Genomic DNA, 72,089 nt, shown 5'->3' on the forward strand with positions numbered 1-72,089 from the left:
GCCATTCATCAATGTATATTGAAAAGCAAAAATATTTAAGCCATCTATTTGTCAATATATTAAAAACATATTCTCTACTATTAGATCTAAAATCGGTATATGGTATATCACAGTTGGTTAAAAGTCATCCATGGCATTTTTTTGCTTCCTGGTCTACAACCGTGTTTCAGTGGATTCCAACATATCTTGTGAACATCAAAACTTGTACTTTTTTCTGCTGGACCTACCGAATTGGCTATTCTTGTTGGTGTTGGTCGTCCTCTTCTATTTTTGTAAATTAACAAGAGACTTGATGGAGACTGAATTGCTTACCTGTAAACACAATGGTTTTATAAAAATCTGGCAAGAATTGTACACATAAGAGCCATAACAATATTTTCCATATAATAAGTAATATAAATACAAAATACTATAAATTAAAAAGTCTTTCTTTGGCGTCAATTTCATGACAATATCTCCATCTTCTTCCACTAGCCCGTATTCTATGTCCCGGGGAACACCATCACCTCTCCCGGGCATCCCAATACACTTCCTTCTAAACAATATCAACTTCCCGGTTTTTACTGTCCTCGGTGAGTGGTGGTAGGCATATTCCTGGATTAATGTTCCGATTGACCGTAATTTTAGACTGTAAAGATGGTAAGGTTATAATACCATGATGGGATGTAAAGTGGTGAAAATTTATGAATTACATTTGTGGCTTTTAAATTTCTGGAATGATTCGTGCATTCATAATTTATATTTTCATTATATATATTTGTTCCTTTGTTACCAATTGAAAATTGATTTATCTTCATTGTATTTCTGAAATAAAGAATTATGGAAATTGAATATAAATTCATTATCTATCCATTAAAATAACAGTATGCGAAGTAACTTTTATTCTGTAGTAGTAATGAACCATTATTCTTGTTGATTTACCATATAGTGATGTACAAAAAGAAAGGATATGTGGTAAATGTGCGTCAGACTTCATCTTTTAATATATAAATACAGATAAAAGAATAAAGATCATTGTTATGTATGTTTAACCTCTGAAAACGACAAAAAAAAATCTCTAATGGCAGGGGGTGGGCATGAACCATTGAGATTAGCCAGGTATATCATTCAAATCCATTTGACATGACCAACAGGAATATATATATGGTTAAGGGGTGGGGATCTCAGCAGTTTACCAGATATGATAACATTCTCTAATGACAGGGGGCTGGAGTCACCCCTGGGGAATCACACAATATTTTATTAGATTTGTTTTATCGCCCTAAATAAAAACAAAAAAAAATGTTTCCACAGTAAAGGGAGGGGTCGGAGGGGTCCTGATCCCGAAATCCCGGGCTTAAAAACATGAAATCCTGAAGTCCCGAATTTAAAGAAATTTAAATCCCGACATCCCGAAATTCGAAAAAAGAATTTCTGGATCCTGAAAGAATCAATCCCGAAATTCGAGCTCAAAAACACCCGATCCGGTAGTCCCGATAAAGGTCCGACCCCCAAGTAACAAGTGTTACCAACTGGCATATAGACTCTGAAACACAGTAAATAAATTCCTGCAATGAAATAATGAAATCAATTTTCAAAATTATCCTCTGGATACTCTCTTTTGATAATGAAGAAACTTCTCTGCAAATTTAATAAAGATAATAAAGTTATCAAAATTTTTAAAAACTTTCACCACATAGTGAATGCAATGTTAAGTCCATTTATACGTAAAAAACTGAAAAACAGAAATAAATATTTTACAAAATTTTCTCCTGGATACAATCTTTATATCATAAATAAGCTTCTGTCTAAATTTGGTAAAATTCCTGGATAGTTTAAGAAAGTTTTCAAAATTTAAAAAACTTGAACCACAGAGTGAATGTTATGTTAACTGACAGAATAACAAAGTCCATTTATAAGTAAAAAACTGAAAAACCGAAATAAACATTTTACCAAATTTTCTTCTGGATACAATCTTTACATCATAAACAAGCTTCTGTCCAAGTTTGGTTAAATTCCAGGATAGTTTAAGAAAGTTTTCATAATTTAAAAAACTTTAACCACAGAGTGAATGTTATGTTAACTGACAGAAAAACAAAGTCCATTTATAAGTAAAAAACTGAAAAAATACGAAATAAATATTTTACAAAGTTTTCTGCTGGATACTATTTTTAGATCATAAACCAGCTTCTGTCCAAGTTTGGTAGAAATCCAGGATAGTTTATTGGAATTTCAAAAACTTTAACCAGAGTGAATATTTGTGGACGACGAGAGCGACGACGGAATGTAGGATCGCTATGTCTAGCTTTTGCGACAAAAGTCGCAGGCTCGACAAAAACCACAACAGACCAGAACAAATTCGAAATCGACAGGCTCAATAAAGTAAACCAATCGCTGTGTTATGACATGGGTGCACTTGAACAATATAATCGACGTGACCTTATACGTTAGAACGCCATACCTGACGGTGGGAAAAACGAATCTTAGTTAAGTAACTCATCAAAACCACCGATAAAGATCTTACGCCCGAAGATATCATTCAATCAAACAGAATTAGTAGACCAAGCAGATAGAATTGCTAAAGAGTCAGGGGTTCAAATTAGCGGTGGCCCGAGGTCCGTGACCTTCCATTTACGGGTTTGGACCTTCCCACCGGTAGTTGGTTACACCAGACGGACTTTCGTATTTTTAACAAAAATATAAAAATCAAGAATAAAAATAATCTTGAAATATGCAACTTTATTGAAAGGAAACTTATGTATTTGCTTAAAATTCTTCACAATTGAATTGATGTGTAGTCACGTGACCGGTCGTCGTACAATATAACAGGAACTCGAGAATATAATATTAAAACATAACGGTTACCAATAAACGGTATGAGTCTGTTTGGTTTTGGAGTGACCCCTTCCTTAAGAAAACCTGATAAAACAGGGGATACAACAGGGGTGATTGATGAAACAGGGATACAACGGGGGTGATTGATGAAACGGCTTAATGCAGCCCAAAAAAGACAGAATCTGACTAATGACCAAAACTGCGACAGGGAAAACCAAGAACGTAAATTTTTCCCGCAAACAGTGAAAGAGAAAGTTCCCTGGTTCATTGGACAAAAAAAAAATAAAATAAAAACTTGACCTCATAAAAAATCATGATAAAAAATAATCACCCAGCATCTAAATATCTTGCCAAAAAATGTGGTTAAAAGAAACTGACTCCAAGTTTGAAAATGAAGTTGAGCTGTTATCATGGTTATCTGACACAAAAAAGAGCCAGTGTTCTTAAGCAGCAATTGAAACCAAATTAATTATAAAGGTACAAAGTGTTATCTAACACAGTATGTAGTGTTGGAAAAAGGGGAAGCCCATTTCCTGACTGAATTTATTTAAGAAATTCAGAAAAAAATGAGGTTAATGTAGTAAGATATGATGGATGTTTTGTTAAGGTAAGCATTTTCTGGTTTTATAAATTGAATTTTCAATACAAATTGGACCTTCTAATGATAAAGGAGGACCTTTAAGTATCTTTGGTCTAAGGTCCTGGACCTTCCATTGCTTAAAGTTAATTTGAACCCCTGAAGAGTTACCGGTTATGTTTACAAGGTCAAGCTCCAAAGAGTGGTTTTTAATACAAATCACGACCTGCTAAAGCCATGTGGGGACACACGAATTCCTGCTGGGTTGCAGACCTGCCGGGACCAATTCGAAAAGGGTGAAGACGTACTGGCAAAACGTCAGAGCAAAACTAGTAGTCCCCAGTACTGTGTATGTCGTGGCCCAGACACGAGTGAGACAATGGTTCAATGTGATAACTGTAGGGAATGGTTCCACCTGACCTGTATAGGTATGTCAATACAAGAGGCCAATGAGATAGATCCCTACATCCGTCCCAACTGTCAACTTGTTCGTACTTCTCCACCCTCAAAAGACAAAGGAGGGGGAGAAAGCAAGTAGTTTATTAAGTCCACTAATCATTTTTATTTTTTTATATTTTTCAGAATGTCAGATTGAGCAGAGTCATTTCAGTCATGTTCGGACAGTAATGATGAGGAGAAACGGCCTTGGAGGCTTAGTGGTAACCCCCAGCCGGAAGTGGGTATTTAGCCCTTCGATGTATCACTGTTGGATCGGAACTGGAGAAGAGTGGTGGCCAGGTTCGAGCAGCAGAAGGAACCAGCTGTGGTGCAGGACACCGCAGCGAAGGAACCAGCTGTTGTGCAGGACACTGCAGCAAAGGAACCAGCTGTCGAAACAGACACATCAGGAGAGGTGCCCGGGGTGAAGGCAATGAAACAGTCAGCTCCAGTAGCAGCCAGCTCTGCAACCGAGAAGCCAGCTGAGGGAGACTCTATGGCCTTCAAGAAGGTAATTCCAGAAGCATGGAGAGGTAGTGAACACCTGATCTGGACCGGACCCTACAGTGGGTTCAAGGAGAGGACTTGGCTGGTTAGTGTTAGGGACGTTGCCTGCCCTGTTCCAGACGGTCCTGTTATCACAAGTCATTTTCGGGAACATGGCTGACCACCTGTCAGGGATGTTCGGGTGCAAGTTCTCCAGGGAGGTCATGCAGGACCGGAACTTCCAGTACTTCCGGGGTAATATGGTGATACTCCTTGCAAGATGTTTGACTGGCAGAGAGGATGTAACAGCGTCCGAGTTCACACAGTGGCTCCAGCAGTGAGCAGGAATACCCGATGGATGCAAGATCCAGGGACTCGACATGCCCTTCATGCGGAAAGCGAGACAAATGAATTGCATTTCCGGCCACGGCGTCTTCATTTGTTAAGTTTTCTGCCTTACTTAGCTAATAGATAACATATATTTAAAATAAAACTGTTTTACTAATAGTACATATAAGTGTGACGACAATTTGGAGGCCTTGCCCCTTAGTGATAGTCCAATGACTTTTACTAAATTAGTAATTTTCAATGTTAAGATTTCTACTTCAGTTATTTTTCATGTTTTTTTTTACATGATCTCCTTCTGATAGATAAATAATACTTTGTATGAATTTCAAGTAGACTTCTGGAATACTTAATAATAGCCCACCAATCCAATATGCTATAATGCGTTATTGATATTAACTCTGTCTCTTAAAATAACCAAATAGATATATACTTGCATCTTAAATGGACCAGGAGCTGGTAAGTTTACAAAAAAAGTAATTTTAAGGTTTTTTAAATGCATTATTACTGAATTATCTTCCTTTGTACAATATAAATTCAATATATGTATATGGCATCATAGATTGTAATTGAACTATGGTCATTAACATTATACTTTAAGTGTGAAAATATATATATTTAATTTGCTAAGGACCATTTAGAATATATATACATATGCATGGCTGTACTGTACTGTTCTCCTACTGTGGCTAATACTTTTTGAGGCTAGAAAACGTAGCGAGGTCGGTGAACGTCATCATTATGGAAACCAAAACCAAGCAGTAATCAATTACTCGTACAACATTTATGGAATTTGTTATTTAATTGACAACATCTGTAGTAATCAAAGTGTCAAACATCAATTCAAGAAAATATGATTACCTAGATTCCAGGAAATACTGCTTTATTAATTCTTATAAAAACGTATTTATTCAAATTTCACATCCTTACATTGTAGCACTTCAAAGTTGAAGGTAAAATTCAATTTGCAATGTGTGTTCTCTATTACACAGGTATATTTCCCTTCATCAGATCTCTTGAGACTTGAGATTCTCATCTTCGCTAGCCTAGGGTTACGATCCACTTCCCTCCTTTCCACCCTTGGCAGATTAAGCCACAACATTTGTGATAACAATGTTAGGCCATCTATCGGTAGATTAAAGTCACGCCCATTCCGAATACATTCTTGACCAATGGTAGCACTTGAATTTGGAGGTAAAAACACGTAAGCGTCTAGATTCTACACACTTGGTGAAGCAGGAAACGAAAATATACGTTGACATTCGTGCATTTGTGTAAAAAACATACACAGGAACTTCTATTAGTTGATTAAAACATTCAAATTGTCACTACATATAGTTGTATGTTTAGGGATTTCAAGAAAGACTTGTTGCACAATAAGCACGTGGCAATTGTTTACATACACCTTCTACATTTACACGCGCTTTTGATTGGATGCAGCGAGTTTCGACTGCAACCAATGAAAATCATTACCTTGTGTCTCCGAAATTCTACCTCAATCTGCCAAGGGTGGAGAGGAGGGAAGTGGATCGTAACCCTTGGCTAGCGAAGATGTGAGATTCTAAGCTTCCATTTTCTTATGTTGCACTGAGAATATACATAATTCTTTAAATCTGTAACATATCAAGTATAAAACATTTTTTTCAGACATTTAGTGAACAAACAATTTATGTTCAATTCAACTTATCTCTACTGTGCCAATATCCATAAGGTTAATTATTGAGATATACTATAGATATAATAACATTTGAAGATCCATGATTGCTTTGCATTCACTTTTGTATTTTTTAATTATTTGTTTTGCCTTTAATTTATATTCTTAAACTGAAGGAAATACAGAGAGAAGAAGTATACCTAACAACAACAATATTTTCTTTTACCTGTGTATGAAATTATTGCAAATGGCTGAAAGGATTAATTGGTTCCATCAATCAGCAAAGTTGGAATAATCACAAACAAATTCAGTAACAATGTCAAGTAACTAAACTAAACCTATTTCTTGAGGTAAAATTTTGTATGAAATCCTCATTTCAAGCATTATTTTGGTGTTCTGTCAACACATTATAGAAGGAAAACACGGTAACCATGAAATTTATACCGAATGAGCACAGACGAGATATAAAAAAAATATTACAATTTATTTGATTTCGGCCTAAGTGAACAGTCATTATTTACCAGCTGGGGGGTGGGGGGAGGTTGGGGATTTTTTAGTGAAATGAACAAAACTAGAGGCTCTCAAGAGCCTGTGTCGCTCACCTGACTGTACTTTGGTTTTAGAAATCATGTAAAGATAGATAAAAATCATAACAGATACCCAAATAATGATTGAGGCCAAATTTGGTTTAAAATTGGTCCCCGTTATTTAATAAAATATCCTGGTGGCCATCTTGAACAGCAAATCGGCAACAAAGAAGCAACACTTGGTCAGCACCTCATAAGGAACATTCATGCCATGTTTGGTTTCATTCCATTCAGTGGTACTCTAAAAGAAGACATTTGTATGTATTTCCCATAGGGTCCTATGTTAAACTTAGTCACCCCTGGCGGCCATCTTGGATGATGGATCCGCTGCAATGTAACAACACTTGGTCAGCACGTCATAAGGAACATTCATGCCATGTTTGGTTTCATTCCATTCAGTGGTTCTCTAAAAGAAGACATTTGTATGTAATTCCCAAAGGGTACTATGTTAAACTAAGTCCCCCCCCCCCTGGCGGCCATCTTGGATGATGGACCGACTGTCAAGTAACAACACTTGGTCAGCACCTCATAAGGAACATTCATGCAATGTTTGGTTCCATTCCATTCACTGGTTCTCTAAAAGAAGACATTTGTATGTATTTCCCATAGGGTCCTATGTTAAACTAAGTCCCCCGCTGGCGGCCATCTTGGATGATTGACCGACTGCAAAGTAACAACATTTGGTCCGCACCTCATAAGGAACATTCATGCCATGTTTTGTTTCATTTCATTCAGTGGCTTCGCCTCAGTTGACAATGTTTTCGCTGGGTAACAATCTGCTCTATAACCCTCTCAGCTATGTGTTATTTATATAGTATTTCCCATAGGGTCCTATGTTAAACTAAGTCCCCCGCTGGTGGCCATCTTGGATGATGGATCGGCTACAAAGTAACAACACTTGGTCAGCACCTCATAAGGAACATTCATGCCATGTTTGGTTTCTTTCCATTCACTGGTTCTCTAAAAGAAGACATTTGTATGTATTTCCCATAGGGTCCTATGTTAAACTAAGTCACCCACTGGCGGCCATCTTAGATAATGGATCGACTGCAAAGTAACAACACTTGGTCAGCACCTCATAAGGAACATTCATGCCATGTTTTGTTTCATTCCATTCACTGGTTCTCTAAAAGAAGACATTTGTATGTATTTCCCATAGGGTCCTATGTTAAACTAAGTCCCCCGCTGGCGGCCATCTTGGATGATGGATCGGCTACAAAGTAACAACACTTGGTCAGCACATCATAAGGAACATTCATGCAATGTTTGGTTTTATTCCATTCAGTGGTTCTCTAGAAGAAGTTCAAAATGTAAAAAGTAAACGACGACGACGGACGACGACAGACGACGACGACGGACGACGACAGACGACGACGACGGACGCCAAGTGATGAGAAAAGCTCACTTGGCCCTTTGGGCCAGGTGAGCTAATAAAAATGTACCCCCAAGTCATATCAAATTAAAAATGACCCCACTCCAAAATGTAGTTAATAAAAAACTTTGACCCCCATCTTGTGGTATTATTAATCAATGATTTAAACCATTTGATTTACAGCATTGTTTTCTTGTAAGATGAAAACACGCATTTTTAAACATTTTCACAAGTTTAAGATATAAACACTATAAAAATTACAAACCTATTCTTGTACAACTTCTTCACTACTTTCACTCACATCTTCCATATGATCACTCACTTCTCTGTTACTTTCACTTTCATCTGAATCTCTCTCACTTTCATCTTGAGTATCTCTCTTCAACACTGTCACCCCCCCCCCAAGGGTGACTGGGGAATAGAAATATGGTCACCATTGGTCTTCCTCCGACCGGCGGTAAAACCCTCGCTAAAGTGGGGCGTCCGTTTGGCTGTGCGGGATGTACAAATTCGCAGTCACGTCCGGTCAGAATGGGGACGTTAAATCCGATGCCTCGTGTAAAGAGAGTGCCACGCTCTTTGCACGTTAAGAACCCTTGCAACAACTCTTTGAGGGATCCGTAAGTGACCTGTTGCAAGGCTAAATTTCTGTCCCTATCCAATATACCCTCATTTCCTGTGGCAGTCTAAATTTCTCCGACCTTAATCCCTTAATCTATTACAGAACCTACCTATTGTATTTATTGTTAATTTGTTCTCGTCCTGAATATGCATGAAATATTTGCCACTGGACGTTAAGCAACCAACAATCAATCAATCAATCAACACTGTCACATACATTTTCAAGGATGAGGCACTTGGCTGTGTGTGTGAAAACATTCTTTTCAAATAAAACAAAGAGAGCTTTCGCATATTTTACCTCTATTGTTACAAACTTGATCAATATCAATGTTATTTGTTTCATTCTCAACTTTATTATTACAAAATTCTTGTAATCCATTGATGTTGGAAGTAAATGTAACTTCATCATTTGATACTGTTAAATTAGGACACAATTCTTTCTTTAAAACATTACACTGCTTAAATAGATGTTTTAAATTTCGCTTTATAGCTTTCCTACGGTAGCGTAGTTATCAATCTTATTGTAGTAAGTCTTTAATAGCTTAACCTTTACAGTTTCTAAATTCCATGTAGAATAAAATAAAATGTTACGGCCTTTATTCCCTACCGATATCAGTAACTAAATGCATTTAGTTTCCTCGTTCGTAGGTTATAGTGGTTCTTCAAACATGAACTGTACGTGTTATTAGCATGTTTTCCACACTGTCGGCAAGTAACCGTTTTCCCAGTTCATTTTGATTGTTGATCCTGGCACGAAGTTCATTTTGTTATTCCTTTTTACAGAATCTTTACATTTTACACAACTTTTTACATTGAGAATTATCCTGGATGGTTAGTCATTATATCCTTTTTCCGTAGATTAATCTTTCACCATGTTTGTATGGGCTAGTTTGGTGGCCATACGTTAAGCCGTTTTGCACTTTTCCTTTCATTTTATACAATTATAAACTAAAAATATGTTTAAAAACATACCTTAATGCTTAAGCCGAATCATTAAAGTGACCGATTTAAGGTTACACCTAATAAAATTCTTAGAAAAAAATTGCCAATTCAAGTAAATATCTAATACATTATCATAAAAAGTAGTTGAATCTTGTAAAATATAACACAATTATCCATTGAGAAAGTAGCCATTTTAAGGTTCCACTTATAAAGTTTTCATGGAAAAGTGACCGATTTAAGGTAACATTTAAAACAATTATAAAAAAAAGTGGTCAAATTTACTGTAAATTGAAGTAAAAGTATCTATAAAACAGCGACAGGTTTCGCTGTTACATCTAATACATTTATCTATAAAATATTGTCGATTTAAGGTAACTGTCAATACACTATTTATAAAAAGTGGTTGAATTATGTAAAATGTTTTACAATGATCAATAATGAAAGTGACCGATTTAAGGTAACATCTAATAGAATTATCTGAAAAAGTGACCGATTTCAGGTAACATCTAATAGAATTATCTGAAAAAAAAAATGGCAAATTTAAGGAAATATCTAATACATTTTCTTAAATAAGTGGTTGAATGTTATTAAATAGAATACAATTCTCAAAAAAGACAATGACCAATTTAAGATTACATCTCATGAAGCTATCTAGAATAAATGACCGATTAAAGGTAACATCTAGTACAGCTAACAAAAAAGTGGTAAAATTTACTGCAACATGTAGCAAAATTGTCAACAAAGCAGTGGCAAGTTTTGCTGGTAAATTTGATACAATTATGTATAAAATTTGGTCGATTTAAGGTTACATCTAATACAATTATCACAAAAGTGGTTGAATCTGGCTAAATGTTATACAATTATCAATAACGAAAGAGACCGATTTAAGGTTATATCTAATAAAAGTATCTGAAAAATGGCCAATTTAAGAAACTTTCTAATAAATTATCTTAAAAAGTGGTTTAATCTTGTAAAATATTATACAATTATTATTAAAGACAGCGACCGATTTAAAGTTACACTTATAAAAAAAATTGTAGCCTATTTAAGGTTGCATCTAATCTAATTCAATTATATAAAAGGACAAATTTACTGTAAAATGTGGTAAAATTGTCAATGAAGTTGTGGCAGGTTTGATGTTACATCTGATACAATTCTCTTTAGAATATAACTAATTTTAGGTTACATCTTATACAATTATCAAAAAAGTGGTTACAATTTACTTAAAAATGTTGTTAAATTCTCAATAAAGCTGTGGTTGGTTCAAAGTTATTTTACTTAAACTTTCTATCAAAATTGGTTGAATTCATTGTAAAATTAAGTTAAATAATGAATAGAGCAAAAACACCCACGTAAGGCTACATCTAATACAATTATCTATACACAGTAGTTGAATAAAATTATCAAATAGAAAAAGTGGCCAATTTAAGGTAATAAAGTTATCTGAAATAAATGAATGATTTAAGATAACATCTAATACAATTTTCAAAAAAGTGGTCAAATTTACTGTAAAATGAAGTAAAATTATCAATAAAGTAGCGGCAAGTTTTGCTGTTACATCAAATACAATTATCTATAAAATATCGTCGGTTTAAGTAACATTTAATACATCATATATATAAATATGTTGAATCTTGTAAAATGTTATACAATTATCAATAAAGAAAGGGACCGATTTAACAAATTATCTATAAAAAGTGGTTGAATCTTGTAAAGTAAAATTTAATTAACAATACAGAAAGTTGCCGATTTAATATGTCATCTGAAACAATTATCTTTAAAAATGGTCGATTTTAATTCACATCTAATACATTATCTTAAAAACTTGTTTAATCTTGTAAAATATAATACAATTATCCATAGAGAGAGTTGCTGATTTAAGGTTACATCTAATAAAGTTATTCTGGAAAAGTGACCGAATTAAGGTAACATCTGATACAATTATCAAAAAGGTGGTAAAATTTACTATAAAATGTAGCAAAATTATCAATAAAGCTGTAGTTGGCTCAATATTACATCTACTACAACTATCTATAAAAAAAATGGTTGAATTCATTCCAAAATATGGTAAAGTAATCAATAAAGAAAAATACCGATTAAAGTTTTAGAAATTATCTATAAAAAGTGGTTGAATCTTGTCTTTTACTTTAATTGCAAGTTTACGTAACCGGACTCCAGCTAGATTTCGGTTAGGATGAATTCCGTCTTTGTATAAGGTGAAATTGTATTGATTACGAGGTCGATAGATTGCGTTCGATGAAGTTTTGTATTTTGAGTGGCTTTAATCGAAATTGAAGTTCGGTGCACCTGTGCCTAAAGACGTATTTATAGTACGGATGTGTTCATTAAGTATGTGCACCTGTTCGATAAGTGCGTCATCTTTACTGAGTAATTCGTTCAGGCTTTTATGACCAGCTTGTTTATTTCAGTCATATATGGAATATACCAGAGTTTCCAAAAATGTTAATTTACATCCAGTATATTCAGTGAATAATGAACAGATGTTGTTACTACAGATGTTGCTGAAGTGTTAATTTGCAACTTAATTTTGAAATTTTGAAATTCATTCCACTATATGACAGATAGCATGTCTCTCTTCTGTTTCAAGTTCTGATATTTTGTCTTGTTTGGCTCTAATTTCAGTTTTTAAATTTTGAATTTCAGATGTTCATCTTGAATTTGTTCAGAAACTGAGCAATCACACTTTTTGGCTAACCGACACACCTTTACCAAGAGCCTACGTTTATCTTTAGTTAAATTTTTAATGTTTTGAACATTTTCTTGGGATATGAACCTTAAATTATCAGTTTCCATAGCCTGTTCATCAATTTCATTTTTCTTTTCAACTACTTCATCCTCTAATTTTGATATTTTTTTTTTATCCCTCCTATTAATTTTTCTACTGAATTTTTTGGCCCTAATGTAGCAAATTTAACCTTCATTTCATCTAATTGCTGTAAAGACTCATCTAGCTGATTTGATATACTTTCAAATTTTTTGCCCCATGATCTATTTTCTTTTTGAATGCTTTTAATTGTGTTACATTTTTCCCCTGCAATACTTAATAGTTTTAACAAAAAACACTGGACACTTTTAATTTGCAAAACACTCATTTGCAAATCCGCCGCCGCCTCTCCTTAGAGCTACAGTGTCATGTATAGAACCAAAATGTGCGGAATTACATGGGATTCAATAAATGCATACCTTTTTTTATGTAATCATTAAATATATCTTGCAATTTGATAAAGAAAAACATGGGATTTTCAATATCCCATGGGATATGCAAAATCCCATGGGATTTGCCATTATCCCATGGGATTTTGGTTAAATCCCATAGGATTTTTTTGGGTCCCATGGGATAATTGTAGTCCCATGGGATATTTGTTGTCCCATGGGACAAAAAAAATCCCATGGGACCATATTTATCCCATGGGATTTTTTTAAAATCCCATGGGATAAATATGGTTCTTTTTATAAAGTTTAAAATCCCATGGGATGATTGATTTCCTTTAAACATCAATGAAATTAAGTACAGTGTTTTTTTGTGTGTTTCAGTTATCAATCTCTTAGTATTGATTCTATGGTTGATGATTCTTCGTAGCTGGATATATTTTTTTCCTTGGATATTGTAATGCAATATATTGTTCTATAACTGTTTCAAACTAAATATTTAAATAACAAAGCAGACGATATATGTATCAATATATGTTTATTCTGGAATTTATTAATACTTTTTTAAAACACAATTCTTTACAACATTTAAAATCAATAAAAATATCTATAAATATGATCAACAGTCTTAAACTCTAATATAAATAGATATTTTGTTTCTTCATATTGATTTTAAAAAATTCAAGGTACCAATCAAAAAGAAGGAATTGATAAGCTTAAAATAAACCCATTTTGTGGATTTTATAAAATTGTATACTTTTGAAGCCAGTCAGTTTGCATCAAACTGCATGTATTAACTATTGCTGAAAAAACAAGTTTTAACCTAAAATAATTACTTTGAATAAACTATCTATAAAGACACAAATATCCATTGATACACATTTAGTTGGTTGTAATAGAAACACAAGTATATTACACAATCACAACCATTTAATTTAATCATGACCATTACACTTTTAATTTAGTTTCATAATTAAAAATATATCATACAAATAGCTTGCATTTTATCATTTATTATTGTTATTTACATGTTTTTCTTTACTGATAGTATTTACACAGGACTAATAATATATGAATTTGTTATATATACAAAAACACATATGATAATGAAAAGGTAAGTATATGAATAATACAATATAACAAGAACAATCCTGAAAGTTTAACGAAACAAATGAAATAGTACGAGTATGAATATATACTGTAACCCTTATCCATATATTATAAATCTTAATTCTTTACATTATATTAAAGAAAATGAACTTAAGGATGTACTTAAGTTTATGAATTTGTGTAGGATGTTCGGACTCCTTTGTTTTTTCCCCTAGGATACATGGTAAAATAATTTGCCCCATAACACCCATTTTCTTTTCATATAAGACTTAAATAGCTCATAAAATGTCATGTACCAACATTTAAGAAGATTCTTTATTTTTTCTTTCAATTTGAGACCCAAATAGTATATGTATATATGCAAATATAAGGTAAAAGTCAGAGTCAGCATTTTCCCTCCATTTCTTAAAAATGAAATATCTCGAAAAGGACCTCAATAACCTATCAATATTTTTAGCTTATTTTGCTAACCAATGCTCTCTCGACTTATAGTATCAATTTTAAACTCTGGATTTTTTTAATTTCACCTAAGTACATCTCTAAGAAACATAGAATATATCAGTTATAATAATAGAAATTATATTCAGTCATGGGTGACATTACTCAACGTCTTTTCTTTACGAGGCGAATCACTGATTTCTTCTGGCATTTTTTTAAATGTTTGTCAATGACATCTGTTATATTGGATTCCAAAGTTGGTGTCTGCTTCCTTGGATTTTTATACTTTTGGAAATTGGTTGGAAGAGGCACATTAGGTCGGGCTTTTCTTTGGCTGAATGTTTCAAGATATTCTTTCCACCAATCAAGATGTTGCTGCATAAACCTTAAATGAGAAACAAGGAGTTAAGAACTGGTATTTGGTAAATAAATATTTTCAAGTGAGTTTATCATCGAAAACATAAACAATTTCTGAAATACTGAATAATATTGTCAATGACAGATCAAACACAATTAACTAAGACCTAAATTAATATTTTAATTTCACTGGAGATATATGACATCATTGCATCTTTCCTTAAATTAGATAAATATTCAACAAGTGATACTTATACTTCTTTGGCAAAGCACAGCAATAAAAGTGATAATAAATGATTTAGTACACCTAACAATAGACAATAAAAGTAAACTGTGCACATAAACATTAATAAACTTAATTCTCTTATGGTTGACCTGAAGAAGTATTTGAAGAGCTATTTATTTCTCATATCATACTGCACAGAATGTGATATGAGAAAGTGTTTCAAACAATCTGTAAATTTGATTGTTGTTTAATATTCAAGTGATTATTAATTAGGTCAAATCATGAAATTCTAAGATTAAAACAATGTACATCAGGATGTCTATCTCTTAATTACTATGACATTTTCTTCTGTAATGTGTAACCTTATATCCAAGTAAGGTGACAATCCCATGTGTTGTATTTCTTTAAGAACCCTGAAACCTCTTCTCTACATAAATTTCAGTCTATTTTTAGTAATAATGACCTCGACATTTGAAGTGTTAACCTCAAAATACATAGAATTCCTCTATTATATCAGGTGTGAGCATATAACCAAGTATGGCTGTTATCAGATAGAGAGTATTTGAAGCAAGTATCCAGAATCGAAAGTGACTGACAAACAGATGGGTCAAATACTATAAACCCCCAATTATTTTGTAGTGTGGGAAATTGGATGGCATATCAACACTTCTTATTCGTATTCTGATTCGTAAAGCCTGGACAATATAAAACCAATGCGAAGTGCATGAACTCTATTAATAATCTATCTTTAAAATTTTATTCTACGCTAGTACTATCCTGAATTTATTTCACAAATACTGAAAACCTCTTTTTCACCTGTAGTGATAAAAGGGTTGCGTTATTTTTTATTTTGTAATATTTATTGACCAATTTATTATTTTGTATACTATATGATGTTGCTCTTGTTGCACACAATGGTGCCCGAGTGTATTAATAAACTTGTGAATATCTTATTTAATTAAAATGATAATCATACTCGTCAAAGGCTTGTTTCTTATTCTATTGAAATTAAACAAGTTGCTGATATCAAGTAATATTCAATATTCCCTTAATTTATAAAATATCAACAGAACATGGAACTATACTGAAAATTTAATGTTACATACCTTCCAGTCGACATCCACTTCTCAAGATCTTCACTCATGTTTGTCACGACTGAGCTAAACTTTGGGGGTATGCCTTCCACTATTGATGGGACTTCCAGGTCGGGTATGGCACCTGTCACATCCAGTTCTCTGTATGGCTCAGAGTGCAGTGGCCAGTTCTTAAATTTCAAACTCACTTTGTCATCGGCCTTGCTAAATACAAAATGATGAATATCTTTAAAGTCACAAAGTGAGTAATCAGATGTTGACAATTTTCTAAAGTCCCAAAGGCTGGTGATATGTTCAATATATGGCATAGGTTTGATCGACGTTGATATGAGCTGGTGTAGGTCAGGAAGTGTGACAGCTGCTTGCTGGTGGCATTTAACTGAAATCCTGGAGAAAAACTGGTCGACATCCTCATGGGTGTGACCTACCATCAGGAAACTGAGTTTGATCTAAAAAATAAACCAAAGAATAAAATCAAGAATACATTTACACAGGGCAGCTTGCTTTTTCATAGTGATTGTTCATTTATCATAAATCTGGGACGAAACTCAGTATTTTGGCAAACAATTTCTAAATATAGCATCAATATAAACATCGGTACAAAATTTATGTTGATCATAATACAAGTTCAGGGTAAGCTACCTTAACAAAATAACTTATAAACATATAAATATACTGGTTTCACACTGTAGTTTCAATGTCCTGTGAGTTTGAAAATGTTAATATGTCAATGTCAAGATTTACTAGTACTTGTTTAGAAATAAACGAAATAGTGCATTCCAGAAACTAAATAGACATGCAGTAATAATGTAGTTTATTTCTTCTTTATTAGAGAGGGTTAATATTGTATTTTATTTATTTTCAAACACCATCCGGTATGGAGTCTACATAAGTAATCGTTTATTTCTAATGTTATATATCTTAAAAATAAACAGCTGCGCCATGAGCACATGATACGCGGGTCACATATTTTAAGAATAAAGATCAATAACTTCTCAATGTCATATCAGAAATTTGTGAAAAACTAAAGGGAGGTTTTCTTAATTGAAAAAAAAACAGTCACCAAAGTTTAAATGAAAACTGATCAAAGCATTTTAAAGGTATTGTCTGAAAACTGGAAAAATGCCCCTTTTTATGAATAAAATCCAAGAACTCGGAAGTGTCAAATCTAAAATTTATAAAAATTGAAAGGGAGCTTACATCAATAGATATAAAAAATTCTCCAAAGTTTCATGAGAACTGCTGAAGTATTTTTGAGTAATGGTCCGAAAACTAGAGAATCCCTCTTTTTTTAATGAATAAAACCATATAACTCCGAAACATAAAATCTAAAATTTATAAAAAATGAAAGGAAGCTCACGTCAATAGATATGAACAATTCACCAAAGTTTTATGCAAATTGGTTGAAGCGCTTTTTTAGTTAATGTCCAACATGTTGACGACGGACGGACAGATGGACAACAGTTTACCATAATACGTCCCGTAAACGGGAGTTTAATTACTGTATTATTCATATTATATATATATATATATATATATATCTATGTATATGTATATGTAAATGTTCTTTGAATGTCATATTTTTTTCATTAAAAAAATGCATTTTTCATCTATGTTCCATTTTAGCCATAGTGGCTATGTTTCTTTATGTACAAGGAAATAAAATACAAAATTTATGCTAGATACTCTCAAACTCATTCAGCACAAGTTTGGCTGAAATTGATTCAGCAGTTTCAAAGGAGAAGATTTTTTAAAGTAAGCAAACTAGATGAACAAACTGTGAATAAAGTGTTAACACAGAGATATGTCTCGCCTATTTGTTATTTTGATAATGCAAATGTTGAAATTAAAATAGCAATACTTTTACATGTAAGTTATGAAAATATTCAAAGTCAATGAACCATGACTGAAGGTACAGGGCTAAACAATCTCCATGGAAATGAGATGTGCCAATGCTAATACAACTGCAAACCAAATACCATTGACTTTTCATAAGTCGTTCCCTTTAAACAAACCTAAACACAAACATTAACTTGTAAACTATGTAAAAGTTTCAAAGTCAATGAACCATAATTAGGGGGTGGGGTTATTTAATCTCCATGGAAATGAAACTTGCAAATGCCAATACATTTGCATACCGAATATCATTGACTTAACATTAGTGGTTCATCTTAAACTGACCTAATCACAAACCAATACATGTAAACTAAGCAAAAGTTTCAAAGTCAATAGAACATGACTGAGGGGTAACGACCAAATATTCTCCATGGAAATGAGATGTGCTAATGCTTATACAACTGCATACCAATTATCTTTGACCTACCACTAACAGTTACCCTTAAACTGACCTAATCACAAACTAATACATGAAAACTAATCAAAAGTTTCAAAGTCAATAGACCATGAATGAGGGGGCAAGGCCAAATAATCTCCATGGAAATGAGATATGCCAATGCTTATACAACTGCATACCAAATATCATTGACCTACCACTAGTGGTTCCCCATAAACTGACCTAATCACAAACTAATACATGTAAACTAAGCAACGTTTCAAAGTCAATAGACCTTGACTGAGGGGGCAGGGCTAAATAATCTCCATGGTAATGAGATGTGCTAATGTTAATACAACTGCATACCAAATATCATTGACCTTCTACTAGTGGTTTTCCTTAAACTGACCTAATCACAAACTAATACATGTAAACTAAGCAAAGTTTCAAAGTCAATAGACCTTGACTGAGGGGGCGGGGCCAAATAATCTCCATGGTAATGAGATGTGCCAATGCTAATACAACTGCATACGAATTATCATTGACCTACCACTAGTGGTTCACCATGAACTAGACCTAATCACAAACTAATACATTGTTGACGCCGTCGCCGCCGCCGGAAACAGCATACCTATGTCTCGCTCTTTGACTCCGTCAACCTAATTTGGCTGATATTTTCAGGGCAGGTAGACCTTGACATAATAAATACTAAAACTTCTTGTCTGATTGTTCTAAATGCCAATGTTTTATTTTTAGCCATTACGGCTATGTTTTCTGAGGACACAGAAAATAAAACACAAACTTTATTCTAGATAACCAGGCAGACGGCAATGAACGCCAAGTGATGGCAAAAGCTCACGTTTCCTTTGGAAATATACATTTACTTAAACAGAATACTGTAAAAAAAAAAATTATGCAAACATTATCCAATACCTTTTTAACTATTTCAGCTTTCACTAGCATGGCTAAGAACATCAATACATAGTTATTTTTGTTGTCTTTCGCAGCATTGTCAGCTTGAAGATATAATGTTGGTGGCAAGCTACCTCCATTGTTCTGCAAGATAAAAAAAATAGTTATCATATTCTTAAATTTGAAAAATAATCCAGATAAAGACAGCAACACAAAGGAAAATATAAAACACATATATGCAAACAGTGTTATTTTCCTATCAAAAAAAACAGGATAAAACAAGGGAAGTAACCCAAAATTTATTTTAAAAGTTTTTAAATACACAAAGGTTTTTATGACACAACAGCATTTAGCCCGAGGTAAAAATCGTTGATTACTAGTATGTTTGACACCAAAGCTGTCAAGTGAAGTCATATAACAGTACAAGTTCTTTGATTTACAGATAACATTTACCTTCTTCTGTAACACAAAAACTTAATTAAGGTTGACATTGATGGTACGGTAATTATAGAAAGAGACTGACACTTTTTTAGAAGTTAAATTTTTGAAAAAAAACCGGAAGATTTGAATGTTTAAAGGGAGGGACAGAAGAGGGCTTCAAAAATTGGAAGATTTTGATTCCCGCCTCAAGAATCACATGTATGGAATATTGAAATAGAATATCATACCAGGTTTTGTTTAAAACGGTTCACTTTTCTTTGAAAAGAGTAAAGATAGATATTCAAGCAGTCCTATTAACTCCTAGTTTTTGGCTGATGAACAAAACAGACAATCAAAAAGATGTAAATATTACCTTTGCCACATCATCAAGAACAGTCATCAAACAATTAAGAGTAATATTGCAATTGGAAGCAAATTGGTCTGTCCATGTAAATGCATAAGACTTCTGTAGACCGTGACATAAAACACCAGTTACATGATGGTGCAACTTAGTCAGACTGTTGTCTGCCTGCAAAAAGAAATAAACATTTAGATTATTTTCACACTTGGTTTTTCTCATTGGCACTTTCATTACAATCTAACAAGTTGGTGGTCTTTTTATAATTTACTCATAAGTATCTGTTATACTTCTGTGTGCTTTTAATATATTAATCTCCTGGTACCAGCAGATTAAATATATAACAAGAACTGTCAGAATGACACTTAACCAGATTTCTTTTGTGTAACACAATTTTTCCAATCTATAAAGGACCATAATACCCTTGAAAGTGAAAATTATCATTTTCAAACTTGACCTCTGTTTTGTCACAGTAACAACATAATAAATCGGAAAAGCTATATCTAAATGTTTCATTAGTTATTGTAGGTAATTGACTGGAGCCACCTTTATTAATCTTTCAAAGACCACAACTCATGATCAGTAAAAAAGAAAATCTCCAATATCAAAATTGTCCTTTAATTTTTTACATCAGAAACTAATAATTAAAATTTCAAAAGCTTGAGATGCCAGCCTGTCCTGCACTACAGACAACCCCAAATCATTAACTGGAATTTTTAAGTTGGAAATTGTGTTTCAAATCTTCTTATTCAATGGCCAATCAAGGGGAGGTCCTATGAGTGGACCCCCCCCCCCCCCCTTTTTTTTTAAATCAATGCTTTTGAATGGGGATATATGGTTGGAATCTTTTAAAAATAGCTGGATCCGTCCCTTTTTTTTAATCAATTTTCTAAAAGTAAAAATTGAACTGGTCCTCAAATGACAGGGTTGCGAGGAATGACAATTCCTTTCACAAACATTTTAACTAAGAAATGTAAAAAAAGAAAAATCTTTCAACAACTGACTTAATATTAATAATATTGATGTTTTTCACAATTTCAAACAAAATAACTTACCTTCGAAACAAATGGAAACCTAGGCAAATTGGTCTTAGACTGGTCCATGTTATCTATAATGAGTGATAGATATTGCTGGGGATTTTCTTGGGCCTTTGTTCTGTGCTTATAATACTTCTCTCTAGCAATTCTGAAAATTTATAAATATGTTTTATTTTCAAGGGTATGTCAAGGACCATCTTGTCCTTTCTAAAAAAGTTCATCTGCAGATACTAAGACCTTGTTGATAAATATTCTGTATCAAATTCACAAAAAATACACGACAGTATTGGAGTATAGATTCAAGATACTGACGTTTATCATCTTAATAACGTGTTATAGTGTTCTTTTATTTGCCTTAGTAAATTATCACCTTTACTGTTTAGTCTATTTTTAGTAGTATCCATTTTACCTGGCCTCTGTACCTATACATCCCAGCATTGTATTATTGTGCTATGGTAAATTTTTATATTCTTGTCTTTTGTTTTTGCTAATGTGCTTTGTCTTTATGCCTTTTTGTATTTCTTTGTTGGTGTATTTGTTTGATTATAAAGTGATTTTGACTATAGGAGCACAATGTTTGCTGCTGTACCACTATTTTTGTCATTTTTCCAATTGTGTCTATGTTTTCTGCACAAATCGTTGTCAATATAAGGGAATTTCTGTGTGAATGTTGTACAAGTGAGAGGTTAAGCTAGCTATAAAACCCACATGTTTGTACCAAGTCAGGAATGTGACAGTTGTTATCCATTTGTTTGATGTGTTTGAGCTTTTGATTTGCCTTTTGATAATGGACTTTCCGTTTTGAATTTTCTTCAGAGTTCTGTTTTATTGTTACTTTTTATACATGAATAGTCATTGGAAATCAAATTCTGATCCGAGCGAAAGGAAAATTTTTTCTTATTCATTATTTCAAAATATCATGTGTCTCAGAATTATTACAGCTACTATGAAGATTTTTTCAGTTGTAAGACCAGGGGTCAATTAAATGAGATATCTTTTGGTTTAATCATTTAAATAAAGGTTTATCCAGAAATATTTCTTCAGATTCCAAAATATCATAATATATATTTTCTCATCCTATCACTATTAAAAAAATGACTCTGAATAGTAGGGGCAAGTATGGACACAATATTCAAGCTTGATACAGCTTTGAATTCCGAAAGTGATTAAATATTTCCCACATCATAGATTTCTGACAAAGAATAAATTTGAACAGAGTTTCAACAAAGTTTAATTTAGTCCTGGACCCTTTGGGATAATTGGAAGTCTTATTTCTTTTAAATAATATTACCTCTGTAACGTCAGGTGTGCTTTTCTCCTGACCTCAAGCTTCTTGAACTCATCTTGACTAAGCTTCTTTAGAAAAGCCTCTTTGAAAACAGCACATTCTGTGCACTGTGTCATCTTCTGATGCTAAAATAATAAATTTGATTATTGAAACACGTTATTAATCAGAACCAATTAAGAATGTATTTGATTTTAGAGTATAAGATTTCTTATTTCTTATGAGGCAGGAATCCTGCTATCTGATTGGTTGATTGTGAGGATGTATTATAACATTCTGCCCTAATTGAGGCAGGGATAAATATTATAATAAATACTTAATTTAAGACCCATTGGTGGCCTTCGGCTGTTGTCTGCTCTTTAATGGGGTTGTGGTCTGTAGCACATTCCCCATTTCCATTCTCAATTTTATTAATTGTGTGCAGACATTAGATTAATACATTTAAATGGATTTCTACAATTATAAATAATGATCATTTTTGTTAAACAAAACATAAGCAGATTATTTTGTTTCAATGCTTTGTTTTGGTAAAGAACGAGTCCAGTAAAAGGGAGGTTATTACTGTATTTAAATTTGCTATGACATTTAAGAAATAGATTTGTTATCTTGGTGAGATCAGGGGTGTATGGAATTTTACACAGGTGTTGGAAATCGGTGCACACTCCTGCTGCTCCTGAGGGTGTATGGATTTCTCTGTGGGTATAAAATTCTGTACACCTCTGATCACCCCAAGATATCTTATAATATCACAACTGATATACCTTCCTAACTTTGACATTTGGGAACTCCATTCTCCATATCTGTAGGAACCTTGTCCTCTTTACTGCTTTAAGTTTATTTGTAATACAGTGCAGGCTGTAGTCTTTATACACCAATTTCTTTGTTAAACATGAAGGCAGATGAATCTCTGGAACATCTGGCTGGTCATCACCAAAATGCTTAGCATACTGTTCCAAGTACTGTTTTGCTATGATGTGGGCTTCAGTCGTATACTTCATTCCGCTCCTTCCATCAGGCAATGATACTTTTTTCACACCAGTGTTTAGTTTCTTGCGGATGTACTGATATCTACAAAAGAGATTATTTTGTCAAAATTTTCTCAAAATCATAGGTCGAGTTGTCATCATTTTGTAATTCTCAAACTTGGATCATTTTGTTGAACATGTTACTTCTTTTAATATGCCTTTACATTCCAAATTTAATTAACTGCATTAAACATTCAAGAAAAAGTGTGGAAAACAATAATTTCAACTGATTTACTTGGTCCAAGGTCCATAACAACTCATAATCATGCCAAATCTCGTCGTTAATAAGAAACTTATGATTAACAAGCATTCTGAGAGTATTGCATGGCAATACATAGTCCCCTACTGGTTAAAAATTAATTATACTGGAACAAACTGCTAGCTTGATCTATAACATGTCATGGTGTAAGCTATATAACAAATATCAAGTTAATATCTTCAAGAGGTCAAAAAAAGTGTGGAAAACTGATTATTTAAGTGAATTTTTTAATGGACCATAACTCTGCAAAAAATCATCAGATGGGAACAAAATTCAAATTTGATATATAACTCGTCCTGATAAAACAATATACCAAATATCAAATCTTTAAGCAAGAAGAAAACAAGAGGCTCTCAAGAGCCTGTGTCGCTCACCTGTAATTACTGTTGTTTTTGGAATCATGATAATAAGGTTAATATCATAATTAATCGTATTAGATACCATAGATTATTAGATACTATGATCAAATTCAAGATAATAACTAAAAACTGCAAAATTTCCTAAAAATTACTAATTTAGGGGCAGCAACCCAAGAACAGGTTGTCTGAAAATTTCAGGGCAGAGAATTCGAAACCTATGTTGGTTTGTTATAACCTAAACTTGAGAACCATGGTCCTTTCTATTAAACAAAGTTTTGATATTTTTTTAAATACGATTTACAAATTGACCTGTCTAACTGATTAACATGTACCTTCTATATTTGACTCCATGAATAAGCCTCCAAGCTGAATCACAGATTGTACTGCCATGTAGGATAAATGTTGGTCTCTGAATTGTCTCTTTATGTGCATCTCTATGCCTAAAAAGAAGAAAGGGTACGTCGTGTTATAAATTTATTTATCAAGTTATAAAAGAAGAAAATATTGTTAACCCTTTTTAATTTTAAAGTAAGAAAATCATTTCAACAATTCAGAAATCTATTATCATTGAAATCAAAATCAACATTAAAAAAAAACTGCATTAAATTCTTTTGATACTTTACATAATCCAATACAGATTTCGTCAAGATATGAAACCAGATCTTGTGTCAAAAGGGCAATCACATTTTGCTCTACTTTGAATTACATAATGATTACTGTGGCTTAAATAATGTATGTGATGTCATGATAAGTATACACTATGCATGCTATGCATGATTAATTCTAAGTATCAAACAATGATAAGGTGTCACAGACAGACCCAAAAATGCTTACATGTAACAAGCTGCTGACCAAGTCCTAAAGGGGCACTAGCTGTCAATTTATTGTTTACTGGTTCAAATCAAATTCATGTTTATTTATAACATTCTAAAATGTCTATCTAAATTACAAAAAGTCCTAATGACATTATTAACAATGCATAACGTTTCTTTAAAATGTACAATTTCATGTTTTTTTTAAACTATAGACGCCATCTATTTAACCATCAGGGTTGTCACTTTGAAGAATTCCAATGGTCATATAGCCCAATTTAAACATAAAAATAAATGAAAAATAGATATAAGAATATGTACAATCGTCATCATCGTGTATATAACCCTACGTTTAGGTCTGTTTGATTGCATGTCATATATTTAAACAAGAAAGTGTACACAACACATCCTCATTTTTATGGAAATGTTGTTTACTGTGCCAGGAAATTTAGAAAAGATCCTGTTAAACGTATCGATCCTTTAAATAAACTTATTCTTAAAGGTTACCAATTCAACACTAATTAATTCATTGAATATTGTTTTATTGGTACTGTATAGCGGGTAATTTTCGCAGGGTGTAAATTTTCGCTTATTTTCACGAAAAGAACAAATTCGCCAAAATAAATTCCGCCAATTTAAAAGTGCACATGCAAAGGTATTGATATAAGTTTTGAATCCGCCAAAATAAAACCCACCAAAATATTTGGTATACCTTATTCAATGAAAATCGTGAAATTTTACACCTGTGAAAATAACCCGCAATACGGTATTAATGTTGATTTTGTTACCAGTAAATTAAAAGCAAACTAAATATCATTGTTATATACATATACAAGGTCATGTTTTTCTCAGACTGTTTATGATGTCTTTACACTAAATCCATTGGATGTTGGATGTGTATTGATTGATAATTTAGCCTTAGATGCATGATTTTTTTTTTATTGGTTAGTGGCTTTGAACTAGCTGTCAGTAACTGCGAGTACTCTCAGATCAGTACTTAGTGTCTTTTTGTTGTTTGGATATACCAGTACCCGGCCACGTCCACTCTAGGTTTTTGTTAGATGTATTTCTATTTGTATCCATCTGATGAGTTAAGCCTTTTTCAACCAATTTTTAAAGTTCGTTCTTATGTTGTACTGTTACACCACTGTCCCAGGTTAGGGGAAGGGTTGGGATCCAGCTAACATGTTTAACCCCGCCACATTCTGTATGAATATGCCTGTCCAAAGTCATAGCCTGTAAATTAGTGATTGTCGTTTGTTGATGCGTTACATATTTGTTTTTTCGTTCCTTTTTTTATACATAAATTAGGCTGTTAGTTTTCATGTTTAAATTGTTTTACATTTGTGATTTCGGGGCCTTTTATAGCCGACTATGCAATATGGGCTTTGCTTATTGTTAAAGGCCATACAGTGACCTATAGTTGTTAATTTCTTTTTCATTTGGTCTCTTGTGAAGAGTTGTCTCATTGGCAATCATACCACATCTTCTTTTTTATATATACAGTACACAGATGCCCCTGACTAGCACTCTTATTTTCCATGTTTAGTGAACCAGGAAATTGTGGTGAAAACCCTAACTTGAAATACAATGGGTTACATAAATGTATATCTGAGTACTTACATTAAACTTGCAGCTATAAAGGAAGTTTGCTCTGTTTGTGTCTTTGAATAAAAGTCTATTCTGCATTTCTGTATAACTTTTACATTTGTTTCTTCAAGGCATTCTGATGAACAGCATAATTTGGGAAGGTTAATTATAGTTTGCAGATTAGTCTCAGTTTCTTTTAAAACACTTGTTCTGCGCTTTGGCTTTTCAACTCTATCTAAAATAAAAATAAAAAGTTACAACCTCAAATACAACTTATAGCTTATATATTATGGGCACTTGCGTTTTAATCTAAGAAGTTTATTGTGTCATGGATCTGACTTGTTTGCTCATTGTAAACTGTCTAATGTTTTTTATTGTTGTTGTGTCTATCTGATGAGTTAAGCCTTCTTCAGTTATTTTTTTATAATCTATATTTATAAGTTACCTTATCTAAAAGTGGTAAGACTGGATTCCGAGAACAGTATGCATTTTATCTATTAAAAATTATCTGACAAAGTACCAGTTTTAAATTATCGATTGCAAGTAAACATGTCAAATTAATATTTGTTTTTATCTTCTTTTATTGTTTTTTTGTTTATGACTTTGGTCGTCAAAATTGGATTTAATTCATTTTCTACAGAATTATTTAACTTCTCCTTCAAGACAAGCTTGATATGGCTTTTAATTGTCCGTTCTTTTTTCATTTGATACCGGACAATCGGACAAGCCTTATTGTCGGGCCCTGGGATGGAGAGTTGTTTCATTGGTACTAATACTACATCTTCTTCATGTTCTTATTTTTATATAGAACAAAAAAAGCTTGAAAAATGTATTGTTTAAAAGTTTAAAAGTCTAAATATAATTTCTACAAAACTTGTGCCTATACTGAATTACTCTTGACAGTGTTTTAACTGAGTATCTGTTTTTGTGATCATGCTTCAAAATAAGTTAAAATCATATGAAACTTCAAATTAACAAGAATGTGTCCATAGTACACGGATGCCCCAATCGCACTAAAACTTTCTATGTTCAGTGGACAGTGAAATTGTGGTCAAAACTCTTATTTGGCATTACAATTAGAAAGATCATATCATAAGGAACATTTGTACTAAGTTTCAAGTTGATAGGACTTCAACTTCATCAAAAACTACCTTGACCAAAAGCTTTAACCTGAACATGCTGAAGAGGGACAGACGGACAGACGAACAGACAAACAGACCAGAAAGCATAATGCCCATAAAAAACAAGAGTGCACACGCTGAAATGTCTCACCTTCTTTACTAACCATTGATTTTATGTTGATAGTCCTAAATATAAAGCTTTACTACAAGTAACACATAAACTTAACATGATCCAAGAAAAGGTTAGATAAACCAAACGAGAAATACATGTACACCTTACAATCATTCAATAAACCAAACATAGTTGACCTATTGCTTATAGTTTCTAAGAAACAGTCTTAAACAAGAAAACTTAACATTGACCAATGAACCATGAAAATGAGGTCAAGGTCAGATGAACCTTGCCAGACAGACATGTACACCTTACAATCAATTTATGCATTAAATATAGTTGACCTATTGCTTATAGTATCTAAGAAACAAACTTAACCATGAAAACTTAACATTGACCAATGAACCATGAAAATGAGGTCAAGGTCAGATGATACTTGCCAGACAGACATATACACCTTACAATCCTTCCATACAACAAATATAGTTGATCTATTGCTTATAGTTGAAGAAAAACAGACCAAAACACAAAAACTTAACACTGAGAAATGAATTGTGAAAATGAGGTTAAGGTCAAATGAAAATGTACATCATAAAATATTTCCATACACCAAATATAGTTGACCTATTGCATATAGTATTAGAAAAAAAGACCAAAACTCAAAAACTTTACTTTGACCACTGAACCATGAAAATGAGGTCAAGGTCAGATGACACCTACCAGTTGGACATGTACACCTTACAATCATTCCATATACCAAATATAGTAGACCTACTGCTTATAGTATCTGATATATGGACTTGACCACGAAAACTTAACCTTGTTCACTGATCCATGAAATGAGGTCGAGGTCAAATGAAAATTGTCTGACGGGCATGTGGACCTTGCAAGGTACGCACATACTAAATATAGTTATTCTATTACTCATAATAAGAAAGAAATTAACATTACAAAAAAGTTGACTTTTTTTTCAAGTAGTCACTGAACCATGAAAATGAGGCCAAGGACAATGGACGTATGACAGACGGAAACTTCGTAACATAAGGCATCTATATACAAAGTATGAAGCATCCAGGTCTTCTAGCTTCTAAAATATAAAGCTTTTAAGAAGTTGGCTAACGCCGCCGCCACATGATCACTATCCCTATGTCGAGCTGTCTGCGACAAAAGTCGCAGGCTCGACAAAAATGAGGCAAATGTTTTTTTATAATTAAATGGCTAGTTTTTATTATAAAACTTATGTACATATACTTTTTTCATTAATTTGTCATAAATTTAAATCAATCAATAAAGTATTCCTATATATATATATGTCATGTACAAATTGCAATTTTGTACATGTTATAGCATGTACAGAAATATTGTATAAAATTGAGAATGGAAATGGGGAATGTGTCAAAGAGACAACAACCCGACCATAGAGCAGACAACAGCCGAAGGCCACCAATGGGTCTTCAATGCAGCGAGAAACTCCCGCACCCGGAGGCGTCCTTCAGCTGGCCCCTAAACAAATAAGTATACTAGTTCAGTGATAATATAACATATATATATATATCATGTATATATATGTTATATGTTGTACAATCCAAACAAATAAGTTATAACATGTACAAACTTGTAAAGGACATATATCATGTATATATGAGGTGATTTTAGTAATTTCTTATTTAATATTTCATTTTGGATAGATGTTATAATAACCAATAGTTTAAAATGCTTACCTGCACGATGTTCAATTCTCAATCTTTTCTTTGGGATTTCTCCATCTGAACCATTGTTATGACTATATGCATCTAAAAAACAAACAGTAAATCATTAAACGGGTGAAAATTATCACTCTGATTGATATTGGGAGATTGAGAGTGATACTTTTACAATAGTTGTTACCTTTAAGTCATGCATTAGGTAAGAAAAAGGTATAAGCTAAGCCTCTTTAAAATCTGATAAAACCTACTAGCCTGAATTTGCTGACTATACTTTTATTGCATATTTATCACATATAACATGTATAAGACAAGCAAACTATTATTATATATTTGATATGGTTTCTATGTAAACTCAGAACTTGCCTGTGGCCATTTATCATTGAAAATTTGACCCAATTGGGCTCCTTTGAGGCCTCATAGGACCTGCTTACAAGACAAAAAACACTGACACATTATCACATTTATATGAAAATTTCTGCATATTGTAGACACCTTACATCACTCAGCTTTAGCGAAGATAATAAATGGAGAATGTTTCCTTGCAACACAGATGCCCCTGCTTGTATATAACATTATAAAGGGGCATAACTCATGAAAGGTAAAACTGACGCCACATAAAATCGAATTTGATCTGTCTGGTTATAAGCATTGTATGCAAGTTTCATAAGATTTTGTTGAGGCAAACTAAAGTTAGAAAATGGAAAACAATTTTAGGATATATAGACAGTCAGACAGATTTACAAGGGTAAAACTTAATGCCCCTTGGCCAAGCAGCAGTGGCGCAATACAAAATGTTATTTTCCATAGGGTTTTACAGGTAAACTCAGAATACAAGCTTTTTCAATTCAATTGGGTTTTTTTTAAACTGCAATGGCACGAGTTTTGCTAAATAAATGAACCCTTAATTTTTTCATGTTTTGTACTAGATTATTCTGTGTTTATAAAAATTCTGAAAACTTAAAATGTTTACCATCTGAACTGTATACTGGTTCCTCAGAGCTGTAAGTTTCTTCTTCTGAACTGTATACATTTTCATATGAACTGTATGATTCTTTATTCAATTTCACAGTAGATTCTGAAACAAAGAAAATTGAAAAAGAATGAAACAAAATGTATCAACCTTTGTTGGTCCCATTGCCAATTTTGAAATAGAAACTTGGAACTCTAAACAATAGCTGAATATTTAATATATATATATATACAAGTCTAAATTGAAAACAACGTTCTATCCTATGATTGCGTTGGATAAAAACCGCAATTTTTATACGTGTGCATGTAAAACAAATTTCTTTGTAGAGGGGTCTAACATCTTGCCGCAAGTTCATTGTTTTATCATAGACGATCTTTTTCAATTTTTTTGGTTGTAATGCAACACTGGTAACCTATAGGAAAATGACTTTTTTTTTTAATAAGGCTTTGAAAAATGTTAAAAATAGTCATTTTGCTTGGAAAAAATGCGAAACGGTGATTAATGGGGTCAAATGGACTTTTCATCAACGTGCATTCAAGCTATATAGTCTGCTTCCTATTTGTATAGATTTCCATATTTTAAACTAGGGTGGGCTCGAATGTCGACACAGTATAAAGAAAATAGAACGTTTTTGTGATATATACTGTTTTTATTGGGAAAAACATGTATACATCTTGAATTTGGAGATACATTTTGGTTTTTAAACATAATGATCGTGACTCAGTTGCCAGTCTAGCAAAAAGCAAATTTGGTGAAAATTGGCAAAAAAGGGCCCCTAAGCAAACACCAATGATTTAGTTAAATTGCAAAGTAGAAAAATTAATCTTGGCATTGAATATTGTAGTTCAAGAAAAGTTTTGCTTGCCAAAGTAGTAATATTATCATATATTTGAAATTTGGAAAAACTATAGTCTGTTTCAAAAACGTATTTTTTCAAGAAATGATTTCATTAAACATGTTTAAAGCCATTCTTCAAAATTCTATGTAGCTTTTCCATATCAGAATGGTTTTGTCGGCAATATGATCAGTGCTGGATGACCTTTGAAAAATTAGGGCTGTAAATAAACATTATCTTCATGTCTTTTTTAACAGTACCATATGGCGCTTAATAATAGAAAAAAAATTGCATTACCGTATAGGTTACAAGAGCGCAATTATTTGTTTACATTTTACCGGCAAGATGGTACTCAGAATAGAATCCTGTACGGCTTCTGATTGGATGATACAGAATTGGAATTACTTTTAATTGAAAGCTTATCCAATTAGGTTTAAAAAATTCACAAATTCACATTTTGCAAAGTATAGAAAATATCTTCCATTTCTGCACGTCGGGGCCATTAAAAATATGCCTTTTTCATTAAGCGAAAAAAATAGACTATCTTTTTCAACTGCATTTTAAGTCAATTTTTGCCGCATGACCATATATATTTTTTTGGTTGTAATGCAACACTGGCATTTCTAGTAATAGGAACTGCTACCACTGGTACCCTATGGAAAATGCAGTACGAATAATTGCGCTCTTGTAACCATAACAACCAGAGGTGTAGTATCAAAATAAAATTTGCCACTGTGACAAATCTCAATCCAAGGCTTAATGTCATTAATGTAATTAACAATATGTTACCATATGACCATGATGACTAACCCCCCACAGACAGTTTTTTAAAATAACGACCAAAAGTATCAAAACGACTAGAGTAAAACAAATCAAACAGACTATTTAAATACAAAACAATAAACAGAGGACAACAAAGAAGATGTGGTGTCAGCGAAACAACTATCCACCAAAGACCAAATGTCGTTGATGTATTCACCTAATAACATCATGACTTTCAATGTGCAGCCTTAGCTTGCGTTGCATAGCAAGCTATATAGAAGCTGTACAGGACCATGAAATAATTGGTGTAAAACCATTCAAAATAGAAAGATAACGGCAAGATTTATAAACAATATAACAGACGAAAAACTAATACGAACAAGTTGATGCACTCTGGGGAAACTGAAAAAATAATTAAAATATTCCTCTCGATACTATCTTTTGATTGTAAGAAGCTTCTGTCCAAGTTTGGTACAAATTTAGGATAGTTTATGAATCTAATAAATGTAAATAAAAACTTTAACTGCAGACTGTATGTAATGTTAACTGGAAGAAAAACTAAGACATTTATAAGTAATATACGCAAAAACAAACTTTAACCACAGAGCATGCAGAGTGAATGTAAATAAATGTTAACTGGAAGAAAAACTAAGTCCATTTATAAGTAAAATACAGAAAAACAGGTCCAAAATTTTAACAAAATTTCCTTCTAGATACTAGCTTTTGATCATAAACAAGCTTCTGTGCAAGTTAAGTACAAATGCAGGATATTTTAAGAAAGTTATTAAAGTTTTAAAAAATTTAACCACAGACATGACAGAGTGAATGTTATGTTTACTGGCAGAAAACTAAGTCCATTTATAAGTAAAATACGGAAAAAAAGGGATTTTATTTTTCCAAATTTACTTACATGACTTATGAATACCAAATGACTACCAACTTATGATCATAAACAAGCTTCTGTCCAAGTTTGGTAGAAATCCAGGATAGTTAAAGAAAGTTATAAAAAATTTCAAAAACTTTAACCACAGAGTGAATATTTGTGGACACCAACGACGACGGAATGTAGTCCGCTATGTCTCGCTTTTTCGACAAAAGTCGAAGGCTCGACAAAAATGTTGACAATAATAAAATTTGATAATCTATGCTCAAAATAGATATAAGAAGATGAGGTATGAGTGCTAATGAGACAACTCTCTGTCCAAGCCAAAAATGTTCCTGCTACCAACAAAGTCATGGTGCCAGGTAACTGGTCATCAAATAACAATTATAATAGGAAATTAACAGTATTGCATCAATCAAAATTATGGTCCCATTTAATATTGAATTTTACATAATCAAAACAATGATCTATAATAACATAAAGTACCAAAAATGTCTGTGGTAATACCATGTTTTCAGTAAATGCATAAAGTAAGGACAGCACAAAAATAAATGAACTTTTCTTTAGATTTTTATTTAAATTGTTAAAAAAGAAAAAAAGTATTTCTATACTCTGTATTATTTAAGTGTTTAGCATAGTTTTATATATAATCTAAGTAACAGCTGAATAACAATAAATAAAGGCAGGCAAAATTCTTACCTCTCATCTTACTGAACATTTTGGAAACAATAAAAAGAATGCATCAATCTGCATTTATTTTTCTACTGGTGTAACAGTAATGGTTTCTTTTTGCTTATTGGTCAATAATGTTATTTCTACCTTAATTACAGTAAGACAATATTTTTCTTTGATGCTGATCTTTTTAATTGGGAGGGGGTTGACAGGGTCATAAAATGCTCATTGATGTTTCCTTAATTAGTGGACCAGGTAAATCAGGTCATAAAAAATAAGAAAGAGGCAGCTCCCTAAAAATTTTCCCACACTTCCTAATGCCATAACCGACCGTGTATTACCTGAAGGAAATACCTTCAGACAATTTTTCATAACTCTTACCTGTAATAGATCATATTATAATCTGTTGAAATTCTGTTTGATATTTTTAAATTCCTCAACACAATTTTAAAATTAAAAGACATTTTTAATATCTTATATTTTTCGAACCATTGTATCAGTAAAAAAATTGTTGAGAACACCCTTTTTTCAATTGGTTCAGTTTTAGTGTCCGATGGGAAAGATTTACTTGATTGTATTATAAAAAAAATTTCATATATAATATATATAATAAAGTTATTATGAACCTGGATTTAAAATGGTATAACTTTTCTTTACTTCAGTAAAAATGGTAAAAAAATATGATAAAAAAATAATAATCATTATACAAATATTTAAAAATATTCAATTGCAAGTATTTAAAAAAAATATTCAATTGCAAGTATTTAAAAAAAATATTAAATTGCAAGTAAATGAAGTATTTTATAAAAAATATTCAATTGGAAGTATTTTAAAGTCTTTTATCAATGAATCAAACTGTGACATTTTGTCACATCACTTTTTGTCCTGTTAAACTTTCTTATAGTTCACCTTGTATCAGACCTGCCTATAGAATTTACAAAGTGTCCTTTTTTTTATACGTCAGCATTACATTTACTGATGTTCATGACTTATAATGTTAAATGAAGCAAAGTGGAAAGGAACTAACTTATGATTTATAAATATACATAACTATATAAGTATATGCAATCTTTTTTATTTGTAAATCTTCAATGCTGAGAAGTTATACATATCTGTTTAAATCTGTTAACCATTGTTAACCTATAGGTTTAGTGACTTATATCTTATTTAATTGTTAACTTATTAAACCACTTTTGCAATTCATGTTCAATGAAAGAAATCATTGCCTTTGTCATTTTTGAAATGTGTTACTAAGCACAATTTATTAAATAAAAGCACAATTTTGGGATTTTAAGGGAATGTAGAACTGAATGCCATAGGACAAAAAGTCCCACTTAACCTTTTTTTTTATAAATTAATAGCGGTGGAGTCCTTCAAATGAAATATTTATCATTTGCAATAAGAAAAGATAAATAAAGGAAAACAAAACCATTTTTTTTTTAAATCTATATTTTTTTTTCAGTTAAACCGGAAAAATATAAATTTGAAACAATATATTATACATGAATATGTTATTTCATTAAATGTTTAAAAAATGAATAAGGATATATCAGAAAATATTAAAATTCTTATTTTTTCTAAATTTGAGAGTAGCTGACATCAGAGACATATAATAAATGTTCCTGCTACCAACAAAGTCATGGTGCCAGGTAACTGGTCATCAAATAACAATTATAATAGGAAATTAACAGTATTGCATCAATCAAAATTATGGTCCCATTTAATATTGAATTTTACATAATCAAAACAATGATCTATAATAACATAAAGTACCAAAAATGTCTGTGGTAATACCATGTTTTCAGTAAATGCATAAAGTAAGGACAGCACAAAAATAAAAAATATTTAGGATACAATAAAAAGAATGCATCAATCTGCATTTATTTTTTCTACTGATGTAACAGTAATATTTTCTGTTTGCTTATCGGTCAATAATGTTATTTCTACCTTAAATAAATTTAAGCCTTAATTACAGTAAGACAATATTTTTCTTTGATGCTGATATTTTTAATTGGGAGGGGGTTGACAGGGTCATAAAATGCTCATTGATGTTTACTTAATTAGTGGACCACGTAAATCAGGTCATAAAAAATAAGAAAGAGGCAGCTCCCTAAAAATTTTCCCACACTTCCTAATGCCATAACTGACCGTGTATTACCTGAAGGAAATACCTTCAGACAATTTTTCATAACTCTTACCTGTAATAGATCATATTATAATCTGTTGAAATTCTGTTTGATATTTTTAAATTCCTAAACACAATTATAAAATTGAACATGTTGAAAGGCATTTTTAATATCTTATATTTTTCCAAGTTTTTTTTGTTGAAAAATTGATACATTATATATCCTTTAAAGAGATGTAGCAATTCATATTTTTTTTTATTTAGAAATGATATTTCACTTATCATTTGTATCATTTAAAGAAACAAAGAAAAAAATAGCACTCCTTTTTGGGGATGTCATTTCCTTACCTTATAAAACTAGAAGATTTCTACCTATTAAACTGAATAAATTAACCTGTATAAGCTCAATTATGTAAATAGAAGAAGATATGGTATGATTTTAAATGGCTTATTTATACTATTAAACTGAAAGATATAACAGTTCTTAGTTTGCCAATCATGATTGATTGATTGTTGGTTGCCTAATGTCCAGTGGCAAATATTTCATACATGTTCAGGACGAGAACAAGTTAACAATAAATACAATAGGTAGGTCTTGTAATAATAGATCTAGGCCATTGGGGATGATGGTCGGGGAAATTTGGACTGCCACTAGGAAATAAGGGTATATTGGATAGGGACACAAATTTTGCCTTGCAACAGACCACCTATGGACCCCTCAAAGAGTCGTTGCAAGGGTTTTTTAACTGTACAGTCCAAACCTTTATTTATGTTATGTATATATAATCACGACGATGGAAGTTTTTAATGACCTTGACTGGCTATACAGCCCTTGCACTATGGGTATATAATCACAAAATACAACATATATTTAAATATTAAGAATGAACACGAATGCGGTCACTTCCATTTTAGCCAAAAACTGTTTTAAAATTAGCAAAATTGCTCAAATTGTGAAGATTTCAGTAATATTGCCTGAATTTATGAGGCTATTACATAGAATGTAGGGAAAAAAGTCACAGGAAAATAAGTCACAATATATATTTTGTATGAAATAGTTATTATGGTCTACACATACATGTATTTATAGGAGAAAAGTTCCCAATATATATTTTTTTTAGGAAAATGGTCATATGGCCGCTTATATATTATATAAATAAATATATTTTTGGAAAAAAATTCTTAATATATATTTTGTATGGAATTAACATATTTTAATTCAGTTTTATAGTCTGTAGCTTCGGAAATTTAGATAAAAATCACAAAGCATTTAAATGAAACGTGTACATGCTGATGTACTAGTACTGATACATGTTTTGTTGTAATTATTTTTGTTTTATATCTCTTATGAAGGAGATGCGAGTTAAACAGCAAAGATTTTATTTAATTTGAGTCAAAGTTAGAAATTCAGTATATGGCTTGACCACATGATATTTTGATTTTAGAAGATAAGAATCCTTCAATTTAGTGTTAAACAAACAACTCATTGCCACTAATAATAGTTTAGTATTTAAAACAATTATTGATAAGGACTGTTGATATTGATTAGCGGCTTCTTGTGGCACATTTCCCTTTTTGTAGACCTTTCACTTACTGTATTGGTAGGAAGCCATACCAATGAAATACAACTAGTCTCTTTTTTTAAATAAAAGGTTTAAGGAAACAATTAAGCTTACCCTGTTTGTTAACAGTCTGTTTTGAAAATAAAAAGAACATATTCTTTTACACTTTCATTAGTTTATATATTATGTCACATGCAATGAGTTAAATTATGACTTTTTTCTATGCATTCAAAAACTGAAGTTCATTTATTTATTGCATACATGTAAATAGTGACTTTTTCATGAGCATTCCAACATATTTCTGATAAATAATTTTACTCAAACATATATTGTGACTTTTTTCCTAGGGATTTTGTGACTTTTTTTTCTGTTAACCATTTCATAATGCATGTGCAATTATTGTCAGAAACAGCCCATATTTCACGTATTTATGGAACAGTATTCTACAGTACTTTCATGACTTTCCCATAAAGAACTAAAAGTTTACATTTAAAAAAAATGTAAAAGGCTACAGCGAAGGCATCAAAACGAAAAAAATAAAATAGCCTAGGAAGACGTCATAATTATTTGGACTAGGATTTCCCCAGATCACTTACTAAAAAGGGAGACAATTCAGAAGCATTAACAAATTACCCTTTCTGTTTCAAGGTCGACTTCTTTTGACTATTAAAATTAAGAAACTATTAGTATTACTGTAGTATAATATGGAACTTTATCATTTTTACTTACATTGTTACATGATTATTCAACATGATCAAACAGCGCATCACTTTCACCGCCAATCTAGAAGTTTAAAAAAACCTTTCCCTACAGGATTTCTAGCACGAGCTAAAACAAATTCCGAAACCCGCTCGTTAAGCACTCGTACTGAGGGCTCTGCCTAAGCAGATTACCAGTCTTCATACACACTTATAACAAATTAAATGCGGAATAGGCGCATTCCGTACATTAATTTTATTTGAACAATTACCTAATCGTTTTTATTTTATTCATCATTCTCAAGTAGACTGGCAAATTTTCTACAAAATAATGTACTAGTCCCCCGACTAGTCTACAGTATTAATTCAATGACAATGTACGTTTTTAGAAATCAATCGGCATGTTTTAATTTCTACAGTATTTTCCTGAGCACTTGCAAACGATTTTCTACAATTTCTTAAATCTTAAAAAAATATATTACTCGGGGATTTGAATAGTACTATATCCACGATGCGATGTTTGTCTACCCTTTCTTTGTAGCTTCCAATACCTCAGATAATGAAAGGGCAGGTACTTTGTGCATTTCTATACTCGGCGTTTCGAGCTGAAAAAGATCATTTTTCTTGGTACAATTGCATGTCTCGTTTCAAGCTTTGAATTACCTCACAAGAAATTTAAGATATATATGATTTTAAGCTCTAACCAAAAACGGACTACGCTTATTTAGAGAATCTATGATAAAATAATAAGTATATAACTTATAAAAGGATTTGTATGGCGGGGAAAAGAAGCATGCATATGGGTCTGACCTGAAAAAAAATAAATGATCTAAAATACTTCAAAGATGCAAACATAATGATCAAGTAATCTTTTATATTTACACCGCTCTGAACATAAATGAATTATAACAAAACTAAGATACAGTAACCATAATCATAACTATAAAAAAAAGAAAGAAAGACGTTCAAACATTCATAGAGAGTGAGTATGCATTAAATGAAATATGTTCTATGCGCATTCAGGCCCTCAAAAGTCATGCACAAGTAACATTAAAAAGTCATAAGAATTGAGATCAAGGATTGAAATGAAATGGTTGTGAAAGTGAATTGTCAATTTATATTGTAAACTTATTTCTTTTATTCAAGTATATCTAACTGTCAATATACAAGTCTAAATTGAAAACAACGTTTATATTCCTGAATCAAGGCGTCACAAACTCATTACTGGCAGATTGCATTTTATAGTTTATATGCAGAAAAACGATTATTATGAGTTGAATTAAACAGAATTATTATTATTAAAAGACGGGGTGGAAAAATTTAGAGACAAATTAAGAATATTCGGGGGGGGGGATACTACAATTTTTTAAAATAATGATTTTGTGATTGGCATAAAATCAGTCCAATCGTTTAATTTGATAAGGGAACAAATTGAGTGAGCCAATAAGGATAAAGGAATAATCCAATTTAAACCAATCAAATCTTAGATGGGAGGGGCCTATTTTTCAAAAGTTTTACCTTTATTAATTAACGTAATGAGTCAATCATTAAATTTTTAAAAAGCTGCAAACGTTACAATTAATATTTCGAAAACAGTCAGAATGGATATTCCTCCGTCATCTTGGTGGTTATCGGTTGTAGATGGCGTTCTGCATTTCAGTGGTTCCGATTTACCGGGCGTGTACATTCCAGTGCAATCCGTTGAGAAGAGTAAAGATGACAACCATGTAAACATCATAACTGAAGATGAAACAGTGAGTATTTTTTTTAATAATTTTATGACAAGTGTAGACACTGCTAGGACAGAAAGTCACAGTTTACAATCATTATATATATATATATATATATATATAAATGGATTTACCGTTTTGATTCCTAACATCACTGAAGAGACATTAATTGTCGAAATCCGGATATGGTGTACAAATTTTTGCACCTCATATTTGCGGTATACCATCTTTTCCGCAAGTTTATTGTTTTCTGTTTGGTATTTGATTAATAATTAAGATCCATTTTTACATCTGGTGATACGTTTATTTGGCAATCGCCAATGGCAGTCAGCAGGGTTTAAGAACATAAGTGTATTGTTCGACCTGTTAGTCAAATGCGTTTTGTTAAAATATACTTTTTCACTTTTTTGGTCTTTTGGAAAATGTTGTTTGTGTTGTATTTAGACCCCTCTACCAAGAAATTTGTTTTCCATGCACACGTATAAAAATTGCGGTTTTTATCCAACGCAATCATAGGTTTGAACGTTGTTTTCAATTTAGACTTGTTTATATTTTTTCGTTTGGGCTTGTATTATATTTCCCTTGGGGTTTATATGATCCGTTCATCCTATTTCGACTCTTCAAAATTCAAGAGTCTATCCTAAATTGAGGTAAATTATAATGGCCTTCGAAATACCGTTTCGATTCCTAACATCACTGAAGAGACATGTATATATCTTTTTTCAGTATTTTATTAAGCAAAAAGATTAAAGTAAAGAAGGGATGTCCATGAATATTTAAAAAAAAATGGTGGTTTCTATATATTCTGTTTCGTTCAACTTTATGTATATAGGTTTTGGTTATTTGTAATGCATGTTTTATTTGCATGATTTTTGGTTACTGTTGTTTGAACTTTAATGACCTTAATTGCTTATTTTTTCATGCGAGTTTGATTAGTGATAGTTTTCCCTTCTATTGTTTCTATTTTTCTCATCATTACACAGTAGCTTTTGTAATGGCTTCGTTGTTTTTTTTTCTAAAGTTTGTGACGAAAAAAACATCTATAATAGCTAACTGTATAGCGTAAAACAACAAACTTGTTGATTATTTAATTGATAAAAGTTATTGAGTAATTAATGAAAAGAAAAATAATCAAAACATCAGTTATAGAATGTTGAGAAAACTTTCAAAAAAAAAACTTACGTATTCTTACTGCTTGATGATTTTTATGATGTATGAATGATAAAATCCAACCATTTTTTTTTAAATAATTAAAAATAGAAATATAAAAAATTAGATGTGGTATAATTGCCAATACGACAACTCTCCACAAGAGACCAAATGACACAGAAATTAACAACTATAGGTCACCGTACAGTCTTCAACAATGATCGGCAAAGCCCATACCGCATAGTCAGCTATAAAAGGCCCCGAAATGACAAATGTAAAACAATTCAAACGTGAAAACTAACGACCTAATTTATGTACAAAAAATCAACGAAAAACAAATATGTAACACGTCAACAAACGACAACCACTGAATTACAGGCTCCTGACTTGGGACAGGCACATACAAACAGAATGTGGCGGGGTTAAACATGTTAGCGGGATCCCAACCCTCCCCTAACCTGGGACGTACAGTGGTGATTATTTTTTACATTTTTAGAATTATTTATATATATATTATCAAATATTATTAGATGCAGAATTGATTTTAAATTGGTGTCTATTTCACCAAATGTCACCAGAGGCCGATTTGACTTATACCCAAAATAAAATATTGATCATTTGTAATATGAAATAAACTAAAGGATAATAGAACTATTTTTGAACAGATTCACAAAAAAAAAACAAAAAGTGAATTTCAAACATTATATTATGTTGCAATTAATGTTAAATTATTTTTAATGATTTAATAGTTGTAGCATAAAAAGAATGCTATCTATTAAAAATTGGAAAATAAATTAGTTGATAAAATATCGATCTCTAATTTGCATAATCATTTTGCAAAAACAAAGAAATATGACAGTAGGCTTGCTTTGTTTTGTTAGAATGAGTTAAATGGCTTCACAGGAAGGGTTGATGGTCATTGCTCATTAAACAACAATAGGAAACGAATTACATGTTAAGCTTTATTCATAAATAAACAAAGCCAGATCATCTATCCCTTAAACTTCAATTAAAACATATGGCTTCCAATGAATTGGCAGGAAAATGGGATGTCTTCATAAAAAAAAAAACAGCAAAAAACAATCAATTTCAAATTGAAATAATGCATACTTTTGTACAAATCACCAAGATGAATAATAGTACTGTAAATAGATCATCCAGTTTCATTAAAAGAAAGATACTACATGTGTAGGTCACCGTACGGCTTTTTGTACAATGAGTAAAACCAATATCGTAAGATACGCTATTTATAAAGGCAAAATAGAATATATGTTTTTTTTTTTGCGGGCAAAATAGCCACTGCCTAAAATAGACCGACTTAACACATTACAAGACAATTTAGTATAAGACCTGTGGTTAAGTCAAGCATTCCTCGAATGGTCGATTATAGAGGACACTGGTTATATCGAGGACAATAAAAATATGAAAAACCCCTATTTTCGGCAATATAAAAATTATACACAATAATTTTTCTCTACACATGCCTGTGAATTTGATTATAGTTCAATCCATTCAATTTGTTTAATAGATTCTTCTAGTGTTATACCTAGTACATACAAAATACATTTTTGTGTCATCTATTAAAAATAAACCGGATTTTCCATGTTTACCGTCATAGTTTTTGTTCTCGTTGGATTTGACCATTTCCGTAAAGTTGTCAGAGCAATCTAATATTACAATTTTAAAATTGGTAATAAGAATCAGGAACATATATATTGACGGGACTTGACACTACCTGAATGTAGTAGATTTTATCGTCGTGCCATAGTTAATAAAGATACGATACAGAAACGGACATGTGTTAAAAACGGACTCGCTATTATCCTAATAATTTCTGATGTTATCAATAAAATGTCATTCAAACTAGTTTTACAGTGATGCTAGTGTATCAAACTTGTATTCTGTCACTTCAAATTTGTTAAAATCGAAAGCATTTCATCACAGAATTGTGCAGAATGCCAACCAGGTAATAAAAAAATGGCGGCCATTGCCGCGATGATTTACAAATTCCCAAACTATTATAAAACACTTCACATCAAATAAATCAAACTTATTTTGGTAATTTTATATGACAAAATATATCTACTAAATGATAAAACTTGTATTTATTTACAAGTAGAGTTATGTGGTTTATTTGTTGAGCAGTTCTGATAGTTTTTCAGTCAGACGCTACCAAAATCCGTAAATCTCGGGAAGTCTCGGGGAGTCCGAGATTTTATCAATTTTATACTGAAAAGCGTATCAGATTCATTTCCCGTTAGATATACTGTTCCCAGTAAGAATTGACTAAGCAATACTATCATACTGACATAAAAGAGGGGCGAAAGATACCAGGGGACATTCAAACTCATATATCTAAAATCAACTGACAACGCCACGGCCGAAAAAGAAAAAGACAAACAATACACAAGTCAACGGTGGTCACTAACCGGTAGAAGTAGAAGTAGAAAACAAGTCACAACGCAAGTTACAACATAGAAAACGAAAGACTAAGCAACACGAACAGTACCCTAAGTCGTTTTCTATGATTGATGCACAGGGAGTGATGCACTTTATTTGGCTATGACTTTCATTTGCTATAAAAGTTAGACTGTTATGTAGAGTAGAATATAATATCTTTTATTTCCATAGACATAGATAGATAAGAGGTACCGTCAAGGGGCAAAGTCGATGAACATATATGACTATGAAACTACAATAAAAAATACAACAAAGAAAAACTTCAAAACAGTATGCTAAAGATAAACATTGTGTATTGCTAATTTAGTGCCACAGTGCTACATGTTAAATCAATGCAGGTGTCTTAATTAGTCCAAATAATTATGACGTCTGGCAAGGCTATTTTAAATTTTTTCTGTTCGTCGGAAGGCGAATTAAAACAGCCTTGCCAGACGTCATAATTATTTGGACTAGTGTTTTAATAAGCTCCAAATCATAGCTCTTGGGTCCTTATGGTATTTTTAGACTATTTGCGATGGTCCCCAAATAGTCAAAAAATATCATTAGGACCTATGCTAAGAGCTACAGTTCTGCAGCTATTGTTTTTCTAAGAAAAACTTCAGAAAAGGCAAGTTGTTTCAAAATAGAATTAGACTGTTAGACTCGGACTGTCTTTCAAAGACTGACAAAGATGTATAGCTAGTAATATACATACATCCTTAATTGGTCCCTTGCTGTTGCCCAAAATAATGTTAATTTTCATCTCGCGCAAAAGTGACTAAAGCCCTCAAAATCCTAGCTTAAACCCTGTTCACAGTTTAGTAACTATGTTAATTTATTAACCATGTCTTTGGAGTAAAAAATTTTACATTCTTCAAATTACAAAAATAATTGTCCTATGAAAATTATGTGTAAAAAGTCCTAATTGGAAGTATTGTCTTTGACTTAAATGTCCGTCTGATGACGGAAACAATATTAGGATGCCCTTATTTTTGTTAATAATAACCCAAACAGAATAATCATAAGCGAGGATGACAAATGCCACTATGCATGGTACCTATAGGACTCAAAGGCACAAAGGCATGATGATTAATTTATTATGGAAGGTAGAGAAGCGACACAAAAAATGAGGTCTTCTCATTTAACATGTTTAATAGTATAGATATAAAAAAAAACATCAATGTTAATGCTGTTGTTTTTTCATCATTTTTGTGTTATGTAAAATTATACTAAAACTTTTTAGAGAAGAATTTTATTCTAATTTTGATTTTATTTTAGTTTAAGGTACACATATCCAAGTTCCAAGTCAAAGACATAAGATTCAAGCATCTACAAGATGTATCATCAAGACGGAAATTTTGTGACAGATTGGAAAAACTGCTTCCCCAGCTGTGTTCCTTGAGTGAAAGTTTAAATTCAGGTACTGCTCTTTATGTTAAGTTGTTAAATTATTGAACCAATTATTTTTGTTTTAAATATAGAGATCACAGGTAGAACATTCAGTGGCGGATCCAGAAATTTTCATAAGTGGGGGCCCACTGACTGCCTAAGAGGGGGCCGGCTCCGCTCATGCTTCAGTGATTCCCTATATAATCAACCAAGTTTTTCCTAGAAAAGGAGAGGGGGGCCCCTAAATCCGCCTCTGACATTAATGTGCAAGAAAAAATCATTGAAAAATACATGAAAACTCAGTAAAACAAAGCGCAAAGGGATACTCACTGACTTGTCTTAAGTCAAACGCCAAAATTTTATGTAGTACATTCTATTTAGGGCTACAAGTAAAATGTATGTATTAGTCAATAATTTAATATATTATGGTCATTGCCACATCATACAAATAATTATTAGTTAACAGTTACCATATTGGTTGAATGATGTCATGCTTCCTACACTGTATGTATATACATTTAATGTAATATGATGTGGTATAATAACTGATGAGAAAAGTATATAAAATTTAAAACCAAATGATATGGTCAAGTTTGACAAACACTAATTTTTGATAATTGAGAAGCTTGATATTTCCTTAACAATACAATGTGATTAAATCGTTAAGCTGATTTTACAGAGTTATCTCCCTGTAGTGTTTGGTACCACCTTAAAGTGTAAGGGTTGGGCATTTTTGATGCCATATTCTCCCCATTAATTGTCTATTATAAAATGATTAGATGGATCCAAAGCAATGTGGAAATATATATTTGATGTGGCATTTGTCAGTAAAAATTGGAAATGGAAAAATTCTACCTCGCAAAGTCAGTCACGGAAATAGAGGTTACAACTAGCATCTAAAGAATGCATTACGAATTTGTGATTTGCACCCCAGATGTATCTGATCATACATACTAATATAATTGATGTTTTACTTAATTCAGATATCAATAAAAAATGAATCTACAAAAACATTTATTGAGAATTTTCTAGTGATGACTTTTGTACAAATCTTTCGTCAAAGCCATATGGTTCACCAGAAGCATCTTCCTCTGATTTTATTGAGAAAAATCATCACTGCCTGGTTCTGTCATAGTCAAGTTCAATGATTTTATGGACATACAAAAGTAATATGGCATCTAAGCATTAAAAAAATTATGCCTTTTTTTTATACATTTAATGCTAATTATTTTGTTGGAAATTTTGTTTTTCTAATAGCAAAAAAGTTAGGATGATTATTGTCTTTAACCCCGGTACGGCCAGAATGTTTTGAAGGAAAAAATCAGGGCCAGCATTTTTTTCTCTGTTATTAATGGGCTGGGGCGTGTGGGGTTAAACATGTTGTTGTAGGTAAATATTATAGCTGTGGAACTTTTTTTGTCATGTGAGTGTAATAGAGTATTGCCATCTGTTGGATGGAATTGTGAAATAGGAGGCAATGAGTCCTTGCTCCATCCTTTGTCGCTTTGAATGCGTCATGCTTGTCATCCTCAGCCTTATCAATGTGGTTACTGTAATTTGAATTTTAAAATGACTGAGAGACGTTTTTTGACGTTCTGGTAGCGAATATCGTTGACTTTGACATAATCAATAATATTTAACACTTATAAGAGCGAATAATATCTTTATAAGTAACGAATTGTCTACACGGGAAATGGCAAAGTCAACTAAATGTGGTCTGATTAATCATTTTACCATCTTAATAAAAAAAAAGTGCAAGTAAAGGGGACATACACCCTCTACGCCCTCTCTGTATCCGCCACTGGTAGAACAGTAATTATATAACAGTTGAATTTTTTCAAATTTATGTAAACATATATGTGAATAGTTTTGACAAATTTCTGTAACATTTTTTCTTTCAGATACTACAGCCGACCAATTATCTTTGAGTGTTGCATCAAAACAGAGATGTTTTCAAGAAGAAGTGCAGGTATTTACTATATATGTTTTCAGCCTTGTATCACCTTCATTGGTGATCTGTTGTGGAGTTGTTTAAAGCTTAAAGTTATGTGCTAAGCAATGGTCAATAACCATTTATCTTATCAGAAGAACAAATGAAATAAAACAGTAATTTGACTTGAAATAAAAAAATAAAGTGAAATAGCTAAGTCACATCAATTAAAATGTAAGCGGCATAATGATCATTGTATTAAAATATCTTTATTCTGATTACTGATAGGCAGGATAAATATAATTTTTACTCTTTGTAGATGATGCGCAACCTCCATCCTGATAATAATGACCCTGACAAGTTGGGTGAATTCTTAGATTCATCAAACAGAGTGTGGCGCCAAGCATGTGTGACTTTATTTGGATGTATTGACAGGGTATGTATAAATATAAATGATTTTATGATTGATCATTTCATACATGTAGGGAAAGCTTTACAAAAATGTGAAAATATGGAAAAAAAGCTTAAATGTAAATGAGACAATATGAAAAAAGATGATGTGGCATGATTGCCAATAAGACTACTCCATACCTAACAAGCCAAATGTATTTTATGTAAGAAACTATAGGTTATTGAAATACTTTTAATGCAGAAGAGGTCCACAATGACCATTCACAAGTAGGAAACCTACAATGGACTATGAGCATAATATACATATACAACCTCTTAATCTTAAACAAATATGAAAAAACAGTAACCTAAACAACCAATTACCGGTAATAACAAACTCCTGATTTGGTACATTCACATACATATATATTTTCACCAACTGATCCATGCGCAAATAGATTGGATATTGATTGTTGCTATTTTTAGACATTTTCGTCTAAACATCAGCCCAACAATGTTAGAACTGTAAATTTGCTTTTGTTAATTTTTTTGTTCATCCCTCGCCGGGATTAGAACTCATGGCTACAAATCGGTTTGCACTGTGCCCGACGCGCTAGACCACTTGACCACTTGAACAAATTTAGTTTCAATTTTATAGTGAGATAAACAAATGACATAGGCATATAATTTATTTCTCTAATTTTCATCACTTAAGTTCAAATAGGGCTTTTGTAAGTTCTAAGAAAAAGGCTTGTAGTGAAGTTTCAAACTGATGTGTTTTACAAAACTATTCTTACTCATTCTCATTTTCAATTCATAAAAGTAATAGGTTGTCAATTCATAGATTTTTTAGACCAAGTCAAAACAAAATTGAAATAAGCATACTGTATTCAACCTAGTAAATGCCCCTGAGGCGTTGCATATTCTAGAATTGGGCATTTAACTTAAATATTTAAATAATGAGTTTGTACGACTTGCTTGAAACTCTGGCCTATGAAAAATTACTGAGAATTCTTATCACAACCCTTTTTAAGCATTTGTTTGTCGTTTTCTTCACCGTCCACTTTAAGACCATAAATATAAACGGTGACCAGAATGATTCTTTCACAAAATAAACTTGATTATGTTATTTGTAAAAGCTGCATGGAATATACGATCTAATATAGTCTCATAACTTTATATGTCATTGTATTATACTATTGTTCTCTGCTGTCTATTCATGTTTTATATTATGTAATATATGTTGTTAATTTTGCCATAGCATGTCTATAAAGATTCATTCAATTAACAGAGGTTGTGAGGTATTATAACCAGTGGCTTATAGTCATCTTTTATTTCTTTACAGGCAACATTTGGTGGAAGATACAGAGAACAAATATACTGTGCCTGTTTACCAGGTTGTTGCTATGAGGAGCTCATCAACATCTTTCAGAATTTCAGAGATGGCTTGATACTTTCCACCAAACAGTACAAAGAGATACCAGCTGGTCTATTCAGGTTCTTTGTTGGTTGCAGAGATGAACCAAGAGTCCATCGTCTCCTTGGAAGACTTTCGACAGGTGTAATTACTATGGAGCAATTTAGATTTGCTTCAAAGGAATTTAAGGTAATTTGTTTTCTTACTTTTACCCCCTTTCTTGTTGTCAAAAGACTCATTTAGGAATTATAGCTTTCAAATTATACCTTAAAAGAATAGGCATTTTATTCTTTTTAAATTAATTTCAGGGTTAAAGCTTTAACAAACTTAGGATTTTTACAAATTAAAAAGAAATCAGATATTGTATTACTACTTAATATATTGAAAGAAGTGGTATGTCATGTATGTTATTTGTTTTGATAAGCATTAGGTGGATTCAACATACATCAGACTGTAGGAATAATTTTTTCAATATAAAGTATTGTGTGTTGTATACTGCAATGAGTAAGAAAGCCAATAATACCAAAACATAAAAACATACAAAAATCATTATAGTCCTCAACAAAGAATTACAGTACTATTTATATAATAAATGTAGAGCTTAAAACTTGTGTGCTTCTAGAAGAGAATGATTTAAAAGTGACCTGCAAAAAGTCGTCAATATGAAGAACACTAAACTTTTAATGTATAATATTGTATATGTATATTAGATTAATTACAATGATATAGAAAAATATTTGTTTATGCACAGGTGGCATGTATTTTGATTGATTAAAAAAAGACTTCAAAGATAAATATCATGATTATTATAAGAAAATATGCGAGCCCGTTTGTGGGACTTATTATTGTATACTGTTGTCCATCCGTCTGTCCGTCGTCAACATGTCAGACATTAAAAAACGCTTATCAATTTGAATAAAACTTTTGTGATTTGTTTATCTCTATTGACGTAAGCTCCCTTTCAATTTTCATGAATTTCTGAGTTGACATTGAGAAGTGATTGAACTTTATTCTTCGAAAACGCGAAGGGCGTATCATGCGCTCATGGCGCAGCTGTTTATTCTAACACAGCATGATTTGAAATTAAGACATAGCTACAATGAATCTTTCTGTTTTAGGAAAATCAACAGAAGGATGAAGATTTAAAGGTTAGACTCCATTTGAAATAAGCTGTCTTATCAATGAGTAAAAAATATTGTAAATAATTCAAAATCCAAAATATATGGTTAAACATCAAAGAAATATTGCTATTAAAGTTGTTATGCATAATAATCTAAAAGTATACATTTATTGGTTTCTTGAGATTTATATTTTTTGTGAAAATTGGCTAATTGATTCTGGTAAGGTAGAAAATTGCAAAATTTTATCTGTAAACTCAAACACTCAAAAAGATATTAACATAAACAATCAGTTAACTTTTTAAAATTTTACAGACAGAAAACAGAAGACTGAGAGCTGAAAATGACCAATTGAAAAAAGAAAATGCAAGACTTCAAAGGCAGAAAAGACATCAGGTACTTTAATATAATTCATTTTTAAATTAAAAAATAATATTCAAGAATATGAACAAGAGCATGAAACCACAGGGATCTGAAAAGAAAAGGCAAATCTGAGGACAATTTTCAGTCAGTAGTTTGAAACTTATTTTTTGTAGTATTTTTATCCTTGTCTGTCCATACTTACGTTGGTATGTCCCAAAGTTGGTTTCCATTCTCTATATTAGTTTGCATACACCAAATGTTATGAAACTTAAACACACTACTTATTACCACAAAATACAGAACAAGTTTGAATTTTGGTGGTGTCACTTTTACTGTTATGAAACTTATACACAATACTTGTAATCAAAATACTCAGATCAAATTTGGGTAGCGTCACTTTTACTGTTCTTCAGTTATGTCCTTTTATAACTTTATATGATATGCAAGCAGGGACATCATCTTAGTCCCATGAACACATTCCCCATTTATTTTATTTTAAGATATCTATGAAATTTAGGTAGACAGGAGAGAAATACTAATCCACATCACATATGGGATTGCTGGTTGTTGGAAATAATTTAGCCTACTCAATTATGGGCCTTTTAAAATCTTTTTGTGAATCCATACTTGTTAAAGCTGTTACGTTTAATGACCTCTTCTATATGGCTGTGTATTGATATTTTTTTTTTAAGTTCTTTAATTTTTTTAAAAGAAAAAAAAAGCAGCTTAGATTACCTCTTCAATAACACTTGCTTTAAAAAAATGTTGCTTTCTCAAAAAACATATTTTTTAGGCTTTGTTTTTTTTAAGTTTTTCATTTACTTTTGCAGGATGTATTTGAATATGTAGAAGATCTAGAAGATATAGAACCAACTGAACCAACAGTCAGAAAGACCTATCAAAGGTATGTTTAAGGTGGATAGGGAGTCCATAGAATTTTATTGATAATTTGTCAAAATGTATTTTTTATCAGGCTTTTTTCCAAAAGATAATAAAAAGTATGGGTCACCAGACTTTTTTTTCACACTACAAGTTGTGCAAAATTGTCTGATTTTGTCTAAATTATGCATGAAAAATCCAATTTTGTGTGACAAAAAGAAAACTACACCATCGAATTTAAAAATAAAATGTGAGAAGATAGTTCTCATAACAGGCTTTCAGTTAAGAAAATGAAAACTTTTTTTCTTGCTACATAATACAAAAGGTAAAGTCACAACACTTTCTATTTTGTAAATTACTTTATCTGAGTTATCCCCCCTGTATGAGGCATAGTTGAAAAAAATGAACCCAGCAAAATTATTTTACAGAAAAAAACAATCTTAAATCTGATTAAACACATAATTATCTATATAAAGATGAAAAGTCTTACACATGAATTACATACTACTCTCAAATTTAAGCATTTTTAAAGATCTGACCAATTGTTATCTACTACCTCTTAATCCAAGATGGAGACCCCAGCTAGCTTGAAATATAAAATATAAAAGGAACAAGAATTGATGTGTATATAGTGATGGGTAAGCTTGTGCTTTTGTTCATTAGTCATTTTATCTGATCCTCTGTTTCCAACAAACCATCGTAAGAAATGATAACTTATCTTAATGTTATGGAACGTTTTCAGAAAATTAATCATATAATGCCATTGATTTTACAGGAAAGTAACTGCTGAAGTTCATGTCAATTTGGAGGAAGCTCACAAGAAAAGAAGAATTCAAAAAGAGAAAGAAGATAGGGTAAGATTAGATTATATCAAAACTGGAAAGGAAAAGTAAAACAGAGATTGCTGGGTATACTTTTACAAGTAGGGTCTTTTTCATCTTCTTCAAAATTGTTAATATTGGAAACCTTAAATGTGAGTGTCAGAGTCAGTTAATCTTTCATGCAGATTGCTTTTGATATTATTTTTTAGCAAATGTCATGCTCAATACTTATCATGCTTATCCTTAGAAATTTGGAATACAATGCAAGTTAAGTTCCATTTTAAAAAAAAAAACTTTTAATCAAAGGACAGTTTTAATTAAAGACTAAATTGTGATGGCCTAGCTTAGTTTCATCACTTAATTAACTTACTCTAGTTTTTGTTGAGCCTGCAACTTTTGTCGCAGAAAGCTCGATCAAGGGATAGTGATCCGGCGGCTGTGGCGGTGGCGTTAGCTAACTTCTTAAAAGCTTTATATTATAGAAGGCGGAAGACCTGGATGCTTCATACTTTGTATATAGATGCCTTATGTTACTAAGTTTCCATCTGTCACATGTCCATTGTCCTTGACCTCTTTTTCATGGTTCAGTGACTACTTGAAAAAAAGTTCAGATTTTTTGTAATGTTAATTTCTCTCTTATTATGAGTAATAGGATAACTATATTTGGTATGTGCGTACCTTGCAAGGTCCTCATGCCCGTCAGACAGTTTTCACTTGACCTCGACCTGGTTTCATAGATCAGTGAAAAAGGTTAAGTTTTGGTGGTCAAGTCCATATCTCAGATACTGGAAGCAATAGGTCTAGCATATTCGGTGTATGGAAGGACTGTAAGGTGTACATGTCCAACTGGCAGGTGTCATCTGACCTTGACCTCAATTTCATGGTTCAGTGGTTATAGTTAAGTTTTTGTGTTTTGGTCTGTTTTTCTTATACTGTATGCAACAGGTCTACTATATTTGGTGTTTGGAATGATTGTAGTGTGTACATGTCTAGCTGGGAGGTGTCTTCTGACCTTTACCTCATTTTCATGGTTCAGTGGTCAAAGTTAAGTTTTTGAGTTTTGGTATTTTTTTCTAATACTATATGCAATAGGTCAAGTATATTTGGTGTATGGAAATATTTTATGATGTACATGTCAGTCTTGCAGGTTTTATTTGACCTTGACCTCATTTTCACGGTTCATTGCTCAGTGTTAAGTTTTTGTGTTTTGGTCTGTTTTTCTAATACTATAAGCAATAGGTCAACTTTAGTTGTTGTATGGAAGGATTGCAAGCTGTACATGTCTGGCTGGCATGGTTCATCTGACCTTGACCTCATTTTCATGGTTCATTGGTCAATGTTAAGTTTTCGTGGTTAAGTCTGTTTCTTGTATACTATACGCAATAAATCAACTATATTTGGTGTATGGAATGATTGTAAGGTGTACATGTAAATCTGGCCTGATTTATCTGACCTTGACCTCATTTTCTTGGATCATGTTAAGTTTATGTGATACTTGTAGTAAAACTTTATATTTAGGACTATCAACATAATATCAATGATTAGTAAAGAAGGCGAGACATTTCAGCGTGTGCACTCTTGTTATATGGTTCATGCTATCTGAATTTAAAAATAAAAGTTACATCCCACTTGAGGTTAAGATAAATACAAATTGGTATATCTAACTAACATAGTTGAGTCATACATTGATGAATATGAATGATATTGTTATGTGTTTGATACATGATGAAATTTAAATGTTTTAATTTTTTTATCTTTTTATCTTTACAGTATATAGAACTGATTGACGAAATCATCAGAGAGGTTAGTAATCATACAATGACCCTAAATAGATAAAATAGAATTACATGTATATTCTTTAACACATTGCTTTATTTTCAACATAACTGTATACTGTTGTATATTGTCAAAATGATTTCCGTTTAACTTACAAGAAATAAACATTTATATAAGCCTGTCCATTTGTCTGTCCCTCCATCTTGATCTGTCAGTCTGTTGTCAACATGCTAGACAAATATTCAAAAACACTTACACCAATTTGCATGAAAGATTGGTGAAGTGTTTATATTTAATGACATGAGCTCATTTGATTTGAATAAAGTTTGTAAATATTTAAATAATGTCCCTTATTTTTTTTTTTTTTTAAATTCTGATTTGACATTGAGGAGTTATGGAACTTTATTCTTTGAAAAAGTTGCAGGCGTATCATGATCTCATGGAGCAGCTCTTAAGTATCATATGGAATCATGATTAACTGTTGGTTGCCTAAAATAGAATGGTTTTTCATTTGAAAGATTGAAATAATTTTGCTCTGCTCAAAGTTCTAACCTTTTGTTTTAATTGAGTTGCCTCTGTGTTTCTATAATCAAAGCTAATCTCAAGTAAGGGAGGCTGTGTGTTTAATTGCATGCTGGTCCAACTGTGTTAAAAATTAAGCCTCTTGTTCTTAAAGAATTATAAAGTAATGAAAGATGCTTATATTTTAGAATGAAGCAGAGACAATAGAAGTAATAGAAGCAAATGAGGAAGACAATGAAGTTGTGGCACAAGTTGTGGAAAATGTTAAGGAAGTTACAAATGAGGTAGGCATGAATTATTCATGTATAGAACTTGCAGCAGTTAAGAATGTCAAATTGATGAAAAGAAATTCAAATCAGCACCATTATATTGTTCTCTTTTATTAAAGGTGACATTTGATCATCATTATCACTATCAACAATTTTCTTTTAAACAAATACATAGACAAAAAGAAAGCGTATTATCTGCTTTTTGAGGTGGGTGTTGCTAATTTTATAGTCTTTGAGTTTTCAATGTTGAATTCTGTTATGTTTGAGTTTTTGACTATCCCTGTAGTATCTTCTGCCTCTCTTTTACAAAAATTACATATTAATTTGTACATCATATACATGCAAACACTTATTTATTTATTTTTGTTAATTAATGATAATGATAATAGTAATCACACAGACTCTTAACAACGAAAAAAGCAAAATTTTTAAGATAGCAGTCTTTTGTTGTCTCCGAGTTTGCATGCTTCAAATGCAGGTAATGATAGCCAAGTAGGATAATACTTAATACTTAGTCTGGCTAAATTCGGAGATTGTGCATTTTTAATGTGTAAAAGCGAAACTATTTCTTTTCTTCATGAACCAATACATGCTCTCTCGTCTGTTACCTTGTGCACCATGTTGCATGTTTGAAAGCTGCTGTTGCTTGTCAATCTATTACTGGGCCATGTTTTCATTTATGTCACATAATCATGTTCTTTCTTAAAAAATAGTAGTAATGCATCTAGAATCAAAACTTCATAAATTTGATGATCTTTTAATTTTTTTTGTTTTTTTTTATAAATTACTTACATTGCTTCTTTCTGTTGCAGGTTACATTCAGCAAAGGGGAAAAGATAATCGCATTTTGGGAAGACAAAAACATCTCAGGATGGTACCCTGCAGTGGTATTAAGGGTCAACAAAAACAGTAAGTGGACTAAATAGAAGAATTATAATGGCCTTGTTGTGGTATTTTCATAATAGAGTACAGTTGCATTTTGACACTCATGCAATATATATTAACTGTTTGGTAAACTCTATAAGCCGTGTTGCTTTTGAATAAACTTCTTCAACAATTATCAATACATTTAAATTTATTCTTAACCTGTCAGACTAGATACTTTAGAGAAAACATGATGTCAAAATTCTTTTAAACTGATGTTCAACTGTTTATTTACATATTAATACTTTTGTATTGATTCACTATATATGTCCAAAGCATTATTCTTCTGCCTTATATAATATTCACATTATGTAACATAACAATTGTTTATTTTCATAACGTATTAACTTGTTTCAAGAAATATTTTTAAGAAATCAATAGTGATTACATTCACTATAATACTTAGAGAAAACAAATATATATACTGAATATAAACTATAAAAAAAGACATATATACCCTCTCATTACTATTCTTATTTCAGGTTATTATGTCAAATTTTTTGATGGTGTAAAGATTAGTCTCAAACCAGAGGAAATTAAAAAGACAGCCAACTAGAAGACGAAATTGTGACATAGACTACTGATATAGTGATTCATTAACATTTGTTATGTTTTGTACATATTGATTGTTTACTGTAAATATAAGTCCTTTATAAATTTAAGTATAATATAAGTCCTTTATAAATTTAAAGTATATATCTACATAAAACTAAATTATTTTTTTTATTTTATTTTTTTTTTGGGGGGGGGGGGGTATATCTTGAAAAAAATAGTTTGAGGGGGTATATATCTTGAACAAAGTAGTTTGAGGGGGGTAACTTAAAAAATTTTTTTTTATGTTAAGTTATGTTGAGCCTTAATATTACAGTTTAAGACTGTTGATTATATTTATAGATATTTTTATTGATTTTAAATGTTGTAAAGAATTGTGTTTTAAAAAAGTATTAATAAATTCCAGAATAAACTTATATTAATACATATATTATCTGCTTTGTTTTTTAAATGTTTAGTTTGAAACAGTTATAGAACAATATATTGCATTACAATATCCAAGGAAAAAAATATATCCAGCTACGAAGAATCATCAACCATAGAATCAATACTAAGAGATTGATAACTGAAACACACAAAAAAACACTGTACTTAATTTCATTGATGTTTAAAGGAAATCAATCATCCCATGGGATTTTAAACTTTATAAAAAGAACCATATTTATCCCATGGGATTTTAAAAATCCCATGGGATTTTTTTTGTCCCATGGGACAACAAATATCCCATGGGACTACAATTATCCCATGGGACCCAAAAAAATCCTATGGGATTTAACCAAAATCCCATGGGATAATGGCAAATCCCATGGGATATTGAAAATCCCATGTTTTTCTTTATCAAATTGCAAGATATATTTAATGATAACATAAAAAAAGGTATGCATTTATTGAATCCCATGTAATTCCGCACATTTTGGTTCTATACATGACACTGTAGCTCTAAGGAGAGGCGGCGGCGGATTTGCAAATGAGTGTTTTGCAAATTAAAAGTGTCCAGTGTTCAAACATCACTCTTTCTTTCATAATGATCAATTTGAATTTCTAAATTTTCTAAATCTAAATTGCTTTGTTTATTTTGTCTCTTCAATGTTTTATTTTCACTGGCTACTTTCACTGCATTACGCTCTATATATCCATCACTCTTTTTCTTTCTTCTTCTTGTAAATATTAAAATGTGGTCTTATCTGAACGATTTTCTGGAAAGCAAAATGTACTCTGCAGAAAAACATTCAATATTGATTTATTGTGCTTCCTTAAAGCAACCACTTCTTAAATTGGATCTGCAAAAGCAGTCAGAAAAAGACAAACCACATGAAATTATGTCAAAACCAAAACAAACGGAGGGACTTTCACAACAAAAAACCAAGAGATCACTGCAATTCACCTTCAGTATTGACATCAACACCAGTTTCATCTACAAAGGTTTCCAGTGTGAGTGCTAGTGAGACAATTATTTCGGTCACACTATGTATATAAGGTTGCTTATTATCAGTTTTTCATAAATTAAATTTCCTCTGTTAGCATAATAATAAATATAATATAAAACAAAAACTGACTATATGTCACTTTGAGTTGGATCGAATGCCATGTGAATGGAACATCTTAAAGAAATATTACTGAAGGCAGGGATTGCCAATGAAACTTTATAGAACTGAAACTACATATAATAATGTCAAAATATCTTAATATGGGCTATTTGTTTTCTTTTCAGATTGTCCACCAGATGGGTCAATAAAATTGATAATGGAGTCAGTGGAAATAAAGAACATGTCCTTGCAATGTTGAGATGATGTGCTCATGCAAACACAAGAAATGAATATAAAAACACCTGTAGGCAAATAGCATCAATCACATATATGGGAATCAAGCAGAAAACTGCCGAACTTGATTAAACGGACTGCAATAATTATTGATTCACTGCAATTTTCATTCTCAAAATGGTTTGTTTTGAATCTTTGTAAAATGATTCACTGCAATTTTCATTCTCAAAATGATTTGTTTTGAATCTTTGTAAAATAGCCAAGTCTATGTTTTTTGGCTTAAAATCTGAGATTTTTAATTCTAATATCCGAGAACCTAAACATGTATTGTGAAGAACCCTGTAATAAAGGAACAACAATTCATTTGTGCTAATGTTAGAGAAATTACATTAAGTATCAACATAATTCAGCTTAGTATAATAGTTGATGATACACATGACAAGCAATAATTAAGTATTATAAAAAAAAACAAAGTACAATTGGAGAGAGAGAAATCCATACATGGCAAAAATCATCAAAAATGTATAATAACTGCATCAGTTGTTTCAAAATGAAATGTAAATTGGGTAACTTATTATTAAATCATTACTAAGTTAAAACATCCTTGGTACAGGCACGAAGATATTTTCCGTTCAGATGCAACAGGATTAGTCAAAAGAAATAACATTCTATATATTGTAGCTTAGTTGGAGTAAAAGAATAACCAACAAACAATAACAGACCAGAAGATTAATTTTTCTTAACAAGTTTTGGCAGTAAACATGTGTAATTTAGAAATATTAATTGCAGATACCTGCCAGCTCAACAGACAGAAAGCAAAGTATTAAAAGTAAACATAGGATGATTGGTACATGATGGACATAGATATATCCTAATACGTGCAGTCAATGGGGAAGGGACTAAAGTGGTGGATTTTCAGTGGAATGCCAATTATTAGACTAACCTGGAAAAGACCAGGATATTGTAGGTAGCTATTTGCTAATCTTTTGCCATCACTTTTCGTCCGTCATCCGTTAACTTTTATACAAAGTTCTTCTCCTCTGAAACAACTAGGCTAATGTAAACCAAAGTTAGACTAAATCATCTTCAGGAGGTCGGCTTTAGAAAATATGTTCGATAACCCTGTCAACTAACCAACATGGCCGCTGTTACTATAAATAAAACTTTAATAGGAGTAAAATGAAAAAAAAAATAACACAATAAAAATAAATATGACAAATCCTGTAAAACGCATATAGCTGCCCGACTATGAGGAGATGATTGATTGATTGATTGATTGTTGGTTGCTTAACGTCCAGTGGCAAATAGTTCATGCATATTCAGGACGAGAACAAATTAACAATAAATACAAAAGGTAGGTTCTGTAATAGGGGTTTCCGGGATTAAGGTCGGAGAAATTTAGACTGCCACGGGAAATGAGGGTATATTGGATAGGGACGGAAATTTAGCCTTGCAACAGGTCACCTACGGACCCCTCAAAGAGTTGTTGCAAGGGTTCTTAACGTGCAAAAAGCGTGGCACTCTCTTTGCACGAGACATCGGATTTAACGTCCCCATTCTGACCGGACGTGGCTGCAAATTTGTACATCCCGCACAGCCAAACGGACACCCCACTTCAGTAAGGGTTTTACTGCCGGTCGGAGGAAGACCAATGGTGACCATACTTCTATTCCCCAGTCACCCTTGGGGGTATGAGGAGATGATACTATAACAATGAAGCCAAAGTCCAAACACATTTTTGTTTAAAGAAATCTTCTCTGTTTTTTTTGTCCCTCTATTAAATTATATGGAATGACTTGCCAAATACCAAAAGATTTTTTTTTATATAGATCTGTATAAGAGGCCTAGTTTTACTGTAGGAGGAGTTAGCTTGCTTGAAATTCTTAATACTCATAGTAGAAAGAACGGACAAGGGTAAACCGTGTGTCCCCGAGCATTCAGTTGCGAGGGCACAAACAGAATGAAATATGATCATGCTGTTTTTCATAAGATATTTCATATTTGTTGAAATATGATATCAGATCCACCATTTTTTCTTGTTCTGTACCAAGTCAGGAATATAGTAGTTGCAATCGAATAGTTTATTTCAATGTGTGCTGGCGTTTGTTTTCGTTGCACTTCGTTGTTACTTTGTTTTCCTCTTATAGTTGTGTGTTTCCCTAGGTTTGGGTTTGTATTCCGGATTTGTTTTCTCTCCATTTATTAATGACTTTTGAACACCGGTATTCTTATGTTGCCTTTATTTAATCTAGCAAATATCTATAATTAGCTGCATACAATATGTTTCTTAATTTTCCTTTGATGTCGAGATAAATATATAAAAACATTGTTTGTGTGCATAATGCCTTCACAACTTTGATTGAAGAAATAATTTCTTCAAATTGTACACAGTTTATTGAGGCACCCGTGAGGAAAGGTCAACAACATGCATCATGTCATTCGTATTGCAAACAAGTTTCACTTCTTAGTAAAAAAATTACAGTACTTCAAGAGTCTTTGGAAAATAATAACAAGGAAATAAAAGGTAAGAAACAGATTTTTTTGTATGCTTCATTACACGCTCTCCATTAGTGAGAGTACTGATATGCATGTTGGTAATGTGCTTTTTAGCCAAACATAGCTTAAGATTGAAGTCATGATGTCATGGAAGGCAATTGGATACCCTGCAAAATTCGCTATTTAATTTCTAATTTTTGTTTTTCAAAGTCGCTGGAAAGCTTGTCTAAACAGTGAACTGCTGAGCAAGGATATTGCATACCGTTCGGATTCACCCTTTAAATGCTGTAAACCACTTGGGTCTACATCTGAAAGAGTTGAAGAAACGAATACAAGGGGAATTTTGATTGGATGTTAGTCAGAGGGATTAGGATTTGAGGGAACAAACAAAGGTTCTACGGGTGATGTTGGAGTTGGCCAAAAATAGTAATCTGCCTGTTGTGATCCTTTCTTAGTTGATTTTGACAAACCTGAACTTAACTGGCTGCTAAAAGCAAATTATTATTTCACTATTTCACTTTCATTAATGATTGATCAAACAAAAATCATATTTTATTTTTTTAACATTTCGTAGCTAATGCCCCTTTAAGAGCTTATTTATACAGATAAATGATCAAACTGTAAAACAAAGTTGCAAAAAGAGTATACACTGATGATAGGAAAGACTTGGAGCGGCCCAAAACCAAAAGAAGTTAGTGCAGCCATTTAAAAAAGAGCGACTTTATATTGTTTATAAAAAAATAATAATTTGTTTCTAACAGGTTATCAATCTGGAATATATGAACCTGCTACATTTATCTTAAAAGTTCAAAATTTATTTAAAGTTTTTTTGGAAGTTACATGATATAATATAAACAAAGCGGAAAAAGCGGAAATTTTTCAAGTTTCATAAATTTTCGATAAGGCAAACAATTAGGATATGTCTTAAGTAAATAAGTGTCAGACATCAGGATTGATTGATTGATTGTTGGTTGCTTTACGCCGCATAAGCACAACAAGACTATATCGCGGCGAGAGCTAATTCGAATATTTTTTACAATTTAAAGCATATTCTTAAAATCAGACAAAAGGCCCTTCAATAAACTAAAATTCTAGATTAAAGCAAATTGATTATTTACAAATAAAAATGAACATTAAGATAACGTGATAAAATTTAAAATCGTTTTAAATATAATAACATTTTTATATTTTAGAATATATTCCAACTTCTTTTAAGAATGAAACAATATTTGTAAATGGAACATTATTAAATAAATCATACATATTATTGACATTGAAATGCTTCTTACGAACATCAGCAAAGTCAATACAAAAGATTAAAACATGTTTTATAGTATACTTGCAGTTACAAGGTATACATTGTGGTTCTACTTCATTTTTTAAAAGATACTCGTGTGTTATTCTAGTATGACCAATACGACATCTAGAAATAACACACTGATCTTTTCTGCACATAAAGTTATTGAAAGGTTTACCTAAATTAGGTTTAATTTCATGTAATTTATTATCATCTTTTTTACTCCATTCATTTTTCAATATATTAAAAACATATTCTCTAATATTAGATTTAAAATCGGTATATGGTATATCACAGTTAGATAAAGGGTCACCCAGGGCATTCTTTGCCTCAAGGTCTACAGCTGTGTTTCCAAGGATTCCAACATGACTCGGCACCCATAGAAATAATATTTCTTTAAGAAGAATTTTTAAATTCCTCATTACATATAAAATTTTGAGAATTGTTGGGTTTTTAATTTTAGTATTTTGTATAGCTTGTAAGCATGAAAGTGAATCAGAACATACAATAAATTTGGATTTATCTGAAGAAGCAATAAATTTCAAAGCCAAAATTATTGCTTCTGCTTCAGCAGTAAAGATCGATGCATCAGATGGCAAACGGAGAGTTGCAGCTCTGTCCCTGAAGACAGCAGCAGATGCAATTCTGTCACCATCTTTTGATCCATCAGTATAGACAGTTGAAAAATCTTAATAATTGGCTTTGATGTCAGCATAGTGTTGCTGAATTAAAAGAGGATTTGTTTTATTTTTATTGTGTTCACGGAGATCAAATATCATTTTTGGTTTGGGAAGTTCCCATGGAGGACATTTGCAAGTTTCAACTTGAGCAACAGATTTTAAATCAAAAGAAGCTAAATGTGGTTTTAAACGTATACCTAACGGAGGAATTTTATTTTCATGTTTTGCAAAAATATCTTCATAAATTTGATTAAAAACACAGCTGTAGGCAGGATTATCTGAGTAGGCTTTTAGTTTGACAGCATATTGAAGTCCAAGCTTCAAACGTCTGTTAAAGAGTGAGTGCTCATCAGCCTCTACATACAGACTCTCAACTGGTGAGGTTTTAAATGCGCCAAGACAGAGACGCAAACCCTGATGATGCACAGCATCGAGAATCTGTGTGTAGGACTTCCTTGCAGAGCCATACACTATAGAGCCATAATCTAGTTTAGATCTAACTAGAGATCTATATAAATTAATTAAAATGTTGCAATCAGCACCCCAGTCGGTGCTGCCGACAACTTTTAAAATATCTAATGCTTTTAAACATTTCGATTTTAACATTTTGATATGGGGTAGAAAGGTTAACTTTTTATCGAAAATTAACCCAAGAAATTTGGTTTCATCAACCATTTTAATTGGGTTGCCGTACAAAGTGAGTTCTGGATCAAGATGCAATTTCCTTTTGTTACAAAAATGCATCCCGACCGTTTTTGAAGTGGAAAATTTAAACCCATTTTCCGTGGCCCATTTATCAATTCTTCGAAGACATAACTGTAATTGTCTTTCTATGTTATTCATATTTTTGCCTCTATAACATATTAAAAAGTCATCAACATACAATGAACCTTCAATATTACTTTTTAAAACTTCAACAAGGCTGTTGATTTTAAGACTAAATAATGTAACAGATAAAATACTGCCCTGAGGGACACCCATCTCTTGATCATATAGATCAGACATGGTTGAATTTACTCTAACATTAAATTGTCTGTTAGATAGAAAATTCGAAATAAAATTTGGCATATTGCCTTTCAACCCCATATCAAAGAGATCTTTTAAAATACCATACTTCCATGCAGTATCATAGGCTTTTTCTAGATCGAAAAAGACCGACACTACATGTTCATTTTTCGCAAAACCATAACGGACAAATGATTCGAATCGAACAAGATGATCAAGAGTACTGCGACCTTGGCGGAATCCACACTGGATATTGGCTAAAAGCCCATTGGATTCCAGGAACCAAACAAGGCGATCATTGACCATCCGTTCTAGTGTTTTACAGACACAACTGGTAAGAGCAATTGGCCGATAATTAATAGGATCCGTGTGATCTTTACTTGGTTTTGGAATAGGCACGACGGTTGCAAGCTTCCAGATTGATGGTAAATCACCAGATTCCCAGATGTTATTCATAAGCTGCAAAAGAGCTTCCAGCGAGGATTCTGGCAAGTGTTTTAACAGTTGGTAGTGAATATTATCAGGCCCACAAGCTGTATCATGGGCTTTTGACAGAGATGTTTTAAGTTCTTCAAGAGAAAAGAGTTTATTATAATTTTCACCATTTTTTGATTTAAAGTTTAATTTAATTTTTTCTTTATGTTTTTTAACTTTTTTAAAATCTTCCCTGTAGTTGTTAGAAGAAGAAGATTTCGCAAAAGTTTCACCAAGCTTGTTGGCAATATCCTTTTCAGATGTTAATAAATCATTGCCATTTTTTAAATGTTTAACTGTGGCTTTAGAATTTTTACCTTTTATCTTTTGTATCATGTTCCATACTTTTGTCATCGGAGTGCGAGATGTTATCTCCGAGACAAATTTCTTCCAAGACGTTCGTCGTGCTCGCCTGCAAGTCCGCCGTGCCTTAGCGCAAAAAAACACGGAAATTACTCAAGTTTTCCGTCGTTGGTTGTTGATTGAACCGTCTTTCAGATTTTTTACGGTCACCTATTGCTTGATCACAAGCATCATTAAACCATGGTTTGCTGGGATGTTTCGGATTTGCCGAGGTCTTTGGAATAGTTCTGTCAGCAATTGACGTTAAAACTGTATTCAAAGTTAAAATTGGATCTTGAACAGTCTCAAACATCTTTGACTGAAGTTCCGCTTGACAGAGATTCTCAAACAAGGACCAGTCCGCCTTGTCAAGTTTCCAACGTGGTACTCTCTGTTGGGCAGAAGTAAAAAGATGTTCAAGTACTATTGGAAAGTGATCACTTCCACATAGATCATCATGAACACGCCATGAATAATCTAGAAGAAGAGAGGGATCGCAAATAGTGATATCAATAGCAGAATAAGACCCGTTTCCAGGATGAAGATAAGTATTAGATCCATCATTAAAAATGCATAATCCTTCTTGAGAGACAAAGTCCTCAATGATCTTACCTTTTATATTATGAGACTTGCTTCCCCACAAAGGGTTGAAGGCATTGAAGTCGCCCATAAGTATAAATGGTGAGGGTAATTGATCAGTGAGGTTTTTGAGTTTAGCTTTATCTATAATTGAATTGGGTGGAATATATATAGAACATAATGTAATTGTTTTATCTAATGATAAACGAATTGCAACTGCCTGCAGATCCGTGGTGAGTTGGACTGTGCTATGAATGACGTTGTCCTTCACAAAAATGGATGATCCGCCTGCAGCACGTTCATCTACCTTAGAAAATGTGCTATACATGTTGTATCCTTTTAAAGATACATTGTCACTTTCTTTTAAATGAGTTTCTTGAAGACAAAATGCAGTAGGTAAAAATGACTGAACTAGAAGCGTTAACTCGAGAAGATTTATTTTAAGACCTCGGCAATTCCATTGGATGATATTAGTCATGATTTGATAATAGAAAGGCGAATGCTGTCGAGTTTGCCTGCATTCTTTGTTCGCTCACCCTGAGATTGTGATCTTTCAGGTGGCGGAACACTTTCGATTTCCATTTCAGTTTCGTCGATAAGTGTTGAAAATCTATTGTGTGAGGAGAGTCGTCAATCTCCAGGACCACACGCGGCTGCTTTTACTCCGCCTCGACCCCTACCCCGCGACCTCGAATCAGAAGACTTCCGAGAGGATGTATTTACTGGCTTCTTTTGGACATCCTTCTTTTCTGGAGAACGAAGAGGAGACGGGGCTCTAGTAGACTTTGTACTGGATGTAGAAGATAACTTTTTAGATGCAGATGAAGGAAGACTATTGGAGATGGAAGAATCATCTATGTCACTGGGAAGATCCCAGACAGATTCACCGCCCCAACTGTCTGATTTAACTGCATCTTTTTTATCTGATTTCTTTTTTTCAGATGATGACATTGAGCTCTGTAAGGAAGATTGAGTTGACTGAGTACTGGTTTTAGAAGGCTTTGATTTTCTTGGAATAATTAATTTATTGGAAGTTTCTAATTGAATAGGCAACATTGTAAAAGTTTCAGCATCAATTGGCCACGTCATGCGAGTTTGTGTATTCTCATGACTGAATGAGCGGCCAACTTTGCTGGCGTACGATGGTTTGTTCGAAACTAGAGGATCACTCGAAACAGAAGCTATCTGTTTAGCTTCTGGGTAACTGATGTTTCTTTCTGTTTTTATTTTAATAATATTTTTTTCTTTCAGGTAAACAGGGCAGTCCCTAGATGATGAAAAATGGGATTCACCACAGTTTACGCATTTTGAAGATTCAGAGCTACAGGTTGTTCCCTCGTGTCCTTCGCCAGAACACTTGAAACATCTCTGATTACCACGACATTGTTTGGTTCCATGACCAAACTTTTGACAGGTGAAGCATCGAATTGGGTTAGGGATGAATCTGTCAACTCTGATTCCGAAGCAACCTAAAGTAATAGATGAGGGAGGAGTTGGAGTTTTAAAGGTCAAAAGATATGTATTTAATTTGGTTATATTTCCATTCTTTTTTATTTGAAATCTAACAACATCAGATACACCTTGGTTTGTTAATTCATCACTAATTTCTTCCACGGTAAGATCACCCAGATATTGACTTCTGTCTCGAATGATTCCTTTGCAACTGTTCAAACTATTGTGAGGAGAGACAGAAACAGAAAAGTCTGTAATTTTTGTCATAGTCAGCAAATTTGTTGATTGACTTTTGTTGGAACATTCAACCAACAAATTCCCTGATCTCATTTTTGAAAGTTTTTTTAACTGTACCAGCAATGCTTTGAATTTGTTTATGAATTACAAAAGGAGATATTTTTGAAACTGGTTTTTCATATGTTCCTTTTATTACAATAAATCGGGGTCAACTATCATCTTCCTGACAGGGCGCAGAGTCGTCACATTTTCTTTTTTTTGTTGAAGCTAATTGAGAAGTTTGGTTTTTGTTTGCCATATGACAGAAGAAAGATTCACTATCCTTGTCATCCACCCACCTCGGAGTGCCTACAAGGGCGATGCTGTGTTTCCGTGGCGAGCCGGGGTCAAGCGCTAATGCTGAAAGCAAGGCAAGCTGCAAGTATAATGCAGCCTGTCCCCAAAATTAGCACCCAAGATCCACTGTGGAAAGCACCAGGTGTTCCAAGAATAGTATACTCAAGCAGAGCGTATCCATCAAGCGAAATAGAAAGCGTACCACTTGATTGACCCATGAGCCATCGCCTTCTTCAGTTATCCGAAATATAAATAGCTTAATTTTAATACATGTGTATATAATGAAAATTGTTACAAGAAAGCTTATTGTTGAGGATTAACTGAAGGGCTCGACATGATCAGCCGATTGATCGGACCGGGTCCATCCGACCTCCCGTTTAGATGATATCAGAGCCAAAGCAGCTTATTGAACTATAGTCTCGTCCGTCCGGGTATTTTCTGACCGTTAGGAGTCTGACTACAGGCCTCGTCCGCAAGAATCTCGTCAACCACCGACACGGGTAGCAACCCACGGCCAACGGGTTGGAGAGCCTTTTTTATTCAAAACATCGGGCAACTCGTACGATGTTCGGATCACTTTAGTCTGGTCTCTACCCTTCGACCTGTCCAGCATGGGTAACCCTACCAGGAGACGTAGCTCCAGCTGGCATAGCTTTTGGGGTCACTGAGACACGCAAGCCCCCCGACCACGGCAAGGATAGCGATCCACCGGGGGGCAGACATCAGGAATCAATTTGGAGTAGATGTCATTCAAACAAATCGGTTTTCATTCAAATCCTAGAACAAAAAACATGTTTCTCAAAATTGGTGATCTTTTCAATGAAGGCCACCATTTGCAAGGCTCAAAAAAGGATTTATGCTCAAGTAATGAAAAATTACCTGGAAAAAAATCGTCACCTGGGGTTATTTCACTTCCATCGAAATCTGTAGAAGTGAGATGGATACCTGTGAAGTTTCCACTTTTGATAATCCCCAGTACCTTTGCAATGCAATCCTTAGCATAGATGTACAGATTGCAAAGCCAATATTTGTCTGATACACATGAAGAACAGTGAGAGGTCATACTTGGTAGTTTTATAAGTTGCATCTAGTAAACACAACTCTTGGCCATACAGTGTAAGCATTATTGGATTAAAGCTGGTAGAGTAGAAACTGAAAGCTATGGCTTACAAGAAACCAAAATCCGGGACTTTTTCCAAATATCAAACCGAAGAATAATAAAAAAACAGAAAGAATGAAAAAGAAAAGAATCATGCAGGAGCTTACCACTTTTCATATTGAAAATAAAGCAACAAACAAATTTAAGTATGTTGGTTTTGGAGACATCTGTGACAATTTTGAGAATGGCTTGCAAGCTTGCAAAGTTTGAAGGTATTTGGACCAGTAGATTCAGAGGAGAAGATTTTTTAAATAGGGTTTGACGACGATAGACGACCGACGACGGCGCCAGGTGATGGCATAAGCCCACATGGAGCCCTTTGGGCCCCGGTGAGATAACATGTGAAATGAACTAGAGGCTCTCAAGAGCCTGTGTCGCTCACCTGAATTTACTGATGCTTTGGAAATCATGTAAAATAACTTTAAAATTAAAATGAATAGTATGGGAGATGGGTTGGCCTACCTCGGCCTGGTTTCGAATTCAGCCTGCGGCCAATATCACGAGCCGGGTGTGTGTTCTCCACGGGAGAGTGATGGCAACCTTGAAACACCTGTTACCACCCTCCAAACAGAACATAATAGCAACAAAGAAGTACAAGCCTCACGGCCAAGGGGTAGATTTAGAGAATTTTAATTCTAGGAACAGGCAGTCTTATCAGTAGTCAACGGTAGTGGTTGACAACTTTGTTCCTGCTGGAGCAGAAGGCGGAAGTTGTGGTCCCCAACAGAAGGTTGCCCTGCAACAGGATGAAAAAGTAGAGGCAGTTGTTTCGCAACAACAAGAAGAGGTTGTCCTGCAACAGAACAGCGCCTTGTCCTCAATAGTGCCTATGGAAGACAGGCATATTGTCGTACTCCAAACTGGAGTTAAGAGGCGGACGGTGCCTACACGCTCCCTGAAAGACCTCCGTTTAATTGCCAGAGAACTGTTTCCCGGCAGAGGAGAGGCCATCCTGTACTACCAGGGTATAGTCCTTGACCCATTGATAACCCTTAAGGTCATCATTGGGATGGATACCAGACCGACCATCGAGGTCTGCTTTGCCCGATATTCCTGCATCGGAAATGATTACCAACAATCAAACAACAGTAACTATTTCTTTGTTTCTTACGACTCTGCGACTCTAACTTTAGTTTGCCTCAACCAAATGTTATGAAATTTATACACAATGCTTATTACCACAAACCACAGATCAAGTTTGAATTTGAGTGGCGTCACTTTTACCATTCTAGAGTTATGCCCCTTTACAAATGGAAAATTGCTGAATTTTTCGTTTCCATTCTCTAACTTTTGTTTGCCTCAACAAAATGTTATGAAACTTATACACAATGCTTATTACCACAAAAGACAGATCAAGTTTGAATTTTGGTGGCATCTTTTTTTACCGTTCTAGAGTTATGCCCCTTTACAAATGGAAAAATTCAGCAATTTTTCGTTTCCGTTCTCTTATTTCAGTTTGCCTCGACCAAATGTTATGAAACTTATACACAATACTTATTACCACAATACTCAGATCAAGTACAAATTTGGGTAGCGTCACTTTTACAGTTCTTGAGTTATGTCCCTTTATAACGTTATATGCAAGCGGGGGCATCATCTGTGGACTTTTTAATGCCTCGCTGTAGCATTAAGTTGTACCCTTGTCCGTCTGTACGTCATAAAATTTGTTTCCGTTCTCCAACTTCAGTTTGCCTTAACCAAATGTCATGCAACTGATACACAATGCTTATTTCAACAAAACACAGATCACGCTTGAATTTTTGTGGTGCCACTTTTACCGTTCTAGAGTTATGCCCCTTTACAAATGGAAAAATTGCTGAATGTGTTGTTTCCGTTCTCTTTCTTTACTTTCCATCATCTAAATGTTGTGAAACTTATACACAATGCTCATTACCACAAAACACAGTTCCATATTGAATTTTAGTGGTGTCACTTTTGCCGTTCTAGAGTTATGCCCCCTTTACAAATGGAGAAATTGCTGAATTTTTTGTTTCCATTCTATAACTTTAGTTTGCCTGAACCAAATGTAATGAAACTTATGAACAGTGCTAATTAATTACCACAAAACACAGATGGAGTTCGAATTTTGATGAGTCACTTCAACAATTCCAGAGTTATGCATCTGTACAACTGGAATTATTGCAGATTTTTTCGTTTCTCTAATCTTAACTTAAGGTTGCCCACTCTATTTGTTATTAAATTTATAAACAATGCTTATTACCACAAAACTCAGATCAATTACAAATTTACAGTTCTTGAGTAATATCCCTTTATAATGTTAATATGCAAGCTGGGGCATCATCCCATTTATTTCTAAAAACTTTCAGACATTGAGCTTAGTTTTACCCTCGTCCGTACGTCAGTACGTCCCAAAATTGGTTTCCGTTCTCTAACTTTAGTTTGCCTCAACCAAATGTCATGAAACTTAAACACAAAGCTTATTTATATGTGAGTTACAGGTCAAGTTTACATTGAGTTCTGCTCTGCTAATTTATTACAAAATTAAAGGGTTTGGACTTAACAATACAGACTTTTAATACGACCGCAAAAAAAAATTTGGGATCGTATTATGGTATGTCGTCTGCGTCGTCCGAAGACACATTGGTGTCCGGACAATAACTTTAGTTTTAAGTGAATGGATCTCTATGAAATTTTTTAAGAAGGTTCAATACCACAAAAGGCAGGTTGGGATTGATTGTGGGGATGATGATCCCAACCGTTTAGGAATTAGGGGCCCAAAAACAAGCATTTTTTCTAGTTTCAGGATAATATCTTGTGTATAAGTATTTTGATTGCTCTGAAATTGTACCACAATGTTTAATACCACAAATAGAAGGTTGGGATTCATTTAAGGGGTTATGGGGCCATCAGTTAATGAATTCAGGGCCAAAAAGGGGCCAAAAACAACAATTTTTGTAGTGTCCGGACAATAACTTGTGTGTAAGTGTATAAATCTCTCTGATATTGTACCACACGGTTCCATTGCACGAAGGGAAGGCTGGGATAGAGTTTGGGGATAATTGCCCCAAACTTGTAGGAATTGGGGGGCCAAAAAAACAAGCATTTTCTAGTTTCCAGACAATAACTTGTGTTTAAGTGTATGGATCTCTCTGAAATTGTACTACAATGTTCCATACTACAAACGGAAGGATGGGATTGAGTCTTGGAGTAATTGCTCCAAGGGGGGTTTCCAAACTTTTTTTTGGGGGGGGGGGGATTTTTTTCCTATTTTTTTTTAAGGAATTAATATTTTTTTTTTCAAAAATTTTCAAATTTCTAATTTTTGAAAAGTTAAAAGAAGAAATCTTCAATTGCGCAATAGATTTGTAAGATCTTTGACAACATTTATTTTATCAGTATCAAGCTTGAATATATCCAAATTTGCCCCAACTGTTCAGGGTTCAACCACTGCGGTCGTATCAGGCTGCGCTCAGCGAAGTATTTTATTTCTACCTGAATTGAGGTATATATCTGATTTTTGATTTGTGGGTCAAAAATGATGATCTATAGATTTAGGAAGATGTGGTATGCGTGCCAATGAGACAACTCTCCATCCAAGTAACAATTTATAAAAGTAAACCATTACAGGTCAAGGTACGGCCTTCAACACGGAGCCTTGGCTCACACCGAAAAGCAAGTTATAAAGGGCCCCAAAAATTACAAGTGTAAAACCATTCAAACGGGAAAACCAACGGTCTAATCTATATAAAAACGAGAAACGAGAAACACGTATGAACTACATAAACAGACGACAACTACTGTACATCGGATTCCTGTACATCTAGTTTGGTTCCGGGATTGCAGATTGTAAATTTTAATTTACAATAATTTACACTCTTAAGGTTAAGTACAAAATATAACTAAAATACACAGGACTGTATATCAACATTTATTTCAGTGTTCAGATCCTTGTTGTTGTTGGTTGCTTAACGTCCAGTGGCAAATATTTCATGCATATTCAGGACGAGAACAAGTTCACAATAAATACAATAGGTAGGTTCTGTAATAGATTAAGGGATTAAGGTCGGAGAAATTTAGACTGCCACGGGAAATGAGGGTATATTGGATAGGGACAGAAATTTAGCCTTGCAACAGGTCACCTACGGACCCCTCAAAGAGTTGTTGCAAGGGTTCTTAACGTGCAAAGAGCGTGGCACTCTCTTTACACGAGGCATCGGATTTAACGTCCCCATTCTGACCGGACGTGGCTGCAAATTTGTACATCCCGCACAGCCAAACGGACGCCCCACTTTACCACGGGTTTTACTGCCGGTCGGAGGAAGACCAATGGTGACCATACTTCTATTCCCCAGTCACCCTTGGGGGGTGTTCAGATCCTGAAAATTTTAGAAGCAAACTACTAGAGAGTAATTTACAGATAACATCAACTGATTTCACACTTTACTTGCTTGGTGGAAATCACCTTGTGGCTGCTATCAAGAGATTGCAAGAAGAAGGAATAAATGGAATTGGGTAAATTGGTTTTATCACTTTTTTGTTTTTATCAACTTTTACAGTAGCAATGTAATTGTAAATAAATTTAATTAGGTTATTATGACATATATATAATCTGATGCATGATGATAACATGACTTAC

The 72,089-nt window shown here is 32.8% G+C and overlaps 2 protein-coding genes across 2 annotated transcripts; one reads left to right on the top strand and one right to left on the bottom strand.

Annotated features, from left to right (window-relative positions):
* Positions 1-13,853: 13,853 nt before the first annotated feature.
* Positions 13,854-21,669, bottom strand: LOC127713918 (uncharacterized). The gene is made up of 5 exons (XM_052219864.1): positions 21,641-21,669; positions 21,250-21,379; positions 19,438-19,560; positions 16,245-16,681; positions 13,854-13,857 (listed from the first exon to the last, which is right to left on the bottom strand). The coding sequence occupies exons 1-5, from the start codon at positions 21,667-21,669 to the stop codon at positions 13,854-13,856; spliced, it is 723 nt and encodes a 240-aa protein (XP_052075824.1).
* Positions 21,670-42,527: 20,858 nt separating this feature from the next.
* On the top strand, positions 42,528-55,855 carry LOC127713920 (uncharacterized). Its single transcript, XM_052219866.1, has 13 exons — positions 42,528-42,576; positions 44,604-44,745; positions 46,616-46,683; positions 46,964-47,080; positions 48,380-48,640; positions 49,570-49,599; positions 49,885-49,965; positions 50,763-50,836; positions 51,587-51,665; positions 53,403-53,435; positions 54,119-54,214; positions 55,012-55,108; positions 55,606-55,855. The coding sequence occupies exons 4-13, from the start codon at positions 46,964-46,966 to the stop codon at positions 55,677-55,679; spliced, it is 942 nt and encodes a 313-aa protein (XP_052075826.1). The 5' UTR covers positions 42,528-42,576; positions 44,604-44,745; positions 46,616-46,683; the 3' UTR covers positions 55,680-55,855.
* The last annotated feature ends 16,234 nt before the right edge of the window (positions 55,856-72,089 follow it).

The sequence above is a fragment of the Mytilus californianus genome, unplaced genomic scaffold (genome assembly GCF_021869535.1).
Source record: "Mytilus californianus isolate M0D057914Y unplaced genomic scaffold, xbMytCali1.0.p SCAF_89, whole genome shotgun sequence".
NCBI classification, from domain to species: Eukaryota; Metazoa; Mollusca; class Bivalvia; order Mytilida; family Mytilidae; genus Mytilus; species Mytilus californianus.

Bases quoted from the DNA above. Each gene is read 5' to 3' on its own strand.
- LOC127713918 (XM_052219864.1), bottom strand. From the start codon at position 21,669: ATGCTGGGATGTATAGGTACAGAGGCCAG. The intron at 21,380-21,640 runs GTAAAATGGATA...ATAAATTTTCAG, and splicing joins TGTATAGGTACAGAGGCCAG to AATTGCTAGAGAGAAGTATT. The intron at 19,561-21,249 runs GTAAGTTATTTT...TTTATCTTGCAG, and splicing joins GGTTTCCATTTGTTTCGAAG to AACAATGGAGGTAGCTTGCC.
- LOC127713920 (XM_052219866.1), top strand. From the start codon at position 46,964: ATGATGCGCAACCTCCATCCTGATAATAATGACCCTGACAAGTTGGGT. The intron at 47,081-48,379 runs GTATGTATAAAT...ATTTCTTTACAG, and splicing joins TATTTGGATGTATTGACAGG to GCAACATTTGGTGGAAGATA. The intron at 54,215-55,011 runs GTAGGCATGAAT...TTTCTGTTGCAG, and splicing joins TTAAGGAAGTTACAAATGAG to GTTACATTCAGCAAAGGGGA.